We start from the raw sequence: 70,994 nt of genomic DNA on the forward strand, positions 1-70,994 counted from the left end.
ACGTTTCACAACCGATGAAGTTGTGTGACCCCTTCCTCTCCACATCTGTCCTTCCTCAGACCTCTCCGGTCACGGCCCGGACGCTGGAGACGCTCATCCGGCTCTCCACAGCCCACGCCAAGGCCCGCATGAGCAAGACCATTGATCTGCAGGACGCCGAAGCAGCTGTGGAGCTGGTGCAGTTTGCCTACTTCAAGAAGGTGAGAGTGCGTCGAGGGAGGGCTGCCTTGCCCTTCAGTGGGCTCTTGGGGCCAAAGCCTTATACTGAAGGGGCACCGTTACATTGGGACTTGGAGGAGCTGGGTGCTCTCTGCATCTGCTTCTGGCTCTCGCTGGAGAGGGTGGGAGAGCCTCCCTCTGAACCCAGCTGTGACGTGCTCCTGGCTGCGATTGCTCGTGGCAGCTGTGACTTGGGGCAGGAGAGGTTTAGGGGCTTGGCTTGCCACCTTGAAGCTAATAGACTATTCTGCATCTTTGCTGTGTTTGGAGCTGGCACCAGGCCCTTAAAAGTCAGGAGCACAGTGGTTTTGGGATGCAAGAAGTTGGGCTTCTGGGTTCCCTCTCTGGTGATGCTGCTTTTGGGCAGGTGACTCCTCTGTGCTGTAATTCCCCGTGGTCAAATGCAGGGAATAGTGGCATGGCTTGGTGTTGAGCCTACACTGGACAGAAAGCACGTGGAGGTGCCGAAACCATCTCCTGTTGTATAAAATATTGCGTACCATCACCAATGCTGTTCCAGTGTGCCTGCTGCTCTGGCTGCTTTGAGTGACTATATCACCAGTCTGGTGTCAGTGCTGGCTTTGACCTGCTCGTGTCGGGCCGTCCGTTTTCCTCTGCAGGTGCTAGAGAAGGAGAAGAAGCGCAAGAAGCAGCAGGATGATGACACGGAGAGAGATGAGGAGGAGGAGGTGGAGGCAGCGGAGAGAAAGAAAAAGAGGTGGGTGGAGGGGTGTGTGTAAATCTGGATGGCACAGTTGGTGCCATTGACCAAACTGCTCCAGGAATGGATTTCCCAGCAATGATCAGCCTGGGCTGAGCAAAGGTTTGTGCCTTACAGTCATAGACAATGAGGGTTGGAAGGGAGCTCAGGAAGTTGCATAGTCCAACCCCCTGCTCGAAGCAGGACCAGCCCCAACCAGATCATCCCAGCCAAGGCTTCATTTAGCCAGGTCTTAAAAACCTTCAAGGATGGAGAATCTCTCTGGGTAACCTGTTGCAAAGCTTCACTACCCTCCTAATGAGTGAGTTTTTCCTAATATCTAACCTCAACTTCCCTTGCTGCAACTGGAGCCCATTGCTCCTTGTTCTGTCATCTGCCACCCCTGAGAACAGTCCCGCTCCATCCTCTTTTGAACCCCCTTTCAGGTAGTCAAAGGCACGAAGGCATTTCAGCAGTCTGCAAGATAGTGTGGCTGTGGCTAGTGTCAGGACCACATGTGCAGCCTGCCGGTGCCTCTGGGATGCTGTGTGCCATGCTGCGGGTTGCCCCTGCCGTGTTGGATACTAGCATGTGGTCCCATGAATGATGGGAGAGTAGCCCCTCACTGCCTAGTGGTCTCCTTGTACCACGGTTAGGAGAGTACCATGCATTTCTTCAAGGGCAGGAGGTGTTGCCTTGCGTAGCAGGCATAGGAGTGACCTTTTCTTTACCCGGCAGGAGGAGGAAGTCGGCCTCTCAGGACCAGGATGGCAAGGAAGGAGATTCTTATGACCCCTATGACTTCAGCGAGGCAGAAGAGGAGATGCCAGAAGGTGAGTGTTTTCTGGGATGTCGCACTGGGTTGTGTGCAGTCAGGTCTGGGATCCAGGTGCAGATGGGTGTTGGGAGCAGGTTCCAGGGACAAGTGGGGTCAGAAAGGCAGGAGCTCAGCCTAGGGACAAGGCAGAGTCGGGAAGCTGGGGAATCAGGCAGAGAGTGGAGCTGAAGCAAATTGGGGCGAGAAGCCAGGAGATTGAGCAGAGAGCCTAGCTAGAGCACAAGCTGGAGGGCACAGTGAGGCAGTCTGGGACCAGGTTGAGCCCTGTTGCCCAGACCTTTCCTGCTCCTGGGCAGGGAGAAGTGGAGGTCAACTGAGTCCAATGGGCCCTCTGGGGATGGGGGTGGGCAGAGGGCTAGGCCCTAAGCGGGGCTTCGGGACAGTGTGGGTGGTGAGCTGCCGGGTGGCAGCCCAGGAGGAGCAGCCACGCTGGCCAGGCTGAAGCCCTGGGTTCAGAGTTGCATGTCCATATGTCCCAGACTGATTCCCAGCTATGGGCACTGGGGCTTAGATGCAACTTGGAAGCATACTGGGCAGACTATACAAGGGGCTTCCATTTAACAGTATCTGCTGGGCTTTGTCCCAGCCAGTCAATGAGCTGACACGGTGTTGCAACCCTGCAAGGTGGCAGTGAGGCATTTTAGAGGGCACACTCATGCCACAAGGCTGCTGTAGGTTTTTCCTCCAGAGTATACTAGCTGTAATGGGTGCCCCCACCTCTGCTTGTGATGCTGCTCTGAGACAGCTGTTCAGTTAACGTCCGACTGGTGCCATTTTATATACTCGTGTAGTGCTATGAATCCAAGTGGGGCTTTGTAAAGGCCATGTCTCCAAGCATTGTGAATGACTGACAGCACTACATCCATCATGGTGTTTTCATGGGCGGTAGGGAGGGTGAGATCAAATGGGCAATGGGACAGTTCTCAGCATTGGGGGCACCTGATTGAAGATGTCCGTACAACCTAGCTTGGACAGAGCACTGGGGTGATACCCCAGAGTATCCAGAGGTAGCAGTGTCTTCATGCCCTTGCTTCTCCAAAATGCATGATAACAGAGCTGGCACTAAATAAATACAGTGAGGGATGCTGCTGTAGTCCTCCCATGCTGAGGGCATCCTTCCTTTTATGCCTCTTTGCTCATAGATTTTAATGATTAGCATGGCTATTATGAGAGCAAAGGATGTGGTAGATTTGCATGTTATAGTTTAATTCAAATAGACTTGATATGGCACAAGCTTTCATGACCTAAAGCTCACTTGCTTTATCAGATGCTGTGAGAGGACCATCCAGGGTCCTTATGGCAGCATTCAGGGTGCTATTATTCTCCTGTGCAAACAGTTAACCTGTAATGTGAATTACAGCCCACTCTGTAAATGCTCCCAAAGGGATAACTTTCTTTTTCTGGGACAGTGTCTGGCACCTGTGACCTGCTGGGTGCTGTACAGGCGCAGGCTAAGATGTAACCCGGACCCTGGATTGCAGCAGTGTGCTTTACCACCCTTTGCATGCACACAGATGTTTGAGGGGATTGAGTGTAATTCTTCACTGCTGGCCGGTTAAATCTCTTCTCTTTATTCTCTGCTTCCAGTCCAGGCACATACTCCTAAGACTCCAGAAGCTGCGGAGACTGGAGGGGCTACAAAGCCTGAGCTGACTGAGTCAAGGTGCGTGGCAGGCTAAAGAAGCAGTGGGTGGGTTCGCCCCATTATGGGTGTGTGCATTTTAGATGCACTTTCCACAGGCATCCGTCCAAGAGCTTGCATGCCTTTCCTGGGCACTGGGTCTTGTCTGTGTAGGAGTTTGATCCTTAGTACAGCCCGTAACTCCATCTTAGGTTACAGTCTGCTTCAGGTTTTGTAAACTAATCCGGGTCAGCCTGTGTTAGCACTTGAATGGGAGACTCATCATGAATGCCCAGGAAGTGACGATGGTCTTATGTTTGCATGGAGGGGTGGGGCAGCGCGAATTTTTTTTGGAGAGCATCAGTGGATGGCATGACTTTGGGACGTAACCCCCTTAAGGTGTAGGAAACGTTGCACTGTGGTATAACCCCCTTCCATAAAGCTAATAGCAGTCAGTGACACCAGTCTTTGGTTTCTTTAGTGGGGTGAGGCTTGGTCTGGGGAAGACCACGTAGCTGGGTGTTAAATTTTGAGCTGGTGCTGCAGGGAAAGAGAGTGTCTTATGTTTTAGCTCTTGATTCTAGCAGACCTTTCTTTTGCTCGCTTAGGCTGAAGGCATTCAAGGCAGCCCTCCTGGAAGTGTTCAAAGCTTCTCACGCGCAGTCAGTAGGTCTGAAGGCCCTGATGAAGTCCATCAACCAGGACAATCCTGAACCGTTTTCATCCACTGAAGTCAAGGTGGCACTGGGACGCATGCAAGATGACAACCAGATCATGTTGTCGGATGACATTGTCTTCTTGATCTGATCTTCTGGATAGGAGAATCCAAGTTCTCATGAACATCTGACTTCTGTAATAATCCTCAGACTCATTTTGAACTTTTCTGCCACTTTCTTTAGCCCAAGCTCCAGCTGGAGAATACCAGCAGTTGTTCTGTACCTTCTAGTGGAGCCTGGGAAGGATTATATAGTTGACTTCAAACGGCCTGGGCTAACAAAGCCTCTTTTGGTGGCATTGATTCCAAAAGAATTAGACTATTGTTTTTATTTTTGTAAGCAGCTAAAAGCCTTTATGTGCGCATCCCTAGTCTTCTAAATGAGTGTTTAGTGCACTTGAAAGCTTCAGCTGCTCCTCAGCAAAGTTGATTTGGGTCCCGCACCTTAGCTTTTGGGGATACAAGTTGTTGCCATTGTAGCCTAACACCCTTACAGAGTAGAAATGTCTTGTTTAGGTAAAATCTTTCAACTCTGCTGCTATTATTTGGAGTGTATCCATGTCTGAAGTCTGGATCTTTCTTTCAAAATAGCAGTGAATAAATTCACCAGTGGGTGGTGATGGTTTTTAACTTTAAGTAAAGCATAGATTTATCAGTTAGATTATTGAAGTGCCAGAAAGGATGCTGTCAGAGTGACTGGGGGTCCCATGATCTCTGACTCTTAACTGAAGTGGCTTAGTTTCCAAGTTTAGATTATTGGTCCTTTCTTCTGACTCCCTGTGCTACAAAGTCAGCATCAGCTGTTCCAGCAATTAGATTTCGGCTGCCAATTTTGTGGTGGTGCCTAAAGCCTAAATAGAGGCTGGTGTGATTTGGCAGGCAGGATTCAAATATCCTCTTGCTATGCAGCATTTGACTCTGCAGCAACTCAAATAGACCCATGACAAGTGAGTCTTGCAGTCCAGGCTGGAAGTTGAAAGCCAAGTGGAAAGGCAGGGACCTGAAAAGGTCAGGAGCTGCCGAGCTGATGATGGGCTTCAAAACCGGGGTTCTGCACATCTGGAAATGTTAAGGCTGCAGAAATACTAAAATTCCATAAATTTTTGTTCCATGCCTTTTTGTCCCGAATCTCCTGTGTGTGCTACGGTAGGCTCTGCCTGTACGAGAAGTAGAACAAAACTTGTGCCCAATTGAAAGCCTTTACTAATACTAGAGATTGAAGGTAACCCTTTCAAACAAATGGGGGGGAAGCATCCCACTCCCATTGGAGGCTAGCTGGATTTAGTCTCCTAAATCACTTGACTTGTGGAGAAACTTGACCCAGAAGACTTGCAAGCCCTGCCAACAGTTGGTGCAAACTCCTCTGCAAGCATTTTTAAAGCATGCATGTCTGAGCAACGACTTGTAAGACTCTCTGTGCTGGGGTTTCTGGGAAACTGCATCAGCTGCCCATAAGAGGATTGTCTGTGCTTTCAAAACTCTGCAAATGTACCTGGCCAGTACTCTGTTTTTAAATGGAGCAAATTACTCATGGTATGGGAGCTGCCTATGGGCAGAGAGGCTGCCCTTCGTGAAGGGCTCTGAAGGTGCCTGTTGCATGTGGTCCTTGGGTTTCACTGTGTGTGTTTTTTGCTTTGTGGTGATCTCTTCCATCCCATGTTCTGTCCCAGCAATGCCATAAACACCTACTCAACTAAATAAAGTTTGTCAACATCATGTCTGGTGTCTTATATTTGCAGGCGATGTGTGGACTACGGCATTACCTAGCTGCGGCCATGTTTGGCTAGGTAAAAAGGTCTGCATGTATGTGTGGAGCCCTGAAGATGCAAACTGGTGCCCTTTTTATAGGGACGACGTACACCAGCAGGGGAAACCTTTCTCCCAGGTGTGCCATGAGTAGGGACCTGCCAAATGCAGGATTTTGTGGAAATCGTGTAATGGGCGGTCTCCCGTGAAATAGCTGGTTCCCTGTGGAAAAACAAAGCTGGCAAAAAGTGTCTCCTAGAAGGGTCAGGGGAGGGGGAAGGGAGCAAAGAGAGGTGGGGGGGAAAAAAAGAGGGGCAAACTATCTGTGGGGGAAGGAGGAGGCAATTTCCTATCTCTGCTTCCCCCCTCCCCTTCTGGAGACAGAGAAAAGCCTGCCAAAAGTCCCCTTGGAGGGGGTGTGGGGGAGGGAGAGTGCCCCTGCCTTGGGGCTGCCTGGTTGCTAATTCCTGGGAGCCTGCTGGAGGGGAGGAAGGTGAGGGGTGTGTGTCTGGGCAGTACGGTTCACGCTGCCCCCGTGGTGCTCTGCATGGGGCCGAGCCCTGCTCGCTCATGCCAGAGCAATCAGCACCACGCTCCCACCAGTGCCTGCAGCCCGGCTGGGCACTGCTCTGTGCCTCCTGCCTCCAGTTCTAGGGTCTGGAGCTGGCCCCCTGTGTGCCTGCTGGGAGTGGTGTGGGGCGGTGTAGCAGGAGCAAGAGGAGGAGCTGTGCTGGAGGCAGGGGTGCAGAGCAGCACCTGCCTGGCTGCAGCTTGTTGGAAGTTGCTCCTGCTCCAGCATGCAGGGCTCTGGCTTCAGCTCCTGCGAAAGTGTCCAGGAGCTGAAGCCGGAGTCCTGGCACTGTGGCAGGAGCCACCTGACTGCAGCTGCTCAACTGCTGGCAGTGGCGTGGCATGGCACAGTGCAGTGCAGCAGGGGCAGGAGCAGCTTCCAGGTTGCACCGTGCTGCACTCCGGGCAGACACACGCAGGGGCCTGGCTCCAGATCCTGGAAGTGGGGCCGCTGAATTTAGTAGGTCCCTAGCCATGAGGCTTGCAAGCAGGGATGTTTGCAAAAAGGCATGGTGTTACCTGCTCTGGCTCGGCTCCCATTGATCTTGGCGACAGTGGCATGGAGCTGAATGGTCTGTGCTGGATACTGGGAAGTTGGGTGGAGACATTCGTTTGCCATAAGACTTGAAGGTGGTTGTCAGACCAATCCTTGGGACCAGCACATAGGAGTTCACCAAAAGCAGGCCCAGGAGCCAGAATTAAAACCCCATGTCTGCTACTGGTCTAGAGCCTGTGATTGGCCTCTCTGCTCCTTTTAATCTACCTAATTAAAAGGTTTTTTACCTGTAAAATTGGAGTCGTTTGTCCCAGCTAGGATTTGCTTGGAAAACCCTCTACCCGCTGCCTTAAATAGGTGGTCAGGGCATGCTTCATCTCCCATCACTAGAGGTCCTGGTGTTCTGTTTTAAAATAGCAAATTCTCTGATTAAACCCCCAAATCCACAACTAAAATGAAATGCAATGCTGCTATATGCATAGGTATCAGCTGAATGAAATGTTTCGTTGATGTTTTTACAGTTTTAAAGTGATCTGGAAGCTGACCAGTTCCTCAATCGTCGTAAAAAATTACATTTTAAATACCGAGACATGTTGGTGTTTTGGTTTTGTTTTTTTTTATCACGGAAAATCAAAGCTCCCCTTCCCCCTTCTCTCTCCTGACCCCTGCTTATGCTGTTGCCCCTCACTCCCAAGCCCCAGACCCCCTGCCCTCCCCCAGTGCATCACCTGTGCCTCTCCACCGCCCCATAGACGTACCTGGAGAGGGTTGCAGGAGCTGTTCTCTCCTGCTGCTTGGCTGCCACATGCATGTACAAGGTTTCCCTTGCCTCCGAATGAATGTCCTCCCCAGCCCCAAGCAGCCTATTGCAAGCTGGAACTCTTCCAGTTTGCAAGGGGCGACCCGCTGTTTCTCATGCTTTCCTTGTTTAAAGGAGAAATCCATATTTGTCTTCATTAAAGGAGAAAAAACAGCTTTTTTTTCTTTGCTACAGGAGAAATATCCACATTTTTCCACAGCAAACAGAAAACCTGGATCCCTGCCCATGGAGGACATTGCTCCACACCCAAAAGAAATGGCACCGTCTTGAAAGAGGGGAGTTGAAGTCGATGGGTTTTTGGATCCCATGGCATTACAGCTGGCAGGGATCATGAGACTGCCGCTGCTACGCTGTTCTGTTGTGCAGGATCAGGATGGGACATCACAGAGCTCAAGCCTCAGTGTGGTGTGTTCGGAGAATGGGCAGAAGACGTTCTGCTTTCCTCCCAGCCTGCCTTACTTGGGCAGTCTATCTGCCCACATAAACAGAGACAGGATTGCAGCCTCTCCGGGAGAAATTCTCCGTGAACCAGGAGGAAAGGTCAGTCCAGCCAGTTGTTACTTAAATATTTGTAGTGCCAGGCTCTGCCATGCGTCCTGCCCTGGTCAGCAGCTATGCACTGCTGGGAGAAAGAGAGATGGGCAGCTCCACCCAGGGACCATCGCTTTTTTGCAGGGCTTAGGTATCGCTTGCTTTATCTTGCTTCAGGTTGAGTATTTCCTGCTCTGGCAAAACTTTAAATCAAATCCACAGCCTACACATGAGTCAACCCACACAAAACAAGGTGGAAATCAGCTGTTATCTCCCCAGCGCACAGCTATCAAACAGCGGTGTCAGACAGATACAGATCACAGTTGAACTGTAGCCACCCCAGCCCTCTTCAGCTTGCAAGAATAACGTGGCCTCCGAGATAAATCCAGGGACGCGATGAAGGGGAAATGACCCCATCTTATTCATCGTTGACTCTAGTTGAAAGGTTTTTTTCTTTCAAAATTTTTTTCTGGAAAACATTGAGCTTTGGGCTCAATAAGTTTTTTTTGCAAAAAGGCTTTTGGGCTCAATACGTTGTTTGCAAAAAAGCTGCTGCTTCCTGCAGAGCATTTAGTTGTAGTAGAAAACTTGATCCTTCTGGGTCATGGTGTATGCATGAGAGGTCACCAGGATCATCAATGCATACACCTAGGCAGGAGTGAAGGCTGCCCAGATCTTCCTTCCCCCACCCCTTTTAAGCAGTATCCAAAGACCAGACTGAGTCCAGATGTTTAGTGCCTCAATGACTGTTATAGTTACATGCAAGCCGAGGAATTAAACCCAGGCCTTCATATGGTAGATAAGGATCTGACCACGGAAACACAATAGCTGGTGTCTTGTAGAGGATTTACCTTTTCATTACAAGAACCACCCCAAATGCCTGAGAACTCGAATGTCCCAGCTACAAAATGCAGCTCCTATGCCATATACCATTGCTGACATGCCTCGGGTTCAGCTACATGTATAAAATTACAGAACAAGAGGCCTGAACGGGACTTTAACAGGTCATCTTGTGCAGCTTCCTGCCCAAGGCAGCCCCAATCCTGACTAAAACCTCCAAAACTACTAATTGTCTAACCTACATTCAAGCAATTCCTGAAAGGGAGCACACAACCCTCTAATCTGTTCTAGTGCTCGTCCACCCTCCTAATAGAAAATACGTTTCAACATCTATCCTAAACCACCCTTTTTTTGCAATTTAAACCTGGGGGTGTCCTCTCCCTGCGAATACAGAATAATTGACTGACATCTTCCTTGTCCAAACTTTTTTGCATGGGAGAATTTTTATCTCACCCCTTCTTGGATTTCTCTGCTTTAAGCAATCCCAGTCCCTCTAGCATTTCATCTGATTTATCTTGTTTTCCAAACCTTTAATCATTTGGACTCTTCACTTAGTCTGTCTCAAAGTACAGAACCCAAAACTGGACCCAGGACTTCAGGTGAGGCCTCACCGGTGCTGAATAAAATGGAAGAGTCCCCTTTTGCGACTTGCATGGAGCAATCCTGTTTGTATATCCCAGCAAACTATTACCTTTTTTCCCCTTCAATAATATTGTACTGTTGACTTATTCAGCTAGGTCTGTTATGACCCCCCCATCATTTCTGGCAGGGCTGCAGCCTTCCCAGCCATCCTCTTTTTCTGCCGTGGTGCTTTCCAATGAGTCCTTCCTGAAGGCAGGAGTTTGCCCATCTCCTTGATGAATGCCATTCTATTGAATTCAGACTGCTTCTCTGGTTTATCCCAGTTAATCCTTTATTCTGCGGGGTATGCATGTACTGCAGTTAACCCAGCCTCTTATAGGTTCATAGATGTAGGGGTGGAAGGGACCTGAGCAGATCATCAAGTCTGATCCCCTGCCCTGGGCGGGAATGAATACTGGGCTCGTATGTCCCCTGGTAAGTTTAAGCTCATCTGACCCCAGCTAGGTAGTTATCCAGCCGCCTTTTAAAGACCCCCAGGGTAGGAATGAGCACCACTTCCCTTGGAAGCTGGTTCCAGATCCTAGCTGCCCTGACTGTGAAGTAGCACCTCCTGATGTCCAGCCTAAATCTACTCTCAATCAACTTGTAGCCGTTATTCCTTGTTACTCTGGGAGGTGCTCGGGGGAACAGGGTCTCTCCCATTCCCTGCTGGTCCCCCCTGGTAAGTTAATGGCCACCAGGTCCCCTCTTAGCCTTCTCTTGTGGAGACTGAACAGGTTCAGGTCCCTTAACCTCTCCTTGCAGGGCCTGCCTTCTGTCCCCTGATCATGTGAGTGGCCTCCTCTGGACCCTCTCCATGTTGTCCACATCCCTCCTGAAGTGTGGTGCCCAGAACTGGATGCAGTACTCCAACGGCGGCCTGACCGGTGTCACATAGAGGGGGAGGATCACCTCCTTGGACCGGCTCGAGATGAATCTGTGGATGCATGACAAGGTGCGATTAGCCTTTCTGACCGCGTCCCCACACTGCTGGCTCATGTTCATTTTGGCATCAATAATGACTCCAAGGTCCTTCTCCGTCTCTGCACTGGCGAGAAGGGAGTTCCCCAGCCTGTAGCTGTGCTGCTGGTTCTTCCTCTTCAGGTGCAGCACCTTGCACTTGTCAGTGTTGAAACCCATCCTGTTCTCATCCACCCACCCCTGGAACCTGTCCAGGTCTGATTGCAGCCTATTCCTCCCTTCTAGCGTGCCCACTTCCCCCCACATCTTAGTGTCGTCTGAAATTTGAACAGGGTGCTTTTCACCCCCTCGTCCAAGTCACTGATGAAGATGTTGAACAGTGCGGGCTGGAGGACCGAGCCCTGCGGGACACCACTGCCCACATCCCTCCAGGTCGAATAAGACTCGTCCACCACCGCTCTCTGGGTGCGGCCCTCCAGCCAATTTGCGACCCATCTGACTGTGTAGGCATCAACACCACAGTCGCCTAGCTTTTTAATGAGAATGGGGTGGGAGACCGTGTCAAAGGCCTTCCTAAAGTCCAGGAAGACTACGTCTGCTGCGACACCTGCATCCAAGGATTTTATGACCTGATTGTAGAAGGCTACCAGGTTGGTCTGACAGGACCTGCCTCTAATGAACCCATGCTGGTTGCCCTTGAGCATAATCTCCCCTGCTGGTCCCTCCCAGATGTGCTCCTAGATAATTTTCTCAAAGAGCTTCCCTGGGACCAAGGTAAGACTAACTGGCCTATAGTTCCCTGGGCCCTCCTTCCTCCCTTTTTTGAATATGGGGACCACATTGGCCTTTTTCCAGTCCTCTGGCACCTCACCAGAGCACCACGAGTGCTCGTAAAGCCATGCCAGGGGCCCCACGATAACTCCTGCCAATTCCCTCAGCACCCTGGGGTGGAGAGCATCTGCACCTGCTGACTTGAACACGTGCAGCCCCTCCAGAAGTTCCCTAACTCGGTCCTCCCTGACCCTAGGCCCGGGGGTGCCTCTCCTGAGTCTGTCTGGGATCCCTGTGGGGGGGGATGTCCCGGTCCCTGCTCAGAAAAATGGAGGCAAAAAATTTGTTAAAGAGGTCTGCTTTTTCGTCTGGTGCAAGCACCAGATGGCCAAGCGTGTCCTGCAGGGGCCCCACATTGCCTGGTGCCTTCTTTTTCCTCCCTATGTATTTAAAAAAGGACTTTTGTTGTCCTTCATCCTTGTTGCTAGCCATAGCACCGTCTCTGCCTTGGCCTTCCTAACAGCCCCCCTACAGACGAGCAATGGAGGTGTAATCCTTCTTGGTGATAGCTCCCCCTTCCCCTGGGTGTACACCTCCTTTTTGGCTCTCAGATATTCCTGAATGCCTTTGGCAAGCCATGGGGGGTTTTGAGCACTCTTGCCCCCTTTGACTCGTGTTGGGACTTTCACCCCTTGGGCTTGGAGCATCGTCTCCTTAAGGATTGACCACTCGTCTTGGACACCCAGTTCCTCTACTGTCCAGGACTGCAATGCCTCTCCTACCAATCTCCTCAACTCATTGAAGTCAGCTCTCCTGAAATCAAGGGCTGCTGCCTTGCTGCAGGCCCTTGACACCCTGCGCTGGATGGTGAATCCCAGTGAGCGATGATTGCTATTGCTCAGGTGGTTGAGCACCCACAGTCCCCTCACCAGGTCATCACCTGTGGCCAGGACCAGGTCCAACAAGGCATTTCCCTTGGTGAGATTGTGCACCTCCTGGGTTAGGTGGAGGTCCTTTATCTCGACGAGGAACCTACGTGAGCGATCAGACCTGGCTGACTACTCCCAGCAGATGTCCGGATAATTTAGGTCACCCATGATGACCACATCCCTTGACTTAACTGCCTCCACGAGCTGACCTGAGAATTCGCGGTCCAGCTCTTCCCCCTGGTTGGGTGGTCTGTAGTAGACCCCCACCGTTGAGTCCCTTTCCCCCCGACTCCCTTGTATCCTGACCCAGAGCACTTCAGTCCACCCCTCCTCTGACCCCGTCCTGCTAGTTGAGGATGTGTATTGGTCATTGACGTAGAGCACTACACCCTGCCTTTCCTCCCCGTTCTGTCCCACCTGTATAGTCTGTAGCCCCTAATGCTTACCGCCCAATCGTGGGTTGAATCCCACCAGGTTTCAGTGAGCCCCACTATGTCCAGTTTTGTACTACCTATCCAGAGGGCGAGTTTCTCTTGCTTATTCCCCATACTTTGAGCATCAGTGTAGAGGCATTTAAGAGACCTCCTATCAGTGCATGCACCCCCCTCTGATTCCTAGGACTACCTGGACCCTTGTTGCTTACCTGGGTACTTCTTGTGGTCATCACCTGTCTTGGCTGGGAGGTGTCCTTGTGTCCTCCTGTGGCCCCATCCCCTGGCAAAGCTAGTTTAAAGCATGCCGTATGAGATCAGTCAACCTGGAAGAGAAGACATACTTGCCTTTAGGGGAGAGGTGAAGCCTATCCCACCCAAGCATGCCCCCTGCGTGAAAACGCGGGTCACTGTCCAGGAACCTGAGGCCTGGCTGGTGGCACCAACTCCAAAGCCACCGATTAAACTCATTGATGGAGGCCTCATGACACTGTCCACGTCTACCTACCAGGAGAATAGAGGAGAATACCACCTGCATCCCCGTCTCCTTGAGCTTGGCCCCCAAGGCCTTGTAGTCCTTCATGATGCGGTCTGGGTTGCCCTTGGCCGCGTCGTTTGTTCCCACGTGGATTAGGACCATGGGGTACTGGTCCAAGGGTCGAATGAGGTCCCTTCCAGCCCTAAACGTCTGTGAATGTGTGAATCATGGGATGTGCCCCGAGAGAGCAACACACGCACATACACACACGCACACACACAGGTAAAGCCAGGGAGGGTGCAGTAATACAAGTACGACTTCATTGTTGGGGTGCTTCCATGGGTGCACGGGTTTATTAATATGGTTAGGAAAAGAAAAGGTGCAATGGAAATTTACAGTAGAGGATGTGTGTGTGTGTGTGTGTGTGTGTGTGTGTGTATTTTTTTTTTTTAATAAAAAAAAAAATTGTTGACGTGCTTCTGTCTGCGTCAGGCCAACTTGAGTGCTCAGACCCAGGTGCTGATCTGCATTTTGGATATAGGCTTAAAATCACTATTTCCAACGGCAATAACGAAGCTTACGCGGAGCTGTAGGCTCTCTGCCGTCAAACGTCTTACCAGAACCAGGATGGGTTTGAGTCAAACGTCGCAAGACTCAAACGTCGCACCCTCCTAGCAAAGTCGGTCCGAGCACTGGTGCAAAGGAAGGCCCTGTTTGCATGAGTGATTAGCAGAGCTGCAAATGCAGAAGCGTTTCGTGTGCTATTTGATCAAATCTTATTTCCTGGGAAAAACCCTGGGTGTACTGAGGTCAACAGCAAGGCTCCGTGGAGTTGAGAGAGGCCAGGTTTTCGTCTGCTCCTTGTCGCCTTTGACTCAGATATGCTTGTTGAGCCCCCAGCCCACGTTTCGTACTATGACCCTTGGTGCAAAGTTCACACGGTTCGGGGAGACGGTTCTGCCTTGTCTGTCATGGAGCTACGCACCAGGTACGTGCCAGAAGTGGAAGGTCTGATCTCGTGAGGATGGCGGCGAATTCTCAAGCAGTGTTAATTGAATTGCGCTCCAGACCCGAGGTGACGCTCGGTGCCTGTGTCTCCCCGGTTGCTGTCTGTGGCATCGCAGCCTCAAGGTCAGTCGTGAGCTGGCAGTCAGAAAACATCGTCGTTGGTCCATAGACCAAACTCAGTCCTGGTGTTATTGGGACAGAGGAAACATGGCTTCCTCATATGTACACCTGGACTGGCATTCGTGATCCTGGTTCAGCTCAAGCAATCTGATTCCCAGCGTATTCAGGTAAACTAGTGGGATGGTACATGAGGGTTAGATACCCTGCTGCTCTTTGTTTCAGGACGTATGAATGTGTAGTTTTCTCTAGGACTCGGTTGAGGGTGAACTGTGCCAGTGTTGCTTTTGTCTGGATTGAACTTCATGATGATTATTTGCCTTGAGTTGGTACCAGGCCACAAACCCTAGACAGACCTCTAATTGCTACTTCATGCCACTATTGTGGGAGTAAATTCATTTTAACAGCATAACAGATGCCTGTAGTTTACTGGATGCAGTTACAGGGGCTGATAAGTAACTGTGTCTTGACTTTCCAATACCTTGCATAATTTTCTATTGAAAAGGGACTCTGCGTGTCGTTGTACGGCACTCCTTCATTTTGCCACACTGCTCCTTGGAGTAGTCTGTCCACTATTTGGTCTTGAAACCTCCTCAATAAGCCCAACACCTCTCTGAATGCTAAAAGATGCATGGGTTTAACCGAATGCTGTGGCGGGATCCTGGAGGAGCCGACCACGACTTCAAAATCTGCAGCAGTAGCAGCGAACTGCAACCTGGTAGCAAGAAACGGCACAATGCTTGGTGTGCTATTGAAGTGTAGGTTGTAGCCGTGTCGGTCTGAGGACATCGGCAGACACGATTCTCTGGGTAAAATTGATATCTTTTATTAGATCAATTCAAATAGTTGGAAAAATTCCCCTTTGCAAGCTTTTGGGTATAAATACCCTTCGTCAGGCTGAGGAAGCATCTCTGGTGTGGAATTGGGTGTCTATTTGTAAAGAATAGGGACGATGGAGAAGGACACAGCACCGTTCTTTCTTCAAGGGGGCTGAGTTAGTGCTTGAGAGGTGCTGCCGCTCTCGAACCATAATGCCTAGCCCACTCTATCACCTGTTTAAAGGGTGGCTGATAATCCCTAGGTTCATTTTCATTTTGTTACATTTTCAAATGGAATGACTGTGCCTGAGATTTTCTGCAGAGTTTCTACTGAACACATTCTTTCCCCAAAATGATTTAAAAAAAAAAAAAAATCTCAAAAAGGAACATTTCAAATTTGGTTTGGTTTTTGACAAAAATCGTGAAAACTCTCATGGCTGCTCAAAAAGTAAGAACACAGAGCACATACACTGGCAAAGTCAAGGACGGGACACAAAGAACAGCTTGACGAGTGAACACAGGCACACGAGAGCAAGAGGAGAAGTGAAACACTAAGCATGAGACGAGAAGGTATAATGTTATCCAACTGTAAGGGTGATTGTGTGTGAAGCTGGGAGATGGTCACAAAGGTAGAAGGAAAAAGAAGAGCAATGTTTAAAACTAAATACCGAGCCCCTGTTCCCTCGCCCCCCAAGCGGGGTCATTTCTTTCATTGATAGCCTCCTTTAAAAACTGCCTTGAAAAGTTTTAAAAAGAAAATCCACGACTGATTGGCTTCTGAAAAATATTCCTTTATGAAAAAGATTGGGGTTTTTTTGCTATTGTTTGCATTCTTGCTATTGGAAGAGAGGCATTTGTCCTTTTCTGAGTGTGGATGTGACAAGATGAGTTGCAAGCTGTTATTTCTAGGGTTTCTCGCCCCCCCAACCCACTCCAACTCCATTCTGTCCAAAGTGTCCCACTTCCCACTGACTCTCATGAATAAAGTTTCCAAATGACAAGAGTTACAGATAAAATCTGAAGCTCTGGCTATGTATTATGCAAATCCACCATTCTCAGGAAACTGGGCTAACCTAATTTAATCTGGCTGAATTTGTGATGCTTGCTGCTGGAAACAAATGCAGTTGGTGGAGACAGCAGCATTCAACTTGTCAGGCTACACGAGACACTTTACTGCACAGTAAGGTGCCACTGTACAACTGTGTGCAGCAGCTACTGCACAGTAAATTAAGCTAATACATGGTTTTCTACTACCGGTAAATACAGGCGGTAGATTAACTGTGCATTAGCTACCATGTAGTACCGCTCAAGTAGACAGCTGACTGGGAGCAAATTGCTCCCAGTCAGCCCAAGCAGCAGCGGGCTGGGGAACTGTCCCCTTTGCCACAGCTGTTTCCCAGCCCTGTACCCTCAGTGACTGATTGGGGCACAGGGCTGGGAAACAGCTGTCCCGGAGGAGGGACTGCCCCCAACCTGCTCTCTGAAGCCCCCTGCCAGGCCAGTGGAAACAAGAGCTCTCCCTGGCTGTTGTAGGGGGGGGGAAGGGTAGGGCAGGAGTAACCCTACACCATATTGCTTCCAGCAGGAGCAAATTTGCTCCCAGCAGGCACGTGTGTAGATGCGCTCCCAGGGAAAGTTTACCGCTCAGTATTTTACTGTGCAGTAAGCTTATAGCACATTCATAGTATGTGTAGATGTGTCTACTGAGGTCCAAACAGATCAGAATCAGGAATGGATAGCTACTGGAAAATAACCAGCACTTTATAAACAGTGGATACATAACTGGTTGGATCATCCCACTCAGTGAGTAGTCATCAATGGCTCAAAGTCTAGTTGGGAGAAGGTATCAAGTGGGGTTTCCCAGGGGTCTGTTCTGGGCCGGGTATTGCTCATCATCTTTATTAATGGTTTGGATGATGGGAGTGAGTGCAGAATTAGCAAATTTGCAGAGGGCACCAAGTTGGATAGAGGTAGAGAAACTCTGGAGGCTAGAGCTAGAATCCAGAACGACCTGGATGGACTGGAGAAACGATCCACAATCAACTAGATGAATATGGTATCATTAACTCTTGATAAGATTTTGGAGACCGAAGGAATCTACGGGCATGTGTCAGGAGTGATTCTTCATGACCTAACATCATCCCTCTTGACTTTAGGATGATCTGCATGGGATTTCGTCTTTCTGTGGATCCCCTCCCTCTTCCCATCCGGCTGTCAAAAGTGGCTATGCAGCAGTTAGCTTGGTGACTTCCCAAGAGGAGGACCAGAAGCCCCACGATGTAGGACATTTAATGATTGAAATAGCAAAGCACCGAGGAGGACTTTTGCATCAATGCCTAGGTATTGTCAAAGGTCTGTGATTCGAGAGAGGCACTATAACCTGTGTATTTTCCTTCAGATTGCAATGGCCACTGTTGGCCTACGTTTTAAGCTCTGAATGTCCCCAGACTGAATGGAAGAGGCAGCCTGGAAAGGAAAGTTCAAGTTTGGATGCGACTTCTAAGGTGGAAGAAAGCCCCATGCTGCTGCTTTTGAGCCCACAGGAAAGCCAAGTCCCGGGTGCCAGGGTCTCTGCCTCACTCCTGGGACTGAGCTGTGCAGAGCAGGAACAAGTAGGCAGGGTGTATTTCCTCTGTAGGAAGCCCAAGTGGCCCGTAACCAGTGTGGACTGGCCCCAGGAGATCATCAGGTCCCTGTCTTACTGCCACACATCAATGCAAATCTGTTCGGTGCCAGGGAGAGTCAGCAGCTCAGGCGATACTGGGAGAGGCAATGACTATTTCCACGATGCTCCCAGCTTCTGGGGTAGGGAGAAGAATGGGTCTAAGTAAGGTTTGAATCCACTGCTCTCTAGCTTCTTATATTAACTTCAGAGTCCCCTGGCAAGGCTGATGCTGTTTGGAAATCACCAAAGCTTTTCAACAACACCCGTGGTTCCCTCATTCTCTTGTCCCGGTGGCCCCTGGTTAGGACAGAGTTACACAGTGGGAGCAGATGTCCCCAAATTTCCCTAGCCTGCCTTTCTATGATTGTTCCTTGAAAGTGGTCAGAACCAGACGGGTGCCATCGTAGTGGGGCCATTTTGCCACCAGCACCTGCTTATTGTCTCTTCCGTTGTTGCCCTGGGGGGTCAGACCAACTCTCAGGATCTTAATATTGTGCTGTTAGACAGGAGAGTGTGACACAATTGCACACATACAAACACGCACATCAATTCGGTGCATACACACACATACATACACACACTCTACCAGCTCAGGCACGTACACATCCAAACCAGCCTAGGCACATGCGTACCTATCACCAAGTCAAGCACATAAACTATACACCCCAAAAGTTGGGCCTAGATCACTAATTTGTATATCATGCACACAATGACATATATATATATATATATACACACACTCACCTGTTCACACACATACAACCCACCTATGCATACACACAGGCAAGTTCCTAACTTGGATGGTACAGTGTATATGTGTGTGCTTGGGGTACCTGGGGGAAGGTTCAGGTGAGAGAGAGTTAAAGTGTAGGGAGTGAAAGTTGCCAGAACCAGGATTAGAACCAGTGGACTACAGAGAAGCTGGCTGAGGAACTGAGGCTTGGAGTTACTTAAGGTAGACTGGGGCTGGAAACTGAGGCAGACAGCTGAGATGCTGGAGGGGGCAGATAAGTGGTGGCAAGGAGGACCCAGCCAGGAAAGAAACTGAGGCAGAAACCTGGTTGCTCAGGGGAAAAGGCAGTGGGGATAAGACAGTGGCAAAGAAACAGGGGGTTGGAGGCAAAGAGGAGCTCAGGACAGGTGTTGGAGGTGGCGGTGAGCCAGAAGCAGGAGAGGGAGAAATGAGACAGAAGTTAGAGGGGCGAGGAGCAGAGATTGGAGCAGGGCAAAACCCAATTTAGGGGTCCAAATAACAGTTTTATTACACAAACAACACATTACACAGCCCCATGAAGTTACTGGTTTTCTCTCATGCGCGCGTGCGTGCGCGCACACACACACACACACACACACACACACACACACACACACACACACACTGGCAGCAGGAGAAAGAGACTCAGTGGAAGGGCTGGAGTCCAGGTAGGGAAGAGAAGCAGAGTCCGAGTCCTTGGTTGAAGAGGGGGTGGGGGGGTGATAGCTACCTATCCAGGCTGGAAAGAGGTCCTTGTCCAGTAGGTGTCGTCCAAAAGGGGGTCACCAGCAGGGCCTCTGGGTAGATAGGTGGTGTGGCATGGTGCTGGTCCAGATGGAGAGGGCATCCCACTGGGTCTGTCTTCACTGCCCCTTTTTATAGGGGCAGACCTTGTGTGACCCTAGTGACAGGAGGCATGCCCAGGCAAGGGTCAGCCCCTGGCGTACTGAGCATGTGTGCTTCATGAAGGGATGTGCAGTTTCGGGTGTCTGTAATGGTGGGGTACAAAGGTAGAGTTGCTGGTTCTGCAGGGTCTTTTGTTTTTCAAATGCTGGGTTCTTGTCTCTGTTCCTGGGTGAGGTCCGTGGCTCCTGGGGGAATCAATGCGAGGTGATGGCCCAGTTGTTACAGGCCATTCAGTAGAGGCCTGCTAGCATTGAATTTCAATTATTCCCAGTCATTCTCATTCATCCGGGAACCAATTTACATGGGAGGGGTATGTGAATCATACAGTTGCAACACAGGGGATGCCTGGGCAGAGGACACAAGATGGAGACTTGACATTACTTTGGTTCACTTACAAACAGAGGCCTAAACCATACAATATCCATATGAAACAATAAAAAACCAATACGAAAATGATAGTAATACAATATGCAACAGTAAAAATCAATACAAACCAAATAATAATACAATATAAAACAGTGGATATCCAAAACCAAAAACTTGCTACCAGAATAAAAATGTTAAAGCTTATCCTAAGTCTGAGCTCGCTTATGCTTGTCTATAGGGAATAGAGAGGGAGAGAAAGAAAAGCCAGAAATAATTGGGGAAGGGAAGGGAATGCATATCTATCATATGTATGTGTATATGTGTGTGTGTGTGTGTGTGTGTGTGTATATATATATATATATATATATATATTAAAAAAGAAAAACTGGAGGTTTTGCTACACCGTTTCCAACGAGTAACTTTGCCCTATGTTTTCTCAGTTCTTTTTGCCCAGGAGATAGCACGTTCTTGCCCAGCCTGCGAGCGGCTGCTGCTGCTGCACTTTGCAGCTGGGACACCAGGCGGAGCTCTCGTGTAGACAAAGCACTGCCGTGGTCTATCAGGATTAGACCACACTGCAATTTTCCCATACCCTCTTCCCCTTTCTGCTTAAACCTTCTACAAGATCTTCTCCCGAATGGGGTTTATCTGTGCTGGTCTCGCCCCTAGTGCAGAAGAGTCAAACTGTGATTTTTTGCTGGTACAATTTGCTCTTTGAAGCCAGATGACACCGCTCGTGCAATGCGCTTTTGTATGAAGCCAGGCAATGCCACTCTGATGCATTCAGCGGCTTTGCCTATTTGCACCAGCCTGGCACTGCCTCAAATCCACCAGTGGCTGGCAGTAACGAGGGTCTGAGGCCCGTTGCACATCAGGCAGTGGACAAGAGTTGTCTTTAAACAAATCTTTCCTCTTGTATAAAGGTTTTCAGAATATCAGAAAATCCAAATCCAAAGAAATATCTCCCTGGTAGAGTTCAAACAGTAACATGGGCAACACCTGGAAGCTATGGGGACGAGTGGCAGGAGCTTCAGACTGCAGCACATTTTAGGGTCTTCAGAAACATCAGGAAATCCTTTGAAATCTCATCTGCCATGATGCAAATTACCTTGAAACAAAGGCAGGAGCTTTTTTTTTTTTTAATTTTCCCAAGCAGGAAGCAACTGTGACCACCTGAAACCTGAAATCCTGCTCCTGCCTTTGTTTCAAGGCAATTTGCATCATTGCAGATCCTCATGGGAGGCGAGAGGCTTCATACCCGCTATGAACCGACTGCCCAGAGGAGTTTTCCATCTATTGACTCCTTTGTGAAATGCTAGGAAATATGAACTTTCATTTTTACCCACGAGAACTGTTACAATCTTTCCCCCAATGCCCGATGAAAGGAGTTTGTGCCTGAAAGCTTGCAATTAAAGACTTTTTTTTTTGCAAAAATCTTGTTGGTCTAATAAAAGATATCATCTCTACTATGAGTCCTGATTTCCTTTTCCTCTAGACCAATATGGCTACAACCTGGATAAATGGAAGCAAGGCAGATTTAGGATAGGTGCTGGGGAAACAGTTTCTCTCTGGAGGAAACACTGGGACATAGCTAGAACGGAGGTTGGGAAATGGCTATCGAGGAAAGTTTTCAAGAGCAGGTCATATAAGCATTTGTCAGAAGGGATTTTGGGAGAGATGATTCAGAGAAATGAATGCGTTGACTTCTTGAGGTCCCTTCCAGCCCAGGCGCTGAAACTGCTTCAGTGTCTGAGGTTCTGGGGCTTTGTCTGTAAGTAAATCATGCGGCGGGGGTGCATAGAGAGCAAATGCAGGCTACAACCTCTGAGGAAAAGGCTGCTGAGACCAGCTCAGTTCAAATATGCCTGGACTTTCCCCAGCAAGCCTTTGATAACGATACATGCTGACTAAAAGCCGTTGCGGTGGGAAGCAGTCAGATAGCATGCTGATTGCAATGATGAGACCGAGAACTGCGCCGATGGGAGCCTGCAAAGCCACGAGAGCTGAACCAACTTCCACATCCCTGGAGGTCTCCAGCAGATGAAGAAGGCCTGCTCTAGGGCAGGGTCTTGCTTTCAGATCTCCGTTGAATGGATCACGCTCTAGTGCTTATGCAGCTGTGCCAATAAAAGAACAGGCTTCTGCTTTTGGGGCTGATGGTGTGACTTTGGTGGGGGAAAAGCTCCAGCTGGTAGAGCTGCACCTACACAGCAGTTTTGACCACCATCCGTTGGCTGGTACTATTGCCGACCCTGGAAATCTTCAAGAGGAGACTAGATAGTCACCTTGCTGGAGTCACCTGACCCCCAGTTATCGTTCCTGCTTGGTGCAGGGGGCTGGACCTGATGATCGTCCGAGGTCCCAGGGCCTGGGACTCCTAGACCTGTTCCTGGTACTACTGCTGATTAAACTTAACCTCAGTCTGCTTCTCCATCATGGGAATCTGAAAGTGCTGCTTTCAGGGTGTGAAGCCAGCCTGCGGAGGTGAGAAATGATGGGGAAGTTTACACTGCGTCCCTAGAGGGAGCTGCAGCCATATGGCAAAGCAGTCCTGCACCTCCCTGGTTGAAGGATAGTTCCCATAACATCAGTGCCCAGATGTTTCAGGGTAGCACTGTTCTGTGCAGACCTGCATGTCGTATGAGCAATCTCAACACATTTTCAAAGAGCTTACAGACTCTAGAGAAACTGGGTGAAGACTCATGGAAAATGAGGGTGGGAAGGGACCTCAGGAGGTCACACCTAGTCCACCCCCCCTGCTCAAAGCGGGACTATCCCCAGCTAGATCACCCCAGCTGAGGGTTTGTGTAGCTGGGTCTTGAAAACCTCCAAAGATGGAGCATCTAACACCTCTCTGGGTAACCTGCTCCAGTGCTTTACTACCCTCCTAGTGAGAGTGTTTTTTTCTAACATCCAACTTAAACTTCCCTTGCTGCAACTTGAGCCCATTGCTTCTTGTTCTGCCATCTGCCCCCACTGAGAGCAGTCCAGCTCCATCTTCTTTGGATCCCCCCTTCACGGAAATGGAGGCTGCTATTCAATCCCCCCTCAGTCTTCTCTTCTCCAGACTAAATAAGCCCCATTTGCTCAGCCTCTCCTCACACATCATGTCCTCCAGCCCCCAAACCATTTTCATTGCCCTCCACTGGACTCTCTCCAATTTGTCCACACCCTTTCTGTAGTGGGGAGCCCAAAGCTGGACACAGGACTCCAGATGTGGCCTCCCCAGTGCTGAATAGAGGGGAAGAATCACTGCTCTTGACCTACTGGCAACACTTCTACCAATGCAGCCCAGTATGCCATTAACCTTCTTGGCAACAAGTGCACACTGCTGGCTTATATTCAGCTTATTGTCCCCTGTCACCCCCACGTCCTTTTTTGCAGAGCTGTTTAAACCAGTCACCCCCAGCCCATACCGGTGCATGGGATTGTTGCATCCTAAGTGCAGGACTTTGTACTTGTCCTTGTTGAACCTCATGAGCTTCCTTTTGGCCCAATCCTTCAATTTCTCTAGGTCTCTCTGAATCCTAGCCCTACCCTCCAGCATATCTACTACTCCCCCCAGCTTGGTGTCATCTGCAAACTTGCTGAGGGTGCACTCTGTGCCATCTTCCAGGTCATTGATTAGTGGAGAAAGGGAGTATTGCTGTCTCCATTTCACAGATGAGGAGCTGAGTACAGAACTACAATGAGAAAGAGCAAAGAATGTGCAGTTAAGTGGTTTAGGAGCCAGGGTGTCTGAAGGAAAATTGGGAAAAGGCCAATGAGGTTCAGATGCTTGCTTCTTTTTATCCATACTCTCCTTGCCCGTAAGCATCTCCATCACCAGCCTACCCCATGCATCATAGCACCAGTTTCCTAGGTAGAATTTGAACATGGGGTCATAGCATTATGGGTTGGAAGGGACCTCATGGATCATCTAATCCAATCCCAATAGGTTCAGGACCATTTAGCAGATCAGTGCACATGATGCATAGCCACAGAGAATTTCCCCATGGACAATGTATTTTTTTAATGCCTTTTTTTTTTTGACAGAATGGTTTGATAGCCCAGTTTGTTTTTTTCAATGAATTCCTGTTCCTGAAAAACAGGAATTTCCATTTTTTTTTTAAACAGAAAATAAAGAAATGTAAGTAAATGGGCTAAGTTTAGTAAAGGGCTGACTACTGAGATGCTCAGGCCATATTTCCTCTTTATTTGTGATTTGTATTACAGAGGGCTCATCTGTCGCCCTATAGGTCTCAAAGGACATGGTTACAGGGGGTGTATCAGATAACCTAGCCAAGCCCATGTGCACGACACAGCTCTTCTAAAAGGCAGGGTGACCCAGTGGAGGAGATGTGGATCTGTCCTACTGAAGATCTGGTTTCTGGGCTCAGCTCTGCCAGCAAAACTTGAACATCCTTTTTCATTCTGCTGCATCCATCTGGACAGAAATCCTGCCTTGCCTGCTTATCAAAGGTTGTGAAAATACAGGGCCTGGTATACACTTAGCCAGAGTCTGAATATGGGATAGTTGATAGGTAATGGCTTACGACTAAAATCTGCAAGGGCCCTAAGGTTAGATGTATACCAAGCACAACTGGAATTCAATTTGCATTTAGCACCCAGCACCAGCACCCGACAGCACTATAACAATCCCAGCCGATGTATGCAAAGTATTCTGTCATGCAAATAATGTCTTTTTTTTCTTTATCCTGGTTCACTCATACATTGATGGTAAAGCCAGTAAAAAGCACCTCTCTGACCTGCGTGCCTTCCCTGCCAAATTTCAAGTTTCTTCCCCAAATCACTGTAACGCAAGACTTAAGAAAAACGAAGACATTGGCGTTAAAGGGACATTTATTTTTTGCCTGTTTTTTGAAGACAAATTTATGTAGAAAACGTCAACTGCGAGCCCCGCGCATGGAACATTTCAGCTTGGAAAGCGAACAAGCAGCCGAAGAGCGGAGGGCGATAATGGAAAGTGTGACACAGTGAAAATGCACGTTGACGAGCTTAAGAACGTCATTGCTTCGCTGCCTATAATAATTTCCATTTAACGTTATAGCTGAAAAATTAAACCCATGGCCACGGCAGTATGATTTCTCTGCTCCTTTACCTCAAACAGACGATTAGGGGAAAAAAAAAAAAAAGAGAGAGAAAGAAAATAGGTCAAATGTTGACCCACAAAGATGGGATTTTGGTAATTCTACTGTTGCTCAGTCCCCTTCCACTCTTCATTTGTCATCTGTGGATGCATGACAGATCGGACCACTGCTCTCAAACAGGAAGCAGTCAGGAGAGAAGTGTGTCATGAAGTCGCTATCATCCAAGGAGAATTAGGGCGATGGTGACTGTGGTGACCAGAAGTATCGAACTTAATGTAAAAAGAGCTGTTGGGCATGCCACAGTTCCTACTAGACATGCATCCAGACCTCTGGCTTATAATACGATCTATAAGCATCTCACCGGCGTCTTGTGCATGCATCTCCCTTGTTGTTTCTTGCCTTGTTTCCATTGGAAACATGTCAGAGCAGGGAGCACGCTTTGTTACCCATTTGGGCAACCCTGAGCAGAGCGGGTTGGCATCCTTTAGTTATTACAGCACCAGGAACAATGATGCTCTTTGAATCTTGTGGCGTGATCTGCAGTGTCATAATATTATAGTCCCACAGTGATATCTGCAGGTGTATTTTTGCCTAAGTTTTTGCATTGTGCCTCTCCCCGTGGTATCAGAACACACCCCTTTCTGCTTTCTGCTCTAAATGGGCAATAGGTTGATGATCATTTCCAGCAATTAAGCATTTGAGCCCACTAGTAGTCAAGGAATAAATGAAGACAAAAGTTGGAGTGTCCTCCCACGCTGAGACATGGTCTTTCTGTATCATGGTGGGGGTACATTGGCTAGGTTGCAAAGGTAACTGTTGCCCAACTCTTTATCCATCAGTCAGGTACACCCCCCCTCCCTTGTGCTAGTTTAGCTCTTATAATATCACTTTCTTTTTTAAGTAATATGTTATACATCAGAAAGTATCACTCCCCAACATCTCATTCCATCACCAAGGTATGTCCCCTTTATTGTTGGAGTAGGAATAATCATGACCTTTATATCTGAGTTGTCCCGTGCTTGCCTGTGTACTTCTTGAGTGCTGTGATTGCCAAGGTGGAGCTTGACTTCATTACATTGAAAACAGCAGCAGCATGGGCTGGAGAAAGAGAAAGGAAAGACAAGCTCGCCTGCGGTATTGGTACTACATAGTGTAGCTGGGGTGTGTTTAACATGGTGCACGACTAAGCATGTATTAGAAGCTAGAATTAAGGCTCTTAATTTACAACCTGCAGTTGCAACCTTAATTCGTTCCCCTTGTGTCTATGGACTAGATGATGCCCTGAGGACCCTTCCAGCCCTACTTTTGTCTGATTCTCTGACTCTAAATGCACCATGATACAGTCTGTAATATCATGATCCCCTATGATTTTTTATACAGTCTGCCCGGCCTCATTCACGACCCAGGGATGGACAGGGCTGAGAGATGAAGGAGACTGTTATCTGTTGAGTATCCACCTCATTTGTCATTTGTTGTGTACTGGATGAAGCAGAGGAAGGAGGGTCTGGAGGGTTGAATGCTGCCTTGGAGAACTGCATTCTGCCCTTGCCTTTATTGCAAAACTCCTTTGTGAATGCACCCGAGCTCCTTATACCAAACTTTTCCCATGTCTCACCTCCTGAGTGCTCACAGCCACAACTAAAATCGCTGTCCTTTGAACATGCAAAGCACCACATACTCTGAAAACACAAGTCTAAGTGTCTCAAATAGAGTTCCCCAAGCCAGCAGTTCCTTACCCTCTCTCTGCCTCAATTTCTCACCTGTAAAATGGGCATAATATGTCTCCCTTATTTCACAGGGGTGCTATGGAAATATATTAATTAGTGGAGGGTATTGGGGGCATGTGCCCCCCAGATTTGTGTGTGGGATGGGGCAGATGCAGGATGCCCATTGCAGGCTCGGTGCTCCCTGCCCTGTTGCCGACCCCCCCAGGAGCCCCACGCTGGCCATGCTGCTGTGGCAAGGCACCCCCTGCCTCCCTGGCAATGGCACAGAGTTGTGCCCCCTGGGCAGGCAGGGGGCTCCTTGCCATGGTGGAACAGGGAAACACAGGAGGAAAAGGGCCCAGAAGACCTCGCAGGGAGGTGCCCACCCCACTCGGCTTCTGATTCCTTCTCCGGCCCTACAGCTTTTGCCTTCCTTGATGCGGGGGGGGTGGCCAGCAAGAAGAGGAGGGATCACAAACCATGCTCACTCCAATTAGTGAGCTTTCATAGGAGATCCCAAGGATTGCACCAAACCAGGAAGAATGGAGGGAAGTTATTGCTACATCCAACATGCCTCAATGGTCAGTGCGGCCTCGGGACTGACTGACATGGGAGATGTGGGTTTGAAACCCCAAGCCAAAGACAGCGGAGAACCCTAGACCCTGGAAGAGGACTTCCCATTGCCTGGGTGAGCCTTCTGGTTGTTAGGCTATTATGCATAAGATGGGCACTGCTGCCACCACCATGCTTCAAGGAGAGAGCCTGAATATAAAGATGCGACTTAGCCACCTAACTCTAGGCCTGGGGTTGAGGCTGTGCATCCCAGTCTTACATAGGTCTGGGAAAGAAGTGGGATTTCAACCACGCCTCCCTCTTTTTCAGTGTTTTCTATAGGGTGGCTAAGGTATCCCCCTACCCATTGTGCTCTAGGGTGTTTAAATGCTCCTCTGTTTTCGGACTCTGCTCTTAGAGCCAGCCGCCTAGAAATGGCATTGCTCAAGGCTGCCAACTTTTTGCATTGGGTGTAAGCCTGTATCGAGCATGTGCCAACTGGAGGCTTTCTAAGCTTGGCCACATTTAGTGGTGTCAATCCAGCACCGAATTCATGTCCCTGTCCCCCTGTCACAGCCTCTGTCTATTCAGAGGCCAAGCTGTTAGAGGCAAAGACTCTCTCCGTGTGCTTGTGCAAGGCTGATTTCACTTGCAACCTATAAATATAAATACTACAGCTACAAAACTGGGGAGGGGGGGGTGAACCTCAAAAAAGCATCCTTTTTTAACAAAAAAATTATGCTGTAATCATGGCCTCATTCTATGCCTGGCATAGATCCTGTGGCACAAATCACGTCTGACCAGGTAGTGGTAATTAGAGCAGGTATCATCATGTGCAAGGAACTGAATGGATGTTCCCTGAACAGCCTTAGTTCTGGTATTTCTCAGCTATGGAGTGGTTGACTTTGTGACCTTAATATTTTTGTGGAGAGGGTTTTTTGCGGGGGGTAAGTAATATCTGTGTGTTTGTGGAGACAGCACTGACTAATACAAGAAAGAAAAATGCTGAGTGTGCAATATTGGAAGTGAGATTTCTGTCTCACTCTTTGGTTATTTGCCACTTCATGGCTTTATCTGCCTGATCAAACCTTATCAGGTGGCTTGGCTAGCATGACAGCAGGGTGGTTGCCTCATCATTTGCATTTCCCGTGTCCCCTATATGGTGAGATCTTGCGGAAGTGGCATAGAAAAATAATGTCAGCGAGTCTCGACCTAGAATGAGAGCGGGCAGGAAAGTCACCAGTACAGTGCAATGGAAACGATGGCCGTGATTGAAGACTGTTATAAAAGGGGACTGCGATGGGACTCTGTTACCTGTGCAGGTGGAACGAGCTCGTGGACAAGAACAGAGTCAGGCAGCGAGAACCTGCAGCAGGAGCAAGACAGCGATGGCTTTTGCAAGACACCTCTCCCTGGTAAGTGCTCATCTCTTACTTAGAGCATCACAGAACAACTTCTAGGGGTCCTCGGAGACCAGGGCTGTCAGTGATCACCTACTAGCTTTCATAGGAATGACAATAAGGTGACATAATTGGGCTTTTAATCTCCAGGAGGGTTTTTTTTTAAAAAGCTTCTAAAGTGGATTCAGTGCTTGACTGACAGCTCTGGAGACTTAACTACCAGAAAGGGGATATAGCAGGGGCAGTGCAAGCTGCCCTTTTCTGCTTTAGTGAGAGATGTCTCCAGGCTGTGCTGGGAGGGAGTGGACTAGCCATTATTAGTATTTATGGTTGCAGGGGAGATCGGCCTTGCACAGGCACATGGAGAGAGTCCCTGCCTCGAACAGCTTTGCCTCTGAATAGAAAGAGGCTGCGAGGAGGAACCGGGGATGCGAATGGTTTACTGTAAATAACTATTTTGGGGGCAAAGGCACCCATAAAAAGATGGCCTTGATAGCTCTGTGCTCTTGTGTCTTGCACTGGAAGCGGCATAAACCCTACCGGATCTCCAAGCCTTGCCCAACAGGTCCTAATCATCTCTGCTAGAGTTAGGCTTGGACTTTAGGGTTGAATGCTGAAGCTGAGGGCTGGCTATGGCAGCCGTAACTCAGTGCCCAGGCAGGGGGATGAAATCCAATTCCATATTGGATCTCACTCCCAAATGCTGTCTGCCTTCACCATGCACTGTGTGCGTCCACCTTTGTTTCATGAGTCACAGGAGAGATCCTGGTGACTTGTTTCCGGGAAACTTGGGCGTGCACCAGTGGTCCCGGCTCGACTTTGATTAGATTCAAGAACGTTGCTCCTCTCTTTCAGTTCGAGTCACTGCTTTTCGTGCTCATCCTGGTGCTGTCAATGAAGAATTCAGCCTGCGGGACGCCTGTACATCATAAAGGCAACAGAGAAAGTGCCTCTCTGAACCTGGGCAGGAATTGCTTGAACTCGAAGAATACTGAATTCCCCCGCCGTGTGAAGGTGGATGTACGCTTCAGCAACCCAAACCCGGCTACCGAAGTGGCTTCCGATGTCAACAACCGGTCACTGTCTCCTTGGGATTACAGGTAACAACCTTTACCCAGAAATGCATGGGCAGGAAACATTGCTCAAGTGTTTATCACTGTCCTGTGATGATCAATCAACTCCGTGTGGGCTTTCAGGGATGTATTTGGTAGCTGGGTTGGTCCGAGACAAAAAGAAATGCAAAAATCTTGGTTCAGGGATGATACCTTTTATTAGCCTAAGAAACTGCAAAAAAAACCACATCTTTTTCTGCAAGTTTTCAGGCTACCAAGGCCCAGAGCACTGCTAGGGGTCAGGTTGTGCTCCAGCTCTTAGCACGTAAGTAGATTTAGACATCTAAATGCAATTCTGTTCCAGCCTGCTCTATTCCCTGAAAATCTGTTAATACAAAAGATGGTGGGGTCTTCTCCTCCTCACTGCCTTTTTTGACTCAATTTTAATGGTAAGAAGATGGTCTGTTAAAACAGGAGATGTAATAATGGATCTTCAGGACTTGAACAAGGTGGAACAGACAGTCCACTTAGGATGCTCAATAGGTGGAATAAAATATAGCCCTAGATAAACTCATCTTGTTTAGAGCTGGGTAAAATTTTCCACGTGAAACTTCTTGCAGAGAAAAACACAGATTCAGCAACACTGAAATGTATAACCATGAATTAGGAATGCATGTCACTTCAATTTTCCCTTAGGACAAGCATAAAAAAATCCAAAGAAATCAGCAGGCTTTGTTTGGACATTTTCTACCTGACATGCTTTGATATGTGGAGTTGGAAATCTCCTTTCATTTTATGCAAACCATATTTAAAAAAAAAAACAAAAACGGTCAAAAACAACATGAAAGCTTAATTTTTTTTATTGAAAAAAAATGAAAATGTTGTTCAACCCAAGCCAGAACGATCTTATTGGCTTTTTCAAATTGCCAGTGTACTGGAAAATCTATTATTCATCTAAATCTACTCCATATATCTGTTACTAAAGGATTGTGTCATACCACTCTTCGAAATTGTCAGCCATATCTAGGAAATCATTATAAATGTTATTAATGCAAGGAGATTCCATAAGTGGTTCTAAGGGGTGTAGAACGCACTCAAAAGGAGATATTTTTTTCCATAATGTATAAAGAGATGTATGGGACATGCCCTCCTGGGACGTTTTAGCCAGTGCTGGAGCTGGGATAATGACCTGGATCAAGTCTTGAGTTGGTCTAATATTCCTAATGCTCATTGAGGCAGTCTTCAGGGACCTGATTAGCCCCTAGGGCCAACGAGCCACAAATGTATTATGAATCCACCTTTGTTCTTGCCTGTAGTCCCAGCTGGACTGAGCACTCCTTGGTGATCTCATACAGTGCTTCCTAATTTGCCTATTCTGGGGCAAAACGTGTAATAGATTTAGGCTTTTACAGAAAGGATTCTATTTTAGACAGAGATGATCCTGCCTTGAGCAGGGTGTCAGACTAGATGTCCTCCAAAGATCCCTTCCAGCCCTCTTATATGATCACAGAAGACAGTAAGCAGGTCTATCAATCCTTTTGTTTTGGCCCATCAGCTGGTCAATCGCAAAGCCCAGGAATGAACCCACCACCCACTGTTATGCGGTGCTGTTATAGGCACCCCATGGATGCTTTCTGTTAGGAATGGCCCCCTGGCCTAACTTGGAAATAGTTTACTGAACTGGAAAAAACACCAATGTCTCATCTGCACGGTCCTTCTCTCTGTGTCTTGTCTGCAGCATTGATGAGGATCACAACCGGTTTCCCCAAAGGATCTCTGTGGCCAAATGCCGGTCTCTCACCTGTGTGAGCGCCACAGGGCAGGAGGACTTCAGCCTGAACTCTGTCCCCATTCAGCAGGAGATCCTCGTCCTTCGACGGGAGCAAGGAGAGTGCTCAAACTCCTATCGGCTGGAGAAGAAGCTGGTCACTGTGGGATGCACCTGTGCCCGGCCACTCGTCCAATACCAATCTTAACAGGACCAGGCAGATTAAAGCAAGAACTACCCAGTGTAGCATACAGTGCATGTACCAAATTCCTGTGATTACTTAGCTTGGAGCCCAAATGCCCGATCCCAGTGGGGCTCGACCTTAATTTTCAGTTCAAAATTTGGGGGAAATTCTTGGAGTGCTGATAATTATTGCCATTATTCATTCATGTTTGCACTGTGATAGTGCTTGTGGACTCAGAGCAAGGGGCTTGTTCTGCAGAGGCGCTGACCTGCAAAGACCTTCGGGTTTCTTTTTCATAGTACAATTTATCCATTTCAGCCATCAAAATTAGCTAGATCTCCCTAAAGCATTGCTATGTGGGTTTACCTCTGCTGGGGGTTTTGCTGGTATAATAATTCTGGGCACGGTCTATACCAGCAAAACTCTCTATTTGCAGACACTGGGCCTGCCTCTGATCTCACACTGTTTTTACCCCACTGTAACCCCAATGATTTCACTGAAGTCACTTACCCCAGAGGAGAGGGAGGAGAATTGGAACAAAGTCCAGTAACATGTTTACATTTATATTTATATGATCTATTTATATGCCTATATTTATGGTCCTTTAAATGCTCAGGGAATGAATATGTATTTGTATTTATTCTACTAATTCTATAACTTATCTACTGAATAAAGACATGGAAAAACTCACCAGTTTGGTCACCTTTCCTTACTCGTTAAAACTAGTGTTTTCATGGCGATAGAATGAATCACTGTAGTTTGTATTGCCAATTATATACACCTGTGATTGCAAGATGAATGGCTAACAGGATTTGGAAGTATATTCTGGATAAAGGGGCTCTTTTTCCTGCATGTTGGCTAACAACAAACACCAAACTCTCCCTCCCCAGGTCTTTGATTTCTGAGTATTTTCTTGGTGTGATGCTTATTTCAGGAGATGACCTTTTCCCTAAGCCTGCAGTTGCACTTGTGTGTCCTGAACCTGCAGTTAAAGCATGGTTTCAAGGGTCATGTAGATCTTCTTACAGATTGGGAGCTGTGGGATGTATTTCTAGATGCTACCCCCCTGCCCCATAGAGTCATAGGATCACAGAAAAGTAGGGCTAGGGGACCTCCCCAGGTCATCTAGTCCAGCCCCCTGCCCGAGGAAGGATCATCCTTATCCAAACTGTCCCTTAAAGTCCTTGTCTAACCAATTCCTGAAGGTAGACAATCAATCCTATTATATGACTACAAGGCACATTGCCCAGAGATACCATGAGTACCCAAACCTGCCACAGGTAAAGCCAGGGGATGAGGGCAGTCCATGTCCTGCTGCAGCAAGGGTTATTAAAATGCCCTTGAGAGATCCAAGGGAGAGGGCTACCCCTCCTACTATGGACTAAGGCAAAAACCCCCACAATCTGTACCAATCTGATCATGGGGCAACCTTCCCTTACACCCTGACCCCAGATTTCACACTCTCAATAGAGTACATTGACTTTATTGCATGGTAAAAGGGCTGGACACATAGTGTAAAGCCCTGTTACAGAGTCAATCACATGTAGTAACCACATTTCTATGTGTTATCTGTCCACTCCCCGAACCAATTTCCTCCTGGGGGAGTTCTTTGCTCAATGCAAACTGGCTGTCATGCCACATACTGGCCAGGTGCCTGCAATAGCATCTACTGCAGGCTGCCAGCTTGATCTTGAATCCACTCCAATCTATGACAGATTAGGAACCAGTATAAATGACTCCCTAGTAACTGTGTCATGTGTCTGCATCCTCATGGGACTTCTGGAACCAGCGGTGGGGCAGCAGCACATTCAGATGAGTGCAACCTTCATACCTGATCCCACCGTATTCATCTACCATGCCTCTGGTTTTATCTTAAGCACCATTCCTCATTTCCATCCTTCACTAAATTGGTTTCATTTATTGATGAAGCATCTTCACTCAAGGATGGAGTCTGGAAAGAATCTGGTAAGCAAGAGTTGTTACATATTGAGCACGTCTACACAAGACACTACTGAGCAGTAGTTACTTCACTTGTCACCAGCCGTGGCTCTAGCCCTTTGATCCCCTGTTGACTCAGGACAATATATGTCTTCAGTGTGATGCAGCCATGCAAAAGGTGAAAGAAGTTTTGGGCTGGATCAATAGGAGCACTAGGTGCAAGACACAGGAGGTGATAATGTGTCTGTACTCACCACTGGTTACACCTTGTATAGAGTATTGCATGCAGTTTTGGGCTCCACGTTTTAAAAAGAGTGTGCAGAAGTCAGAGAGGGTCCAGAGGTGGGTGACAAAAATGATAAAGGGCTTTTATCCTGGCTGAAGGTCATCAGGAGACCAATGTCTCCCCCATTGCCAAATTGCAGTCCATCTCTCTGGCCTGCTCTGGTCAGGAGGATGAAGGCCCCATGGGGTCACAATAGATCCTGGGGTTGCAAGAGACGATGGAGGCAGCAGCTGAATTGCTCCCAGTTAAATCCCATTAACGGTGTGTCCACACAGGAGTTTACATCAGTTCAGCCAAATGGCTGTTACAGCCAATGTACCTCTGGGTTCGCTCAGGGCCTTTATTTCAACCAAGCGCTCTAGCAGGGATTGACAACATAGACAGAGTGTATCAGGACACGGCAAATCAGACGATCAGGGGCTGAAGGAAATAGGCACCTTCATCTTTCAGAAAAGACACTGAAGAACCTTTTCTGATACCAGTCTTCAAATATCTTCAGGACTGCCACAAAGATGAGGGAGATCAGCTTTTCTCTCTAGCTGCAGAGAGCAGGACACAGAACGAAGGCTTGCGCTGCAGCCGAGTAGGTTTAAATTGGACATAAGGAAAATATTCATCGCTGTTAGAAGTGGCATAGACGCCTCGGGAAGTTGTGAACTGACCCTCCTTGGAGGTGTTCAAAGAGGAGTCTGGATAAGCGTTGGTCAGGGATGATCCAGGCATAGCTACTATGGGTATTTTTCAGGCTTCTGGGCTTGGCCGGTTGCTACACGGGGCTGGGGGGGAATTTTCCTGCCTCCTGTAAGGGGTTTTTGCTCAGAAGCATTATTGGGTGTTGGCGGCAGTCAAAGCTAGGCATTTTGACTGGGTCACCAGTGCTCCTGCTGCAACTAAAACCCAGGTATTCCTGGCTGGAGGGTCTTGGCCCTCTACTGAGAGTCAAAATGATCACTAGATTTAGGGTCAGGAAAGAATTCGACCCTATGGTCAGATTGGTATGAACTATGGGGTTTTATTGCCTTGCTCTATAGCGGGGGACATGGTCCTCTTCCTTGGATCTCTTGAGCCTATTTTACCCCTTGCAGCAGCAGGACATTGGCCACCATTGGCCTCCTGCTTTCCCGGTGGCAGCTTACGGTTGTGTGCCTTGCGGTTCTGTGACAGGGTTGCCTGTGTTGTTTTAGGAATAGGCTAGACAATCAGTTGTATGGGGATTGTTTGGATAGGGATGATCCTGCCACAAGCAGGGGGCTGGACTAGATGAGCTCTGGAGGTCCCTTCCAGCCCCACTTTTCTATGACTCTATTAATGTAAATCTGGTTTTAAACCAGCGAGAGCCCCTGGGCGAAGTTCAAGAACGGCGCGATTAACCTTACTCCCAACTGACTGAAGGTAAACCCCAAAAGCCACCCTAAAACCAAGTGAGGGATCAGAGTGGTTCACAAGTGCACCATCTTCAATTCACACCTTGAGTTAGACGGGTGGAAATTGCTCATCCAGACAAACCCTGTGTCTATTTTTGACTTCTCGCGATCTTGTTAGCCAAAGCTCTGCCATGCAGCCCATTGCCAAATTGGAGTATCTCAAGTTGGTTCGCATGACCCCCACCAAGTCATGCCTATTTAGGCTGGGGATATTTTTCTTCTGCCCAGGTTACTGGGGTCCCCAGTAAAACCAGTAAAACTCAGTTTCTGATGTGACTAGAAGGAAGCGTTTCTCATTTAGTTACAAAAAGTTCTTCTTGCTTGTGGCAATCTAGCTGTTTCATTATGACCGCCAAACCCTTCATGTGGTGAGGCACAAACAGCCCTAGGCGTGCTCCGTCAGCTGCCCACACGGCATGAGTTCCCTTGTTACAGTAACCCTGCAAGAGGGAGGCTCAGATGCAAAAAGCACAACATGCACGGTAATTGTTACTCAAGGTGACCTAAATATGCCGTCTCCTAACAAGCTCTGTCTGTGTTGTCATTCCCTGGTAGAGCGCTTGGTTGAAATAAAGGCCCTGAGTGAACCCAGAGCTACATTGGTCTTTAACAGCCATTTGGCTGAACTGGTGTAAACTCCTGTGTGGACACACCATTAATGGGATTTAACTTGGAGCAATTCAGCTGCCGCCTCCATCGTCTCTTGCAACCCCAGGATCTATTGTGACCCCATGGGGCCTTCATCCTCCTGACCAGAGCAGGCCAGAGAGATAGACTGCAATTTGGCAATGGGGGAGACATTGGTCTCGTGATGACCTTGAGCAAGGATGAGTGTGAGAGGGCCATCTCCCCAGATAGAGCAGCCTGAACAATTAGCCTGTGACTAGTTATTTGGTTGGCAACAAAGGAGTGGGTTGGCTTTTATTCCCAGAAAACAAATGTACAGAAAGACAGGCAGAGCTGCCCATGGCTCCCTGGAAAGAGCATCATCACCTAGGCCCAGTTCCTGGAGTGGGGTCCAGCTGGTCTGAGCTCTGCCCCGTTGATATCAAACAGGTTTAGCATGAGTGGATCCAGCCCATGGAAGTCCCCATGACCCACACCTCTCGTGGTTGCTCCCAAGCCAACCTCCTAGCTATCAATGTAGGAAGCATAGACAATAATTGGGAAATCTGTGGCTGCTGAAATTACTCTTATGTTCACTAGGGCAGTCTTCAGGGACCTGATCATCCCCTAGGTCCAGAGAGCCACAAATGTACTATAAATCTACCTTTATGCTTTCCTGTAGTCCCAGGTGGACTGAGCAATCCTTGATGAAGGTTCGGTATCTGCAGTCCTTGATGAAGGTCCAGTATCTGGGTCTTTATCCCCCACCTTTCCCCTCTCCCTTCTCATTGCTTACTTCTGACCTCCTCTCTGCCCCTTCACCATAGGTCATCTCTTGGGCTATGTCTGCCGGTGTAGCTATGTTGGTTGAGGGTCTCAACCGATGACATAAATTTTAATTGTTAAAGTCAGAGAGAGCTAAAGGTAGAGAGAGATTGAAAATTATCTAAGCAAAAAAAAAAAAAGGCCTAGCACTAACCTCTAAGACTGAGTTAAGATCATAGCCTGAAATTGGTATGTAAAAATTAGGAACAAAATGTTGGGCTGTTTCACCTCTAAAGTCTTCCTGGCGTTTATGATTTAATGCTAATGCCAGGATGATGGGAAGACAGGAAGGTTAGTGTGTTACTGCTGCCTCCCTCTTCTCTTGCAAACCCAGGATCTATTGGGACACCATTGAGTCTTCATCTTCCTGACCAGAACAGGCCAGAGAGGTGGACTGCAATTTGGCAATGGGGGAGACATTGGTCTTCTGATGACCATCTCCCCAGATAGAGCGGCATGAACAATTAGCCTGTGACTAGTTATTTGGTTGGCAATAAAGGAGTGGATTGGCTTTTATTCCCAGGAAATAATGTACAAAAAGACAGGCAGAGCTGCCCATGGCTCCCTGGATACAGCATCATCACCTCGCTCCCAGCATCAAACAAATTCTTGCCCTAAGACCTAGGCCCATAGATTCATAGATGTTAGGGTAGGAAGGGACCTCAATAGATCATCGAGTCCGACCCCCTGCATAGGCAGGAAAGTGTGCTGGGTTCAGATAACCCCAGCCAGGTGCCTATCTAACCTCCTCTTGAAGACCCCCAGGGTAGGGGAGAGCACCACCTCCCTTGGGAGCCCATTCCAGACCCTGGCCACTCGAACTGTGAAGAAGTTCTTCCTAATGTCCAATCTAAATCTGCTGTCTGCTAGCTTGTGGCCATTATTTCTTGTAACCCCCAAGGTGCCTTGGTGAGTAGAGCCTCACCAATTCCCTTCTGTGCCCCCGTGATGAACTTATAGGCAGCCACAAGGTCGCCTCTCAACCTTCTCTTGCAGAGGCTGAAGAGGTCCAGGTGCCCCAGGCTCTCCTCGTAGGGCTTGGCCTGCAAGCCCTTAACCATACGAGTGGCCCTTCTCTGGACCCTCTCCAGGTTATCCACATCCCTCTTGTAGTGTGGCGCCTAAAACTGGACGCACTACTCCAACTGCGGTCTGACCAGTGCCCGATAGAGGGGCAGTATCACCTCCTTGGCTCTGTTCGTCATGCACCTGCTGATGCATGATAAAGTGCCATTAGCTTTGCTGATGACTTCGTTATGCTGACGACTCACATTCAGCTTGGAGTCCACTAGGACTCTGAGATCCCTTTCTGCTTCCGTGCTGCCAAGCAGGTCATTCCTTAGGCTGTAGGTGTGCTGGACATTTTTCCTCCCTAGGTGCAGCACTTTGCATTTCTCCTTGTTGAACTGCATCCTGTTGTTTTCTGCCCACTTGTCCAACCTGTCCAGGTCTGCTTGCAGCTGTTCCCTGCCCTCCGGCGTGTCCACTTCTCCCCATAGTTTTGTATCATCCGCAAACTTGGACAGAGTACACTTCACTCCCTCGTCCAAGTTGCTGATGAAGACATGGAAGAGTATCGGTCCAAGGACCGAGCCCTGCAAGACCCCACTACCCACGTCCTTCCAGTTCGATACCGACCCATCCACCACCACTCTCTGGGTACGACCCTCTAGCAAATTTGCCACCCACCGGACTATGTAATCATCCAAGTCACAGCCTCTTAATTTGCACCCCAGTTCCTGGAGTTTCTGTTTTCCCTCCCTCTTGTTTGCCTTTCTTCCCCCATTTTATTTCTTCTTTTATTTCACTCTTTGTCCTTCTGTTTAACAGGATCCTGGCTTAGCTGGACAACACTGCACATTGTACCATTCTGCTGTGAGCCTATGCAGGGCTGGACACAGGCATGGTGAACCAGGCGGCCTCTTGGGGCCTGGACACAAAGGGGACCTGAAAGTGATAATTTAAAAATTATTATTATCATTATCTCTGGTGAAGGGCAGCCCAAAAGTAAAAGCAACCAGGAGTCTAGGTACAGTGCTGAGCCTATGACAAAAAAGGCTGCTAAAAGCAATGCCTGAAACAGCTTGTCATGGGTACAAATTTGCTCAGCCTCCAGAATAGCTGAGAAGCCCTCCTGTTGGGCTGTCGTTCTCTATCGCTGAGGTGGTAAGTGCTGTTGACCTTGAAAACAGAGAGCTTTGATACAGACTGACAAAAGGGGAGTTCTTTATATACAGTCCTTGGCGGAAAGGAAAAGGGCATAAGGGTGTGTAATGGGGTTGCACTCCCGAGGTGGCCGTGATGCCCCTAGAGCCCCCCAAGACCTTGCCTCCTTGGCCTTCTCTGGGCAAACTCCCCTTCACCTCGCTTGCCAAGCTGTGATGAAATGGTACTTTTAGGAAAGGGAGGCCGCCCCAGGGCTTCCCAAGCTTGATCTCACTCTCATGACCACAGGCCACTGCCTTAAAGGCTAATTATATGGCTCCAACCTTCTCTTATATCACATCCATGCTTTGCAAATGATACTCCTTCTGTTGATGAGCCCCCCCCTGGGGTATGGGCTCCTTGCCCCCCTTGGTCTTTGGCTGTGACCCTCAGTCTTTGCCCCTCTTCCTAGGCCAGTTGGGACTCCTGGGCTCCCCTGGTCCCACTAGGCTCTTGGCTTTTGGCCCCTCTCTGGACCCTGGCTCTGCCCCTGGGCCAGTGAGACCTTTGGGACCCCTGGCCCTGTTCACACTCATCCGTCCTGGGCTACCAGCCTCTTGGTTTTCTGGCCCTACTGACACATGCCCTTCCTGGGCTCTGGGCCATCTGGCCCCACACTCTGCCCTCTTCCTGGGCTCTGGCCTTGCTCCCAGGCCCCTGACCTCCTCCTGAGCCCATTGGGACCCCCTTCCCTGAAGCTCCCAGGACCAGACTCCTGACCAGCTCCTCTTTTTCTAGCTCCCAAGGCCAGACTCCTGACCAGCTCAGTTCCTGGGTCCACATGGTCCAAGGCCACCTCCCTTCCAGCTAGGCAACTCCAGCTAGGCAACTCTCCATCCAGCCCTCCCTACCACCTGCAAGCCACCTCCCAGCCAGCCTCCTTCCAAGGGACAGGCACGCCAAGTGCCCTGTCATAGGGTGATTTTTCAAATAAAAGCCTACATTCACATTTCAAGTGCTTTAACTATTTATCCTTGTTTCTGTGTCTGCAATATAAGGTTAAAAGGACATCACATGGTGGCTGTTTACCATGGGACTAAGCAGGCTGAAGTTTCTGTACATACTCTGTTTTGGGTTTTTTTTTACCAATATGACCTGTTCTGCTTGTGAGGGCTGGGTTTATGATACTGGAAGAAAGCATATTTTTGCTGATATAGTGGCATCCACATCAGGAGCGCTTTGCTGCTGTAGCACAAAACGCGTTCCTTTACTGGTATGCGGTGCAGTGTTTCTTTTCACTTTGATAGTTCAGAAGCAAACTTTGTTTGGTGAGTCTCTGTGAAATATTCTTCATGCTAAGCTACAGACCTTAGTCGACACACAGCATGACACCGTATAACTCACCATATATAAAAAAATCCACAGGCCACCACACTTCCCTCCACAAAACTGGTGATCGTCCTACACACATCGACAAAGTGATAATTTATAGCTGGTCCTTCGCTACCACTGCATCTACTCTGAGAACACACATGACCCACCTCACTAAATTTAAAGTGCTTTCCCAGCAAGGACTCTCCAGCAGACAAGTGGCCACGTTGAATGAGTCACCCAAATACCACACACAAACCTACTACAATATAAGAAGGAAACCTCCCACTGACCGCACACCCCGGTTGTCCCAGACTATTCCACACCCGAATGCTTGAGAAAGTTCATTAAACAAATGCAACCTGCCCTTGAAGAAGATCACACTGTGAAAGAAACCATCCTCATTCCTTCCCTCCTGGCTTTCAGACAGCACCCTGCTCCCGATAAAACTACCAGAATCCATGAATCTTGCCTATCACAAAAGCAGATGGACTTCATCCAGTGTACCAAATGCCCTCGTGGAAACTGTAGTGGTGCAACTAAACAATCGCAATGTTGCAGAACGAACTCGCACAAAAACCCAGCGAAGGACTGAAACAATAGTGGAAGAACACTTTGTACAGAACAATTGCTCCATCTCTGATCTCACAGCCCTTGTCCTTGAGGGAAACCTGCACAATACCTTTGGAAGATGGGCCTGGGAACAAACGTTCATCAATCTACTGTGCACCAACAATTATGGCTTGGCTTGCATGGTTCATTATAATTTAGGATTGCAGGGCTGGATCCCCTCATGCTAGAGCTGTTTGGTATCACTGGGGCAGAGCTCAGAGCAGCTGGACTTCACTCCAGGAAAACTAGACCTAGGTCTTGGGAAAGTAGTGCTGGAAGTGACCTCATGAAGTCCATCTAGTCCCTCTTAGCTGTGGGGAAAGCAGGGTAGAGATGCAGATTAGACTACTTGTACACACCACGGGGTTTTAATTCGGTTTAGTTCTCCCTAAGTTGAAACACTGGGTTTTTAAAAAAACACCATTTTCACCGTTTCAATTTAAGGAGAATTAAACCCTAAATTGTTATGATTTGGCTGGGGTGCTATGATCATGGCACCCGTTCCTGCCCGGCACAAGGGGTCGGATCTGATGATCTGTTTATGTTCTGACCCTAAGCACTATGAAACTAGAAAACCAAACTAAACCCCCGTGGCGTGTACACAAGAGTGAGGGTCCAATCCTTACCTGCCTCTTTAAGCCACTTCAAAGGCCAATTTTGTGGCGTGTACAAAGGCCCTTATGGACTAATTAAATCAACCCAGTTGAATGTCTATGTAACATGTACTTATCTACTTATCTGTCCCCTCAGCACACCAACAGCTCTTTTCCTTTTGGAATAGGTCTATTTTTTTACATCACTAGGTTTTATTTTATTTCAGGTGCCCTTTACTTGATCTGTAACTACCAGTAACTTTTTTTTTGCTCTGCAGGTTTGCTGCTTACTTCCATTAAAAAAAAACAAAACACTTTTATTTACATAATGGTGGTTAAACAAATAACATTTTTTTACCCAGTATTTAGCTTCAGCTGTATCTGCTTCTTTCCCAGACTTGCAGAGGGGCATTTCATGCCCAGAAGCTAGTTTCACCTCTCCCCCAACAAAATCAAATCCTTAATATATGACCAAATAAATGTTGTTTCTCACTTTACTGGTAAAGGACTTCTAATGTAGGCATGACTTTGGTCTTCTCTCTATGTTCCCCTTCTAGCTTTTAGACCCAGTTCACCTTTCATATCCATCCTCTTAAATGTGTGTTGTATTTCTTCACTCCTGGCTCACTTCAGTTAGGATAAGATGCCATGCATTGCTATGTCTTGCAGTTTATTCATATGATTCATTAGCACCACAGTATCTAACTGTCTTCCTTTGATAATGGTTATCTTCTCTCTTGCTCCACTAATGAAATCACTAACCTTCCCTCCTATTTGCCTTCTGCCATCAGTTGCTTGGTACCTTTCAATTAAAAAAGCTGCTGCTCACGTTTTGCAAAATTGCCAGAAGATTCAAGGAGCCAACTCCTTGAAATGTGGTGTGAATCATGGTATAAGTGACTCAACTTTAATTTCACGAAGGAATTCCCAATTATGAAGAGTCTGAATATATGCTTCTTACAGGATTGAATGTTGGATTGAATTTTGGAGACAGATTTCCTTTGTTCCCTAAATGGAAGTAAGGACAGAGTGATCTTTGCTCGGTGCTCAACCCCATCCTGATAGGACCGTCCCTTGGGTGGAGAAGGTCATTCCATTGCCAGATCTCTTCAGTCCCTGGCTGTTGGTTTGCTGTGATAGTTGACCACTGGCGACTAGGAAAAAGAAATCACCGAACTGTCTCCACATGGTAAAGAACCTCTTTGCATGTATCCTGTAACTCATTATGCAAGTATGGAAAGATAAGGTCAGATCTATTTGCCCACAGGAGCAGCAGCAGTCCTTCTGCAGGAGACAGAAGTCACATATATGTGCTGTAAGGGACTTTGCTCAGCTCAGCATCTAAATGTCACAGGGTTAGCAGGCTAAGAAACTGGGGAAAAAGTAAGGCTCAAGTTGGAGACTTCTTTATGTTGGCAGCATGAACTGTTAAATGGAATATGGTAGTTCCTGCTTTCCCTCCCTCGTGTCTCCCTTTCTTCAGCAGGGATTGGTATTTTGGCAGCTTGTAAATGAAACATTGGCCAATGTAGTGTGGGGTTGCAGCCCAGATCCCCAATCTGGTGTCTTACAGGGGAAATGGCCTCTAGCCCATCACCAATATCCACCAAGAGCCAGTGATCAACCTGTGTTGTTGGAAACGTTGATGGAATAATTTTCCCTCTGAGTTCCTGGAAAGCCCCTGTTACTGTAGTAATGTATCATTCCCAGTTGAGATACAGATTGCTTCCAGAAAACATGAGACTTTGTGCCTTGTTACCTGTCCAAGGGAAGTGGTGATGAGTCCTACCCTGGGGGTCTTTAAGAAGAGGCTTGACGTCTACCTGGCTGGGGTCATTTGAGCCCGGTTTTCTCACCTGCCCAGGGCAGGGGGTTGGACTTGATGATCTACAAGGTCCCTTCCGACCCTACTTCTGTGAATCTATGAGTCTATGAATCCATCCAACCATCAGCCTACTACCATGAGCATACAGATGGGGCATGGTGTGAGGAAGGTATATCACAGCCACCCAGGATTATTTCCACTAGAGGCTCGGTGCTTTGGGGAACCAGAGCTGGAACCGTCCCTCAGTGCAAGAGCGAGTCGAGTGCTAGTCTGCTAGTTCAACAGGATGAGATCTACGAGTCCTGGGCGTAAACTCTACTGTCAGCTTTTGCTGATGAGTGGTTGCAGAAAAGCAGATGTTTCCCCTCACTATCATTAGCTTGAGGTTAAACTGTACTTCCTGAGGTGTGAGGGAAGTCGCTCTCTGCCAGCCGAGGAGAAATGTTCGGTGTCCTGCGGTGCTGAATATCTGGCCAGCAATGCACTTATCCTGTCCACTCTGGACCTGGAGCTGGTCAAAGCAGGAAAGCTGTGTGTGAGAAATTTGCCTTTTTTCTTTCTGACTAGCTCTCTAACTGGTTATCAGCAAGAAGCCTGGTTTTCTCTGTTTAAAAATCGCAAATTCTCTGATAAAAAAAAAAATCACAGCTTCTCTGATTAAACCCCTCCAAATCCCTCACTCCCCACCCCCATCCCCCCTGGATTTGCCAGTACCCCTCACTCTCCACCCCCAGTCCCCTGGCCCTACTGGTGCCCCTCACTTGCCACCCACAGTCTTCTGCCCCCCCAGCACTGCTAGAGGGGACCCGCAGCTTCCAGGGCTATGGGACCAGGGACCCAAGTCTGCAGCCCCCTGCCCCCCACAGCAGTGCCTGAGTCCTGGCTGTTGCCTGCAGGAGGCATCGGCTGCTGCAGTGGAGCACGGAGCCAAGTGCCCCCTCCATGCAGGTGGCATGGCCGGATCGCGGCCCATTGCAGGGGGAGCAGGTGCAGGCTGCCTGCTATGGGCTTTGGCTCCCCGCTCTGCTGCCTTCCCCCCGGGGCCTCCATGGCCCAATGGGTGAGACCTGGCACAGTAGGGCAGAGCTTGATGGTGGCACCAAGAGCCTCACGCCACCATAGTGAAGTGTCCCCTGCCTGCCCAGCAGCAGCAGGGGTGGTGGTGCACAGTTGTTCCTCCCACTGCTGCCGGGCAGGCAGGGGGTGCCTTGCCATGGCAGCATGGGGCTCGCATGGGGCTTGTGGTGGTGGCATTGAGCTTCCCCACCCCACTCTGCACTGCTGTGCCGAGTTCCAGTCACGGGCAATGGAGACCCTGGGCAGAGGGCAGCGAGCCTGAGCCCACAGTGGGCAGCCCACATCTGCTTCTGTGCTGCACACAAATCTAGGGGGCACGTGATCCCCATGTCCCTCCAGGAGTGTGCACAGTGGTGGGGAGCCAGCCCTCACACCACCCCCTGGACAAGACATCCACTGCCCCATTCCACTCCTCGCCCGGGCCCTGCGGCTGCACATTCTGGTCCCTGGCCCCAAGCCCCAAGCAGCAGCAGCAGCCCCAGCCCTAGCCCCAGCCATGCCCAACTCCCTTCCTTACTATGGGGGCCTCAATTCCAAACCCTCTCCCTCTTCTCCCCCCGACTTACCTGCAGGAGCTGCTCTCCAGGCTGCCTGGCAGTCATGTGCATGTGTACATGTGCACACGTACATGGTGCCCCTGCCTGACCGCTCTCCTCCCGCTCCCCCCATCCCCTTGCAGGCTGGAACTCTACCAGATTGCATGGGGAAGCCCACTGTTTCCCATGTTTTTCTCCTTTAAAGGAGCAAAATCTGGGTTTTCCCCCTTAAAATGAGAAAATCCAGGTTTTATTGTGTTTTTCTGTGGTGAATGGAAAATCTGATCCTTGGTTATCAGTGAGACTACTGATGTTAGGAGCTGGGAAGGAGAAAGGGCTTGAACACAGATGATACCGTGCCTTCAGAAGCTATTTTCAGCCAGTGCTACTTTAATTGGTTCTCCCTAGTTCTACTGGAGACCTATCTGTCCCAGAAGTCATAAGTAGAAGAACTGAACCTTGAGGCTAAGTACAGAAAAAAGCCTGAGGCTGAATCGATTCAATCGTCACAGGTTCCTCTAAACTGCGTAGATTGAACTGATAAGCAAGTGAACAGACATTCACTTTTGATTCTGGAAAAGCAGCCATGTGCCTGCAATGGCCTAGGCCAGAACCTGCGGGGGCGCTAGAGCATGCCTCCCTGCTCATCAGCTGGAGTAGACAACTTGGGCCAAGGCTAGCCTGCCCACTCTGCAAAGGGGAGGGGGAGTTGCAGGGGAGGTACAAAGCATCCTGGGATGCTGAGGGACTATGAGTTAACTTGAATCTGGAGGGGATCTGAGACAGAAGTTCAATTAAGTGATTTAACTTAAATCAGTTAAGTCTGCTACTACATCCATCCAGGTTTATCTTAAACTGCTTTCAGCCATTTTGAAAGTGGTTTATGTGCACTGAATTTCTGTTGTGTTCGAGATGTGAACCGGTTCCTGATTACTTACACTGTTTTACATGTAATTTCTGTCCCTAGCTTGTGTCTGAGGTATCTACATGAGCCCCCATTCCTACCTGAGCTCCTCTCAATCCAGAATGGATACCACTGATATAAAGGAAGTGCTACAATCCTTACTTCACAGATGGGGAGCAGAAGCAAAGTGAAACTCCTATGGACACATAATACATGTATAGTAAATTGACTTAATCGAATCTGATGAAGCAGGCTGTTGCCTATGGAACTACAAGCCTCTGAACGAGTTAGTGTCTAAGGTGCCACCCGGTCCTACCTTTGGCCTCCATCAGTGATTCTTTACCAGTGTGCTGGGGCACCCGGGGTGCCTTGAGATCTTTTCCAGGGTATCATGGGGTGCTATGCAATGTTAGCTTTGCAAACATGATTCACCAGATAAAACCAGAGATTTCCAACTGAAATCCATAGTTACGGCCTTTCTGAGTTTTTTGCAACAGAAAAAAGCTCCTCTATTATTTTTCTATCAGCAAAAAAAAAAGTGAAAACTAAGAGCTGGCATTTTCTGAGGGGTGCCCTAAGATTGAAATGGTCGAGAATCACGAGGCTACACAGTCATTGTGGAGCAGACATACTACCCACCACCTTACTCTGAAATAACTTTCAGAGCCGGTTTCAGAGGGGTAACTTTAAGGGTAAAGTTTCCCTTTGAAATATATGTAGTACGTAAGTGACTTTGCTCGCTCACCCAGTTTCTTCCTGACGCAGCACTCAGCTCCATCCAGGCTGGCTCCCGCATCACCTAGCGGGCTAGTTATGTAATAATCATGTCTTTGCTTGTCATGTGTGTCTGCTCCTTCCTTCAGAGTCTGTTTACCATGGTACAATCTATGGCAAATTGTTTTGAAGCAAAATGGTGTCATGTCTACACCCTGTGATCCAGATCCCAACAAGGGTTAGGCACCTAACTCCAATTTAAGCACCCAACTCTCATTGAAATCTGGGCTAAGCCAATTGCCAGGGTCATTTAGGAAGTTTGTGGTACTGCAGGGAATTCAGCCTGCATTTCCCCACTACTGGTCTGATGGTGGGACCTTCATCTCTACACCTACAGCTGCTTGAAAACTGGGATTTTTTTGCTTCTTGGAAAATCAATCTTTGTTTCTCATCCAAAAAGTTTGCATTCTAGCTTAGGAGTTTTCTTATGGAAGCTTCTTAATGTAGACCAGCCTTGTAGGCTCATTAGTTTCTGGATAAGGGGGAATTTTTTTTAAGTGCCTAAGGGATTTAGGAGCAGGAATCTTATTTATTGCTCATGGGACTTTCCCACCAGAATCCCACGAGTGATTTTGAAAATCTGCCCCTAACTTCTTTCCAAGAACAACACATCCATAGAATCATTTAATCATAGAAAATGAGGATTGGATGGGAGATCAGGAGGTCATATCTAGTCCACACCCCTTCTCTAAGCAGGACCAGCCCCAACTACATCATCCCAGCCAAGGCTTTGTTGAGCTGGACTTAAAAACCTCCAAGGATGGAGATGCCACCACCTCTCTGGGTGACCCGTTCCAGAGTTTCACCCAAAGTTTTTCCTAATATCCAACCTCAACCTCCCGTGCTGCAACTTGAGCCCATTGCTCCTTGTCCTGTCGTCTGCCGCCCCTGGGAACAGTTTAGCATCCAGTAGCAAGCTAAGTTGCTGTTATGTGCCTCTCCCCCACCTTGACCTCTGCACCTTTCTCATCTCTGTATTTTCTGTTGTATTCATAAATGAGACTTCACAAATGACTGCGAGAGGCCACAGACATGAGGCATGTCTTACTCCTTCCAGGAATGCAGTGAAGGGTAACATCTGGGACATCTTGCACCAGCCAGAGACTTGAAATACAGGCCTTTTTTTTTTTCTTCACTTTGCATTTGCCACAAAGTAGTGCTTCAAATAGACGCACACACAATGCTAGGTTTCCACACCACCTACGCGAGCTCCATCACAGCCACCGAAGAAACGCTTTGTCAGCGTGCCCTACATTCGACGCTGACTGGGGCTGACAAATGCATGGGAAGGGAAAGAGTAAGGAAGAAACCGCAATGAAGACCACATTTGATTTCCTCTTGCTAATAGTTACTTTATACCCTCAGCCACCAGATGAATGTATGCCTTGTTCCCCTTGCTCTCATGCCGGGCTGAAAATCTGCTTGTTCACGTGTTGCAGTTTTCAGCTAGAGACCTCTGACAACCGGAGGGAATCAAAAAAAAAAGGAGCTCTCTGAACAAGTTTGACATTTTGAAGTCATTTCCCCCTCAGCAGGGTCCTAAGTAGGCCTTTTTATTTTTATTTAAAAAAAAAAAAGGGTTTTAATAGTATATACTTGCAAAAAATATTGCTTTAAAAAAATGAAAGGAGCCAATTTTCTGGAGCAATTTGGCAAAAAAGAAGGAAAAAATAGGGAACAAAGAAAGTTGTTGGGAAAAGCGAAATGGCCACATATAGGCAGTTCATTTGCATTAACAATTATTATTCAAGTATGGAAGCAGATTTTATTTTCATGAAAGCGCCCAATTTGAGAGCCACTTTCAATTAAAAAAGCAGTCAATTTATTGCAAGAGCTAGTCAAATTGCACAATATGGGTGCTTTTAAGTTCTCAGGGAGAGACATGGGTGCAGCTAGGATTTTGAAAAGGGGTGGACAGATGGTGCGGTGCATCATTACATAACATGACATGCATTCTTCTCCAGTAAAAGAAAAACTGGAACAGTTGGTGATATGCTGGGGGACCAGCACTATATTATTCAGTTTGAGATCAAAGGAAAAACAAATACAAATTTACTTGAATGTGCACTAATTTACTAGAGTCTATACTGAGTTTAAAAAACACAACTAATTGGACAAAAACAGTCAAAAGCTATTGTTTTATTAGTCCTGTAGTCATTATAGCTAAATAGGCATCTCTTTTTCAGATTCCTAAAACACATTCTAGCTTTCTGGAGCATGTTGGCTGTGCACCCAACACTTCACGGTTAGCCATTTCCAAATATGAGCGAATGTTCACCTGAGTTAATATTACCACACCTGAGTTAAAGTTTTTAACTAGAACTCGGCTTAAGTACCTTTAATGTGTATAGTTTAAAAAATGGAGCATTTCCTCTGCCTTGCAAACCATGATACAAACAGTATTCATTTATTAGGCTACTTGAGTAGGTAGCCTACATCATCCATGCTATTTAATTGGTGTGATATTATATTTAACCTGATTTTTTTCTAAGATCAGGAGAAAAACTTAAAAAAACCAACCCAACAGCTGACTTTATTCACCAAATCTTTATTTCACATGCATAAATTAAAAAAAAACCCAACAGCACAGATACATTATCCCGCCTCCCAGCAATTACTGTGATATAAATAGAATTATATAAATTAGATGATGTAAGCAGAGATGCAAAAATATAACATGTCTCCCTACAATTTTAATGGGGTTTTAATGCTTTTTCTTTGGATTTGCTCTGTTTGACTCTGGCTAATCATAAAGGCCTGGCTGAATTCCTATTAAAGTCAAGAGGGAGGGTCCAACTCTTTCCAACAGGAGTTTGGCTAGGCTTTATGAGCCCCGTGGTGACCACTTGGATGACAAATTCTTCCTGCCCTACTGGCTTCTCTCAGGATTGGTGTTGGATGAGGGGCATCACGCAGGTGCAGCCCACAGTGATGAGCTGTTTCTCCAGGCGGTAGACATACTGACAGTCCCTCAGCTTCCGTCGGAGGACCAGGATCTCCTGCCGAATGGGGACAGAGTTCATGCGGTAGTCTTCCCGGCCTGTGGAGTCCACACAGCTGTAGTGGCGGCATTTGGCCTCGATGATCACCTGGGGGAACCGGTTGGGATCCTTGGTGAAGCTGTGAATCAAAGCACAAGGATGAGAAGGTGTTTGAAGTACAGCCCTGGCACCATTCAAAGGATGATGTCCTGAATCACCAAGGCCTTGCACCCAAGGAGCCTCAAGCTCAGCCAGTTCTTGGTCTGTCTTTACTCAGACATGATTTGCAGTTCCCTCCCTGAAATGCACCTCTTGCCATGGTTCATGGACTCAGTTTGGTATTGGCTCAGCTTCTGAGCTCCTGTAATGTGGACTTCCCAAGACTAGTTTCAGTGGAAGTTTGGCTTGATCAGGGGTTGAGTGAATCAAAGCAAAGCCATTTGGCCAAACATTCCCACATTCCCACAACATGAATTACTCTTAGGGTCAGATCCCAACTCCATTAAACTCCCAGTGACTTGAATGATATTGGACTGTGATCTTAAGATATACTAATGGACTCCTTGGGAGGCATGGTTTGTGGTTCATAAAGTTCCTAGGTGTGCCCATACTACTAATTAACGATAATAATTAATAAATGGCTAGTTATTATTGTCTGTAGTGGAACATCCTTACATGGGCTGCCATGAGAAATGTCGGACAATGGGTACACGTGCAGATTTCTAGCCAAATCTTTGGAGAAGAGAGTGCATTTCCAAATGAAAAGGACGTAGATTGTACCTGTAATTCCAGGGAGACAAAGACCGGAGATTGACATCCTGAGCCATTTTGGTAGTATCGTTCGTGTTGCTGATGTTGATGCTGACTTCCACACTTGTAGGGAACAGGGAGTCTATTTCGGTTGGGCAGTCATCCCTCGTTTTCTGCTCTGAACTTCTCCCTTTGTTGAGTTGAGGCCCTACTGCCCTGCCATGGGCTGAATTCTTGGTTGAGAGCATCAGGATTAACACTAGGAGTAACGAACTGAACTGAATAAGAGAAACAACACTATTGGTTAGTTCAGAACACAAAACCAGACTATACAGGTCCAGCAGCAAGTCGCACAATCCCATTCATCCACACTCAACTATATCGGTAGTTGTTAGGTTCAAAGACCGATAAAAAAAACAATAAAGATAGAAAACTAAAGGTATGTCTATACTGCTGCTTCAACAGGTCTTGGCTGGACCTCTTCTAAACAAGTCCTACCTACCCATGCTTGAAACCTGGAAATGAACTAGTGGATTTACACTGGAGCTGCCTCCGTGGTTCCTCTTGGCTAGGCTGAAGACTGAAGAGTAACCTTTTGTGACTGAACAGAAACCATGGTATTGCTCATATGCTTCCATGGGTACATTTATACATATTGAATTGGGTCCAGAGGCAGGCAACAAAGATGGTCAAGGGCTTGGAAGGAGGGGAGATGATAGTAGTCTTCAAATACTTGAAGGGCTGTCATAAAGAAGAGGAAACACACCTTTTCTGTCTTGCTGCAGAGAGGAAGATGCGGGCCAATGACTTGAAGTTGCAGCAAAGTAAGTTTAGATTGGATACATGGAAAAAATAAACTTCTTCACTGTGAGAACAGTGAGTCAGTGGACTAGATGCCTAGGGAAGTGGTGGGATCTCCATCACTGGAGGCGTTCAAGAAGAGGTTGGACAGCCACTGGTTGGGGATGATCTAGGCATAGCTATACCTATGTTCTACCATGGGTATTTCCCATGCTTCTGGGCTTTGCTGGTTGCTCACTCCCTACCTCCTTTTTTCTGCTATATGTGTCAGGGTGTTTTTAAGCCTCCCCAGAGGGCAGTCTTATGTAGAGTTTTGATCATGGTTGTATAGGAAGGTTTGGACAGGGCTGATCCTGCCTCGGGAAGGGATTTGGACTAGATGTGACCTCTGGAGGTCCCTTCCAGCCCTACTTCTCTAGCCTCTGTGAAAATGTAAAGGTAAATCCATAGGAAGATACATGCCTTTGCAAAGTGTTAAGGACTGGGAGTTAGGTATTCTGGGTTCTTTTTGCAGGTCAAACCTGTGCTGGTATAAACGAGTACAGTTTTGTTCAGTTCACTGGATTTTTGCCCATATGCCCACACAGAGGATGTCTTTCCCAAGAGTGCAGATGCACAGCATGATTGCCACACAGTGATTTATCCACATTTTACTCGTTCATAAGGGGCAGACACAGGACTAGTTCTCACATGGTGGCAGCTGAAGTCAGTGTTATTACACTGCCTGGTCAAGAGGTACTAGGGGAGCTGGTTTGTCTTGGGCAAATTATTATTCTGGAATGAAACTTTTAGTAGTGGACACATGACACACCCACTGGTGCAACCTCCTTCAGTGTAAATTTACTTTTGGTTTTCTTAGAAACAGCGTTTCTGATGGAATAAATGCCATGTTGCATCTCTGCCTACTATTTCTTTGGAGTAAATTGAGGATCCTCTGGAGCAGGGGTGTCAGAGGTACAGCTGGCAGACTGGGTCTGACCTATAGAAGCAGGTCATCTGGCCCACACCTGCCTCCAAATTTCCCGTGGTGACAGTGGGTCAGCAAATGGCAGGGGACTTAACTCCTGCATGCTGGTTGTGCTGACACAGTGGCTTTGGCTGGATCTGGAGACAAGTCATCCAGCAAACAAGAAGTCCCATGGTCTGGATCAGGCCTGATAATTATATTTGAGTTGGATACCCATGATCTAGAACAAATGTGACATGTGTCTGCACATTATCTCTGATTTTTGTGTGTGGCCAGCTTATCAATGACTGATGGGAGAAACACCAAACATCATTTCCCCTAAGACTTAAACCAAGCAGAGTCAAAAGTCTATGTTATTAGAGTATAATTTAGTAGTATAAAGAAATTCCAGGTCATATCATATCATATCATATCATATCATATCATATCATATCATATCATATCATATCATATTTTGTTGCATGGTATTGCATTGCATTGCATTTAGCAAACAATTTAGCATAAAAGAAATCTAACTTCATTAGAAGCACTTCCTGCCCTTCCTACGTTAGGATACATAGAACAAAATAATATAGACAAATGATCCAGGCTACTCATCACACACTATTAAATCTGCTTCTGAACCTTAGAATGAAAACAGAAGTTAATATTTTATATCGGTAACTAATTAGTGAAATCATGTATCTGCCCCCTCTCTCTCTCTGGCTTCCTTGTTTAATATTAAGGTGTGATCTTTTTAACAAGTAAGCCCAAGGAAATACCCAAACGAAAAACTTTGTTATTACTGAAAATGCATATCAGAAACTAAAATATAAACCTAGAGCATTATAATCATCTTAAAACAATTACATTCCTAATAAATTTAGCATTACAATACAAAAAATGCACAGTGTAGGTCACCAGAATAATCATGATTCTGCCCAATGCTCTAGGCATATGTTTTTAGTATTGCTGGCCCCAAATCAGATGACACTGATTTTTACAGCCAGGCTTAAGGTCAGGTGATCTGAAATAACAACTACAAAGTAAAGGTTTTGCAGTCAGATTTAGCAAGCAAACCCAGTACTCACCAGTGCAGGGCTCCTTAAGAATGTCTTCATATTGCAAGCTCTTGTGTTTTGCCTGTCTCTGTTCATTCACATCAGGGCTTTTTATAAGGACTGTGCTACTGTCATAGTTTCCATTGGAGGAGGTGGTCCTTTCCAGCCTCATTTGCTATTCAAATTCTAGGTTTAATTTTAAGAAAAATTCCACCCAAGAGAGGCCACATGAGCGAGAGAGACAGGAAGCAAAATTATTGGGGTCATTATCAAACCTTGTTAACTGCTTGTATCATAATCCTTGACTTCAAGAAGGTGCGTATAAATGAGAAAGGAATAAATGAGTGTTCTCAGCAAGGAACAACTGTGTAACTTGTGGAAAACCAGCTCCTGGAAATCAGACACAAAATCAAATGTGCTGTGCTGTGCTGATCCGAAATAAGATTAGGAGCTAAATGAATTTGCTCAGTGATGATTATAAAATCTAAACTGAGGCACGTCCCTGAGATGCTTCTTGCATTATAGAAGCTATGGGGTCATAGGAACGACTATGTTACAATAGGATAATCAAGCAGTCCAGTGGTTCCCAAACTCTGACAGATTGCCCACCACCAGTTTAAAATGATACAACCTTAAGTACCACCGGCAATTTTTTTCACTTCAACCTTAAGTACCACCAGCCAACTTTTGCCATATAAAGTAATAATAATGCATCTGTGAACGCGTACCACCGACCGGTTGTCTGCGCACCACTGGTACCAGAGATTGGGAACCGCTGATGTAGCCAACACCTTGTCTGCCACAACAGCCAGCAGCAGATGCTTCTGAAGAAGTCATGATACAACTTTCCTTTAAGGAAACAGAAATCTAGGGTTGGAAGGGACCTCAAGGATCATCGGGTCCAACCCCCTGCACAAATGCAGAGATGCTATCCCTAAATCATACCTCTCCAAGACTCATCCCATCTCCTAAAAACCTTTAATAAAGGTTCTACAATTTCTCTCTTGCAGCCCCTTCTACTGCCTCACTTTTCTAACAGCAAAGAGATCTAACTTAAATCTTCCTTATTGCAAGTTTTTTTGTCTAAGTCCCCAGACATCAGCTTTTGTTATTCTCTCTGACATAGATGTGTTTCGATTCCTCCCACCACTCTTGATTTCTTTTGTCAGTCTTTTCCCCCGTAGAAATATCTAATCTCTCTCAGCCCTGCTGAATGCATTGACTTGGTACCTTGAGGCAGTGAGTTCCACGGGTTAACAAGCCGCAGCGTGGAAAAGCACTTCCCTGTCGCAGTCTGCTTCTGCCACTCTTCTGTTCACTGATGCCCACTAGTCCTTGTATGGCATGACAGGGAGGACAGACATTCACAGCATGCTTTTGCTGTTGCTTTTATTTGGAATAATCTCTCTATGTTATGCTGTCACCTTTCACTGTGGTGTCTGCTTTCTGTGTGAAATCAATAGAAATAATGATGTCCTTTCAGCTTTCATACTGGCTGAGCATTAGCAAAGAGGGGTGGCTGTGTCTCCCAGGTGACCCACTCATGGACCAGGACCTTACTGCATTATATAGGCATGGGACCAAAGGGCTGTTCCCACTTTTCAAGCTCATTTTTTCCAAATAGGACATTTTTGTAGTGTTTCTTCAAAGTGCTCAGGTGAAACATGTTTCTGGAGACATTTTGCATGGCTGGGTCCCTTGGACTGAGAATGTCCTTTCTTCTTCTTTCTCCAGCAAACCGTCCTTTTTCCACCGCTCTTCAACCCAGATGTTTTCCAAAAAGGGCTGCCTATTCACACGTGAGAGAAGAGTCCTTGCAAAACAGTACTAAGAGCTGATGCAATCACTATTCAGGCCCCTGTCTAAGGATGGATCTGTCATGCCTGACTCTTACTGAGGTCAACACATGTGGGGCAAGGATGGGATCTGAACCTAAGCAAAGATGAGGAGCTAATCATGGAGTGTAAACCTCCAACAGGTGGATAAAAGACCCAATTCAACCAGATCAGAGGGTTTGCTGGTCTTAACTGGGCAAGGGGATCACTTGGTGGGGGAGGATGTTGTAAGGGAGGAGCTCTCTGCTAGGGAGAAGAAGAAAGGATCAGAATAGAGGGGATGATTAACACCGCATCCTGGGTTACTTTTGGTGGTAGGTCCTGTGGGAAGAGGCCTGGGAAGGGCTATTTTCTACTGCAAAGGCCTTCAGGAGATAGGGGGTGCAGGGGGGAGATGATCACGGTGTGGGAGACTTGCAAGGGGCTATTCTCTGTGATGGTCCTGATCTTTGGTCAGAAATAGGCAGCTGGAGGAGACTCAGGCAGTGATCCCTGGTGGCAGAAACTGCCTTAAGTGGTGGATTTTGTTCATGTGCTAAGACGGGGGGATGGAGGAGTACCCTTGGGTGTGTTACCTCCAGGAAATAGGTCCTGAAGACTAGGAGGCTGGGGACTGGGCATGGTCTTACCCCTTCCAGGGTAGGTAATGGGGCTGGAGGGGCAAATCAGGTAAGAAATAGGCCACTGCAGATCTACTGAGCCTGCTAGCAGGGAAAGAAGGAAAGCTTGAGGGGCCTATCCAGCCAGAACAGGACATGCTGACCATCCTGGTAGGGCTTGAAGCTGCCAGGGTATCAGACTGGGTGGGGCACTGAGCATCTTCCATGCACTCTGAAGGTGTAAGGAGCTGAAAATGCCCAACGTCACAGCACCGAGGATTGTATCCCTACACACAAATGACAATACAGTGGCTGCCTGGATAGGTAAGATTGCCTGACTACAAAGCCAGGAAGTCACTTTTCTTTCTTTGCAGCCTGTCTCCCTCCAGTGTCCCTCGACCCACTTGTAATGTACCTTGTTACTGTAGTAGGCTCATAACACATACCCCATTTAATGCAAACCTGCTTTCAGGGGAGTTTCTGCTTCATCTTCCTAGTAGTTTGTCCCTGACTTTTATTGTTTGGAGGTCAGTGCTGGCTGAGGTCGAACTGTCCTGGTGCAAGGCTGAATTTTCTTTTGGCTTGAAGGAGGAAGGATTTTTATAGCAGGGAGCCCTGTTGGAGGACACTTAATGGTGGCACCTGGGTTTTCCAGCTAGGCCCCTGTCAATAATCTTTGATTATAGCCACTGCTCGGTATTGATCCATTGTGAAGCCTCGCCCCAAAACATCAGGCCCTCACTTGACATTTTGGAGCCTGATCCTGTATCAAGCTGTCTCCTTTGGGAGTCTCTCCACTGTTTGACCTGCAGCCAGATCAACATAGATGCATCAACCAGTGAAAGTCATGGTAGATCCCTTTTCCCCCATGATTTCGCATGCCATGCTTGGAGGCAGCCTCTCCATCCATTCTCTAGGGCGTGCCGAAATCCCTAAACTCCTTGGGAAATCCAGAGCAACATGATCTGGTTAGATTATCCTCTCTGGATGACCTGCCTATGGAAACTGCCCCTGTACTCATGTCTGGCATAGAGGCAAAACCTGGTGGACAGGAATGGAAGTACCATGTCAGCCATGATTTTGATCCATTAAAGAAATGTCTACCCGGGGGTCTCTGCCTTCATTTGCATACTTGGGGTATAAAATCTTGCTTCAGACCTAGTCTTCCTTTGAATCAGGGTGGGGAAGGAGGGAATGAGAACAGGAATAGGGTCAGGCAATTGAGACTGAAAATCAGGAAGATAAGGTAGGATCTCTGTAAGTCTTGCTGGATCCAGAGCATGATAATGCAAAGACATCTGTGTAATGAAACCTCCTAACCTGAGCCTTCCACCTTCTCTCATGGACTTGCATTTTAGCCCTAACCATCTTCCCAGAAAACCCTCCCATAAGGAAGGGTACTGTATTTTACTTGCCAGGTGCTTGGGGTCCTGGCGAAAAGGTAAGTACTTGTTAGTAACTGTGCAGCAAAGTATTTGCTGTAGTAGGACAGCTCACTGTCATGCAGCCACAGTGTCGCCATTGCCAAATGTTTACTGTAGTCATCCCATTCCTGTTGTTCCCTGCTAAAGGGTGCTGGATTGAATATTACTTTGGGATGCCAGGTGGGGTGGATGGGTTACCCTCCCTGGAGGTACTCGTCCTCCCAGATCAAATACCCACAGAGCAACAGAATGAATACACTCCTTCAGTAGTTGGCTCCATGCTTCATGACCTGTGACCACTTATCCCACCTCTGCCACCAGCTATACCAAACCTCACAACCCCGAGGAACTGGCACAGGGAGCTGGCATGGGAAGTTCCCACTTTTATATAGTCACATGCAAGAGACATGCAGGTTTGATTCCCCTCAAATTAAATCTAGGTCTCCTACATTCTTGGGGAGTGCTCTAACCACTGAGCTATTGGATAAAAGGGGGGACCTCCCCGCTTCATCTGGATGCATTTTTTTGGGCTGGGTTGGCACCTAATTCCAAGAGGTTAAGGGTTGTGAATTCAGATTGGGTAGCAGGGAAGGACCTGAGTAGGATGTCTCAGTTCGGGAGAGAGACCAGGCTTAAGATGTACTGGTGTCATCAGCATTTCCTTCTGGCCAGCTGAGGCAGGCACTTAAACATCTGCTCTCAGTGGTGGCAGATGGCAGGACAAGGAGCAGTGGTCTCAAGTTGCAGTGAGGAAAGTTTAGGTTGGATATAAGGGAAAACTTTTTCACAAGGAGGGTAGTAAAGCACTGGAACAGGTTGCCCAGGGAGGCTGTGGACTCTCTATCCTTGGAGGTTTTGAAGACCTGGCTAGACAAAGCCTTGCTGGGATGATCTAGATGGGGATGGTCCTGCTTTGAGCAGGGGGTTGGACTAGATGGTCTCCTAAGGTCCTGTCCAACCCTCATTTTCTATGATTAGACACCACAGTAATCAATGGCACGACACTTTAGATCTTTTATGGATCCAACTCTGATGCATTTTCTTTCTAGACTCCCGAGTTGATGACTTTTGAATCAGGGCTTTGCAAATAACCTGAAGCATGTCCTTTTCACTCTATGCCTGCCCCTGACTCCAAATCCTGCTCTCTGTTATGTCATTAGGGTGTAGGTGCAGGTAGGCTTTACTTTGCTGTTCCTGAGATAACTGTGACCTACATAAGCTCCCTGCAGAATATGCTGAAATCTGAAATATTACATGTGTAATTCAGTTTCCCTTAGAGAGGGATTTTCTCTTTAGCCACTTACTGAAATATCCGTTCAAAGTGGGTCAGCAAACTTTCCATTTCTGAAACCAGAAAGGTATTTTAAGATTGCAGTGATGAAACTTTACCCTAAAGGAGGATGGTGGGTCTAGACCCTAACAGAGGACGGTGGGTCTATCAGTGGTCTGGGTCACCTCTGCTTTTGACATGTGACTAGATAACACTGACACAACTTCAAATTTAAAAAAAGAAAGAAAGAAAAGGAGATAAAAACCTTTCTATGGTCAGTTTTGACATGAAAACAATTAAAATATAGTACACACACGCGCACACACACATGCACACGCACATGCACTGTATATCCACGAATATAACTCTTCTGTCACCAGCTGTCAGCAGCTTCAAAGGTTAGGGTTGGGGTATTTGACCAGTCAAATAAAGTTTGGCCAATTGGCTGGTCAAATATTGGTCAAAAGTTGTCAAACAAAATTGCCAATAGGCCCAAATAACACACAGAAAAAACACAACTTTTCCACTAAGAAAGGTATTTAAAAAAAAAGCACAAAAATTGCATTTCTGTCAAGAAAACTAGAAAAAAATTAGTTTCTTGGTAAAATTTCTATAACCTTTGAGTAGTCAAAAATATGCAGTCAATTGGCAATATTTGACTGGTTAATTGACCGGTTTGCTAACCCTAAAAAGGACCTGGTTCCAATACCTGCAATTTCCTCTGAAAATTAGTGACTGCCACACTCATTTGCTCCAACTTTGACCTGGAATTCTGTTCCTGGCCAAACCAGTCCAGCCATCTGTGCCAAAAAACCTAAGCTGCAACCAGATGGTACTGAGGATTACTTTTATAGGGAAGGGGACAAGCTGAAGGTTGAGACCAATGAAAGAGAGAATTTGTTCTTGATCTGCTTGAATGACTTCAAGTTAGCAGGGCCTGATGGCCCTCATCCCAGGGTACTGGAGGAATGGGCAAAGGGAATTTGAGTCTATGGGAGTAATATTTATCAAGTCATGAGAGATGGGCGAAGTATGGGAGGACTGGAAAAGGGCCAGCATAGTGCCCCTTTTCAAAAATTAAAAAAGGAGGACCTAGGGAATTATAGAGCATTTAGCCAGACTTCAGCACCTGGGAAGTTACTGGAGCGTATATCATAGGGAAGCTGCTTGTAAGCATCTGGAGGAAGAAAAGCCGATCTCAAGCAGCCAGCATGGATTTGGCAAGAACAAATTGTACCAAATCATTTTGACCTCCTTCTGGAAAATAAGTAGCTGGGTGGATGGAGGGAATGCAGTAGATCAGCGATTCTCAACCAGGGTGCTGTGGCATCCTGGAGTGCCTTAACTTCCTTTCTGAGGTGCCACAATGCCATGCAGTATTAGCACTGTTAGGTGTGCAAGCATATTTCACAAGATGAATCCATAGCATTAAAATAACTCTGACCTGGTGTAGTCTTTCTGAATTCTTTACAATAGAAGAAATTGCTGTATTTTTCCACTGAAAAAATGAGTGAAAACTAGCTGGCATTTTCTAGGGGGTGCCTTGAGTGTAAAAAGGTTGGAAACCACTGCAGTAGAGACGCCATCTCTAGATTTCAGTAAGGCTTTTGACAAAGTCTTCTACGACCTTCTCACAAACAACTTGGAGATAGGTGAGCTAGGCAAAGCTACTATAAGGTGGATAGACAACTGCCTCAATAGTTGCAAACAAAGGTTAATTTATAAATGGATCCACATTGGAATGGCAGGAGGTTTCAAGTGGAGTCCCACAGGCATTGGTCCTGGGCCCGATGCTGTTCAATGTTTGTTAATGGTTTGGATGCTGGAATAGAAAGCTTTTGAGCAAATTTGAAGATGATACAAAACTGGGAATGACCATGAATGCACTGGAGGACAGGAGCATCCTTAAGAAGGCTCTTAATAAAGGGCTTGGAAGGCAAAGCATATGAGGAAAGGTTGCAGAACAGGACGTTTGAGAAGGAACATCATCGCAACCTTCAAATATCTGAAGGGCTGCCACCAAAAAGAGGGAGAACAGGTCCCTTCCGACTCTACCAACTATGAAACCTTTTCTCCATCCCCGAAGAAAGAAGCATGCATAGCAATGGCTTGAAATTGCGGCAGAGTTGGTTTCACTTTGGTCTCAGGAAGAACTTCATTGTCCTAAGAGTAAGGCAGTGAAATAGGCTGCCTTGGAGAGTTGTGAAGTCTCCATCACTGGAAGTCTTCAAGAAAAGGTTGGACAAGCATAGGTCAGAGCTGAGCTAGGAGTAGCTATGCCTGGAGTGTGTTATGAAGGGGAATAGTTGGAAGCTCAGAAGTGCCCCCACTCATGAGTCACGGGGAGACCAAGAGGACCCCTGCCCTGAGAGCGGGTAGATGTTGGACAGGAGAACAAAGCAGAGGTCCACAGACTGCTTAGTTACAAAACATGAGTCAAAGGACTAGGATAAGTTTATGGAGGACAGAAGGGGGGTATGACCGGCGGTGTTGTCCCTACATTGCAGAACAGAGTGGGGATGTTTGGGTTTTTTCCCCATGCTTCTGGGCTTTGTGGGTTGCTTCGTGGGGCTGGGAAGGAATTTCTCATCCCTCCACCTCTTGTTGCTACAAGAGTCAGGGGCAGGGGGAGGAGGGGGCTTGCCTTCCTGAGAAGCATTGGGTGTTGGATGTTGGCTGTAGCCAAGGCTGGGGATTTTGGCTTGGGTGTGTCAGTACTCCTTTTGGAACGAAAACCCAGCAATTCCTGGTTAGAGGCTCTTGCTGCTCTGCTACATTTGGGGTCAGGCAGGAATTCATACCTTGTGGTCAGATTTGATAGGGACCGGGAGAGTTTTTGCCTTCTTCAGTAGTACAGGGCTGGGGTCCATGTCCTTGGATCTGAGTGTATTTAACAACCTCACAGTGACGAGACCCTGGCAATGCCCTCGCCCTCCTGCCTTACCTAGGCAGCTGAGGGTGTCCTTGGGCTATGTGCCTTGTAGTTGGGTGACAGGGTTGTTTGTGGTGTTTTAGGAACAGGTTACACCAGGATGGGTATGGGATGGTTTAGATGGGGATCTGCTTGCCTTGAACAAGAAGTTGGACTAAATGACCTCCTGAAGTCCCTTCCAACCCAGCTTTTCTGTGATTCTACTGAAGATGGAGAGAGGTTCACAAAAGCCTGTGCTCTCACACTTATAATGCTTGTGTGTAATCTGTATCTATATATATTAATATATATTTTAGAGAATAAAATATCTATTAATATCAATTAATCTATATATTAATATAATACTTGTGTGTATATTACACACACGCAAATACAATCTTTTCTATATATTAAATATTAATAGTGTGTGTATGATTATGAATGCATGTGTGTATGCATATACACATACTCATTAAACACGTTTTAATGTATATTATATCATATGTTTGTGTGTATGTGTGTGTTTTATATACATATATGTGTGTGTGTACACACACACACACACACACACATACATATATATATATATATATATATATATATATATATATATATGTGCGTTGTAGATATATATATATATATATAGATATAGACATAGCTATTGATATAAATATATCTGTAGACCAGGTCTATAGGTCTGAAGCTCTCTGCTGCCTTTTAATAGTTCAATTGTCAGTTCAATTGTCATATATATATAGATATATCTCTATATATAGAGATATATCTATATCTATCACACGTGTGTGTACATGTGTTACAACATTGTGCTCATAATTGTGTGTGTATGTACACACATGTGTGTATGTGTGTGGGTATGTACACACATGTGCGTGTGGGTGTACATATGTGTGTGTGCGTGCCTTCTCTCTCTCTCTTTCTCTCTCTCATTAAATATAGTATTATTCAGTAGAAGGCAGGATAAATATGCACCTTTATCGACTAACTAAATAAGGTGTGTGTATAGAACACACACGCACACACACACACATGCACACCCCTAATTTAGTCTATAAAGGTGCATATTTACCCTGCTTTCTACTGAAGATAGGCATGCAACCTTCATTGCTACAGCATCTCAGAATACTGCTCTCTTTCTTTTAACGAGCTTGTTCTCGTAACCTGTTGCCTGGAATAGAAGCTTCGATATCCCCATTTCACAGGTTGGGAACTGGAGTGCTACGTGACTCGCCCAGGTTCACAAAGGAAATCCTGTGGTAGAATCAGAACTTGAACCCAAGTCTTACAAGTATTAGGCTCATGGCCTGACCACTGCTTCAATCACATAAAGAGATAAAGCTCCTTCCCTTTCAAGGTTCTCTGTGAGAGGATGACGTTTGAGGATGTGATGCACCTCACACAAATCCCCCTGCTGTGTCCCTTTTTTCTTGTTTCCCAATGCATGTCTGAATTTTTCAAGTTGAGCTAAACTTACTGATACGTAACCACACTCCTGTGGTTTCTCATGGTGGTTGACACATTTTCTGGATGACTGATATCTAATAGTAAACTGACCGCCCACTTTGTTATCTGACTCTGCCAAACAGTGTAGGGGAAGTGTTAGAGATTGTCCAGACACTTGGGCTGGTTTTAGGTCTCTTTTTAGTCTGATTTATGTTAATTGACAAAGGCTTGATTTATTTTCTTAATGCCTTGCAACCTCCCCCTTGTAGTCGGGACATTGTACATTGACTTAGGAGCACAGCAAAAAAAGGATTGTGATTCAGAAAGTCTGGTTTTCTCTTTGTCTTGGGGGTGAGTGTTGAGGGGAGGGGGAAAGTAAGCTATACCCTTCTCTCCCCTACTTATCTCAGGCTGACCCATTTCCAAGGTGCTTGCATAGGAAGAAGAGCAGTAGGGAAGTTGCTCTTCTCACCTGCCCTGTGATTCTTCACCACCACTGCTGCCATTGTCACTCGTGCCAATGAGGACCAGCGTCCCACTGTACATGTTAATGAACAAACAGCCCCCAACGAGCTGACAATCGAACTAAAAAGGAGCTGACAATCCAACTGACAATTGAACTATTAAAAGGCAGCAGAGAGCTTCAGACCTATGCATGCCGGAGCAAAAGTTGGCATGTTAAGCAGTGACCCCAGTACACTGGCGATCACGGGCACACGTGTTTAGCTGGCATCACAGGATCAGCGAGTCCTTTAGGATGAATTTTGAAGGGGACGCTCAGGCAACTTTGTACAGCAATGGGCATCAAAAAGAGAGCATGAAAAAGTTTGTCTGAATATTTGCTAGTAGGCAATGGAAGCTGATCCCTGACATCAGAGGCTGATCAGAAAGAGGAGCTGACCCCTTGGTAGAGAATGAGAGTTAGGTGGTCGGTTGGAAGCAGGCCATCGAAGACTTTACAAATGAAGAGAAGTGGCTTATGTTTGATGTGATGGAGAAGGGGAAGACAGTGGAGACATTCAAAGCAAGGGCCGCCACTGTTGGCGACAGGCTAGGAGAATGATTTTTAGGGGCTGGACTAGATGACCTTGTGAGGTCCCTTCTGGCCCTAGTTCCTATAATCCTATGATAACATTGTGGATGGCTGTGAGCAGAGGAAGAATACATTTACCGAGGTCAGAAGAAAAGAACGTGGCCATAACTGAGATTTGACCCGACAAGTTGGTAGCGCCGAGGGACAAGGAAAGCTGTCCCATGGAGATGCTTATGCAAAAAAACACCTGGCAAGACTGAGATCTGATGTGGGTGAAAGATCCAAGAGAAAGATGTAACCCCTGTTGCAGGCATATGGGGTTTATGGGTAGGGGGAAGAATTTTATCAGAGAAGTATGGTCCTTCCCATTTATTATCTTGGCAGGATGCTGCAGAGAAAGGTGTGAGAAATCCTGTTATTGATGGATGAGGAATAATCTAGGGTTCATCTGAACCCTGCAGAGGTACAGACGTATACCCTGATGCACGAATCTGGATATCCCTTTCTAAATTAATGTTAGCATTCGTGTTTCTGGCTGAACATTCCTCCTATCCATGCCGATAGGATGGATGCTGATGTCTAGTCGCTCTCTCTTGCTAAGCCCCTGGCCTCAGTGTCATCCCATAACACCCTCGGCTTATGTTCTTTGTGAAAAAAAAAAAAAAAAGTATTTCCTTCTATTTATAAACTGGTTTATAATGAAACCCATAAAGATCTCAGTTACAAGTGTTTTGCTTTATTTCCTGATGCTCCAATGCTTGTTTCATGCCACTTTTGACTCAATTCGAAACTCTATGCCTTCTGTCTTATCACCTCAATATCTGAGCGCCTCGATCTTTAGCATGTTTTATCTTCATGACGTCGTTCAGAGATAGGGAAATGCTATTTATTCCTGTTGTACATATGAGAGACCAAGGCACACGCAGGTGGACGTGCCCAAGATCACGGACTGCACTGGTGGCAAACTGGGGTATTAAACCCAGGACTGGAACTAGTCCTACTCTCTTAGCTACTGCAACTTCCTCTCTCTTTTTTTCCCCCATAGCTTTTTATAATGACCAAAACTTATGTACAATGACCTGACTTTCAATGAATGCCAGCCTAGCTTCCCCCCTGCTTGACTTCGGTTGAGACACGGCATGCTCCGCTTCACCAGAAAAGCAACAAGCTGCAAAATAAAAGCTGTCTCTTTTCATCTCTAAGTATAATGGCCTATTCATCCTCTGCTGTAAATAAGAAGTAGCTGCATTGAAGTTAATGGAGGAAACAGGTCTGTTGTTTGCATGCTAAGGAAGGATGTTGGAATAGGATACAACTACAATCAAGTCTTTCAGGGGTTTACTGAAAAAAAATCGTATTTATGTGTCCTGAAATCCAAATACGGGAATCCCTTGCTCTACTTTTATTTTGGTTTATGTTGCTGTAACATTACTGTTTTCAGTAAAGCTCCCCTGATCTAAAAGGGCAGTAATATAACAGTAAATCAGGCCCTCTTTCTTCCTTTGTGGAGACACACATTTTATATGGTGTCCTATGTGGTACATGAAAGAGAACACGTGCCAGAAAGGACAGGAATGATGCTACATGACTGAAATCCTTCCAGATTGGTCCCTGGACTGCTAATGGCTCACAGTGGGTGAAATTCATCCCTTTGTAGAGGTCTGGCTTAAGAGCTGTACATCCATGGTGTTCAGAGCCACCTCCACTAAGGCCCCTCTGTCCTGCCTGACTGGGGCACCAAGGACTTGGTATAAATCAGGATCTGGCCAGGACTTAGTCCAGGATTTTAGGAACTGAAGTGGAAAGCAAGGATGAACCAATGAATAGGCAATCACCTGGAACTTATAAAGACCTAAAACCAAGATTGCCCTCTTCTGTGAACTTCCCCTATGAGCTTGGGCATGGATGGACAGGACCCTTTTTTTTTTTTTCTCCATAAAAGAGGATCAACAGCAGTGCTGTACTCCCCTGGACTGTTGAAAGACAAGCTGAAGATCCTGAGGAATACACAACCATTGTTCTGGCTCCTTGCCCAGGAATGGGTTTAATTTAGGCTTATTCTTTGATGCCAGAGAGGACTTTCTCTAGTCCTATACTGACCCAGGCTAGACAGAAAGGAGGGCATCCCATGAATAGACCTTCCCTTCTTGTGAAGCAGTTCTTTAGTAGTTATCCTGTGCCAGAGCAAATCTTTTGCTAACTTGCCTCCCCGTTACTGCTCTATAGTTGTCTCACCTTCTGCTATGATGACCAGCTGCTCAACTCAAGACCTTTTATCCTGATCTGGAAATAGGGATTTGGGTTCTCGTACCGCTTGGTAGAGCAGTAAGCATCTGAACTTTCTGTCATGTGCAAGGGTGAAACAACTGAGAACTGTTGCAGAAACAAGTTTTGTTAGACATACAGGATGGGTTAGATGAGGACAATTCTGCCTTGAACAGAAGGTTGGACTAGATGACCTCTTAAGGGCTCTTCCTATTTAGGACCCTACAACATGAGTCCCCTTCAAACCCTACCAGATCTATCCCAGACCATCAGCTTGTATAAACGGACACGGTCCCATTGATATTTAGGAATATGGGTGGATTTAGGGGTGCAGATGGTGTGGGACAGCATTGCATATAACATCATATATATTTTCTTCAGTTAAAGAACAACTAGATGCTTTATTAATATGCCAGGGGGCTAGCACTATACTGGTCAGTTTAAGATCAAATCAAAAACCTATTGGAATGTATAGATTTGCTAGATTATGCATAAAGCTTTAAAAACCAGAACATACTAAGCAAAAATAGTCAAAAGTTGTTGTTCCTGTAGTCATTGCAGTTAGATGTATGCCTTTTATTCAGGTCCATGAAACAAAATCTAGCTTTTGTGATGGCCTTGACAGTGCCTCCAATACTTGATTGTGAATCATGTCTATAGCTGAGTTAATCTTACCACACCTAAGTTAAGGTTTTTAGCTAGAGCTAAAAACAGTCTGCAGAACTATGAAATAGAAGAGAGCTATTACTAAGAATGGCTAACGGACAGTGAAATTGAAGAAGAAAGAATAGTTTAAATAGAGGAACATCCTTTTTAATGAAAAAAGTCATTAATACCATTGGAGTGGAGAGAGCTTAACAGAACTGGGGAGATGACAAGGAGTTATGAAGTCAGCTGACTCTCTAAGCACCATCTGAATAGAAATGTAGCTGCCCTTCCCAAGAGTTCATTTCAAAGTTTGGGTGAAGCAGAAATAAAAGGGGTGGGGGGGGGGTGCAACTGCACCACTGCTTTTCCTCCCCCCACACCGATCCAATCCTGTCTGGGAACACCTGGCTCTCTCTAGGTGTGACTCCAAGGATGTGTAAGTTAAAGTAGGTGGCTGGCTGTTTATCTGAATCTCTAAGTGTAAAGAAGTTAAGAACAAAAAGAAAAGTCCTCAATATTTGTCCAGAGAGCGTAATGCATGCTTTGGATTAATGGGTTGGGAGGTCATTCTCCTTAGACCCCGTTATTTTGGTTTCAGTAAGCAATGCAACAGGCAAGACGAGCTGTAGGAAGACCTTTACTGAATATGCACAGAGGGCACAGGCAGAAGTTACAGTTGTCATGCGATCGGCTCCTTGAAAGTGCTCTACAGATGTGCCCTGACAGAAGTGCACAGCTGCAGTGCTTTGTATGAGGGTTCAGATGAAGGCTTTCTGTGGGGGAGGGAGCTCCAATCCACCTGCCCTCCCTCCAGTGCAGGCTGGGCATACCCCAGCCTGAGCTCCCTTCCCTCCCTTCTCTCCTTATCCCATCATGCAAATAGCACTGGAGCTGGGAGGGTGGGAGTGGGGCTAGGGAAAAAAGCTACAAACATGCAGCTCCCCAGCTGGATCAGCTCCAAAGTGGAACTCAATTCCCCCACTTTTCTGATCCAGCACAGACTGTCTGTTCAGTTGGGAGAGTGGGTCTAACTCATGGCACTTTCTGTGGAGTGCCATGAGTTAGTCTGAGGAGCTGCACATCTGTCAGCAACCAGAGATTGCTTTGTGTATACTTTAAGATTTGTGTTTATATAAAAGACTGGCTTCACCCTTGGTTTCCTTTGTCCCTGTTGTACCACTAAAATACGTTCCTCCTGAAGCCAGTGTCTTCAATTCTACTTGCTGTGCTACACCTGCCAATAACCATGAAAAGGCTCTTGAGCTGTTTCAGACCAGAGGAAAAGTGCACTGATGATGGAGCTTTCATTGTTGCTGCTTACGTAGCAGTTGGATCTGTTGTAACCAAATTATACCTAAGCATGCGCTTGTCTTAAAGATGGAGACCCCAGTTTATTTTGTAAGATCTTGTGTGATATAGTTCACGGAGAGCATATCAAGAGGTTGGTGTTAGAAGTGTGACTCAAAGTGATTTTTGTGAGCAAAGAGGTTTAAGGACTTGTGCAGGGTCATTTTTCCATTCCTTTTTACTTATGTTCAGGAAAGGGTTAAGAACAAAGAAGGAAATTCCCCATTTTCCCCAAATCTACACATTTCTGACCACAGTCCCATTTAGCTGACAGAAATATCCCAGTCATGTGACTCAAAGCTAGGCCCTGGGCATGGTGGAATGATGACATCACCGCTCTTCCTGTTCTCATTATTGACCTCACAGAAAGGAAGCTGCAGAAACATGGGTAGGTGGGAGGCAGAAACGTGCTGCCCTACTTGAACTACATCCCTGGCACTTGGACAAGCTATTGCTTGTGGCCTGAGAAGGCTATGGGGTGGAGAGGGGGAGAAGTGAGCATGACACCAATTAAAAACACACTTCTTCATAATGTTTCCTGTGATATGTATGGGTTGGTGCTCTTCTGGGGAAGGAAATGAAGTAGGCAATGCCTTGAGGGCTTTTCCATTCTGTTCATTGTGACTCTTGGCCTCCTTTAACAGCACAGCCAAACATCATCATGGGAAAGAGCCATTTACTGGAACAGGGATGAGGAGGTCTGGGGACCTGTTGTTAGCTCTTGCTGCATGGACAGGTTACTCTTCTTCTCTGTTCCTTCGCCTCTCCCTTTGTCAGACAGGGTTCATTGGACTACACCCTGCCCATTAAATGCCATCTCCTTTGCTATTATTCCTTTATAAGAGCTGCTGTACTGGGTCAGCCCACAGGTCCTTCCAGCCCAGTCTCCTATTCCTACAGTGGCACAGAGTGGATGGTGAAGGGAAAAAGTATTTACGTAGGGCCTCTCCTGACTTATCTGTTCCCTGTCCCTGTGCCCTAGAGCTTCCAGCACTCAGAGGCCTAGCAAGTGTCAGCCCTAATGGTCATGTGTAATACCCAGCAATGGACCTGTCCTCCATGAATTTGTCTAATCCTGTTTTGAGGTTGGTAAAACTGTCACCCTTCACCACATCTTGGGGCAATGAGCTCCACCAGTGAATTAAATGCTCTTGAAGGGTGAGACTGCAAGACTTTTTAACAGTGAAGTACCACAGGATGTGATGTGCATAAGCTATAGCACCTTACATTTGTTGGAGATGTAACTAGCTATGTCCGATCTACAACATCTCCCTTGCAAGAAGCACAGGGGGCTTCTGGAGCGGGGACAGGGAAGGGGACATGGGTATTGCTGTGTGTTGGTGTCTCGGGGATTTTCAGCCTACTTTGAACAGACAAGGCAGTGCTGAGAGCAGAGCCTGTGCTGGGGTGGGCTTTTCAGACCTCTTTGATCCCCTAAAAGGCCATCCCTAAATCAGGGAGGAGCCCAACCTGCTGAAAACAGGGGATGGGCAGATGGACAGCTGAGATCTCATGGGTTGGAGGGATGGGGGTTGCTGTGACCTGGTGAGGGTCAAGGATATGAGAGCAAGAAGGGAGAATAGAGGTATGGGGCTGGGTGCTTATCCTTAGGTGAAGCAGAAGAGCTGTAGTGGAAGTTATGGCAGGGAGCTACTAGAGATACGAGTAGGTAGGCCTTCAATTATTTGGTTGGGTGATTTGTGATTCTGTGCATGTGGGAATCTGTAGTAATTTGAAGGGCAAATGTGTTGTCAAATTCACAGACTCACAATTTATCTCATGGACAAGTCAGCATGGGCAAGGTGTCCCTGCCTGCCTCCATAAGATCTCTTTGGGGGCAGAGGGCTATCAGAGTCCTAGGTCCAATTACTGGACCAGGAAATGGTGCAGTATACAATTCCAAATCATAGTTATAGCCGTGAAGTGTAATGCCGACAAATGCAATGTGCTATACCTTATGAGGAAATAAAAAAATTCAAATATAAAGTGGGGGACACCTGGCTATATGGCAGCACTATGGAAAAGGACTTGGGGGTCTTGGTAGATCACAGACTCAATATGAGTTTGTAATGTGATGCAGCCACATAAAGGGAAATGCAGTTTTGGCTGCATCAGTAGAAGCATTAGGTGCAAGATATGGGAGGTGATAATACCTTTTTACTTGGCACTGGTTAGGCTTCATCCGGAGCACTGTGTGCAGTTCTGGGCTCCGCGTTTCAAAAAGGAGGTGGGAGAAGTTAGACAGGGTCTAGAGGTGGGCAACAAAGATGACAAAGGGCTTGGAAAGCAAGTCATATGAGGAGGGGCTGAAGTAACTTGGTATGTTCAGCTTGCAGAAAAGGCACAGAAAAGGGGACATGATAGCCATCTTCAAATACTTGATGGGCTGCCATAAAGAGGAAGGAAAGCATCTTGACTCCTTTGCTGCAAAGAGGAGGATGCTAACCAATGGCTTGAAGTTGCAGTGAAGTAAGTTTAGATTGGATATCCACAAAAAAACACTTCTTCACTGTGAGAACAGGAATAGATGCCTAGGGGAGTTGTGGACTCTCTATCACTGGAGGTGTTCAAGAGGAGGTTGGACAACCACTGGTTAGGGATGATCTAGGTGTAGCGATGCCTAAGTTTTATCGTGGGTAGTTCCCAGGCTTCTGGGCTTTACTGGTTGCCCTTGCTTTCACTTTCTGCCATGTGTGCCACGGTGTTTTTAAGCCTCCCTCACAGGCATTGTGTGCGGGCTGCATCCAAGGCTGGGGGTTTTGACTGGGCTGTGTCAATGCTCCTGCTGGGACCAAAGCCACGGTTCCCGTGTAGAGGGTCTTGCCTCTGCATTCAGGGTCAGACCCATCGCCATATTTGAGGTTGGGAAGGAATTTTACTCCATGATCAGATTGGCATGGACTATGGTGGGGTTTGCCTTTCACTGTAGCAGGGGGCATGGCCCTCTACCTGGGAACTCTTGAACATACATTGACAACATTTTATAGAAGCAGGACATTGGCTGCCGTGGTCCCCCCTGTTTTCCTGTGGCACGGTTAGAGTGTTAGGTCTGTGCTGTGTCAGGGTTGAGGGCAGTCTTATGTACAGTTTAAATTATGGATTTTATAGGATGA

The 70,994-nt window shown here is 47.0% G+C and overlaps 3 protein-coding genes across 3 annotated transcripts in view; 2 read left to right on the plus strand and 1 right to left on the minus strand.

The window, feature by feature from the left end:
- MCM3 (minichromosome maintenance complex component 3) overlaps positions 1–5,809 on the plus strand; it is an 18,315-nt gene extending 12,506 nt beyond the window's left edge. The window contains exons 13-17 of the mRNA XM_014599620.3: positions 60–200; positions 840–937; positions 1,658–1,752; positions 3,345–3,420; positions 3,987–5,809. Coding sequence (XP_014455106.1) covers positions 60–200; positions 840–937; positions 1,658–1,752; positions 3,345–3,420; positions 3,987–4,185 — 609 coding nt within the window. The 3' untranslated portion in view covers positions 4,186–5,809. The remainder of the gene's footprint in view (positions 1–59; positions 201–839; positions 938–1,657; positions 1,753–3,344; positions 3,421–3,986) is intronic.
- Positions 5,810–28,617: 22,808 nt separating this feature from the next.
- Positions 28,618–31,657, plus strand: LOC102564724 (interleukin-17F). The gene is made up of 3 exons (XM_006261704.1): positions 28,618–28,644; positions 29,485–29,729; positions 31,420–31,657. Exons 1-3 carry the CDS (start codon positions 28,618–28,620, stop codon positions 31,655–31,657), a joined length of 510 nt encoding a protein of 169 aa, XP_006261766.1.
- A 17,073-nt stretch (positions 31,658–48,730) lies between these two features.
- LOC102564959 (interleukin-17A) lies at positions 48,731–53,182 on the minus strand. Its single transcript, XM_019491317.1, has 3 exons — positions 53,119–53,182; positions 50,311–50,558; positions 48,731–49,669 (listed from the first exon to the last, which is right to left on the minus strand). The coding sequence occupies exons 1-3, from the start codon at positions 53,146–53,148 to the stop codon at positions 49,432–49,434; spliced, it is 516 nt and encodes a 171-aa protein (XP_019346862.1). The 5' UTR covers positions 53,149–53,182; the 3' UTR covers positions 48,731–49,431.
- Positions 53,183–70,994: the final 17,812 nt, after the last annotated feature.

Source organism: Alligator mississippiensis, chromosome 1, assembly GCF_030867095.1.
Source record: "Alligator mississippiensis isolate rAllMis1 chromosome 1, rAllMis1, whole genome shotgun sequence".
NCBI classification, from domain to species: Eukaryota; Metazoa; Chordata; order Crocodylia; family Alligatoridae; genus Alligator; species Alligator mississippiensis.

Bases quoted from the DNA above. Each gene is read 5' to 3' on its own strand.
- LOC102564724 (XM_006261704.1), top strand. From the start codon at position 28,618: ATGGCTTTTGCAAGACACCTCTCCCTG. The intron at 28,645-29,484 runs GTAAGTGCTCAT...CCTCTCTTTCAG, and splicing joins TTGCAAGACACCTCTCCCTG to TTCGAGTCACTGCTTTTCGT. The intron at 29,730-31,419 runs GTAACAACCTTT...TCTTGTCTGCAG, and splicing joins CTGTCTCCTTGGGATTACAG to CATTGATGAGGATCACAACC.
- LOC102564959 (XM_019491317.1), bottom strand. From the start codon at position 53,148: ATGAAGACATTCTTAAGGAGCCCTGCACTG. The intron at 50,559-53,118 runs GTGAGTACTGGG...TCTCTTATTCAG, and splicing joins TCTTAAGGAGCCCTGCACTG to TTCAGTTCGTTACTCCTAGT. The intron at 49,670-50,310 runs GTACAATCTACG...TTTGATTCACAG, and splicing joins TTGTCTCCCTGGAATTACAG to CTTCACCAAGGATCCCAACC.